This window comes from Anas acuta, chromosome 1 (assembly GCF_963932015.1).
Source record: "Anas acuta chromosome 1, bAnaAcu1.1, whole genome shotgun sequence".
Taxonomy (NCBI): Eukaryota; Metazoa; Chordata; class Aves; order Anseriformes; family Anatidae; genus Anas; species Anas acuta.
The window spans coordinates 14,824,525-14,896,613 of record NC_088979.1 but is presented as its reverse complement, the minus strand read 5'-3'; the positions used below and the strand labels follow the sequence as shown (position 1 = coordinate 14,896,613).

General features: G+C 38.9%; 3 protein-coding genes and 1 pseudogene across 3 annotated transcripts in view; all 4 read left to right on the top strand.

Moving 5' to 3' along the window:
- Positions 1–23,242: 23,242 nt before the first annotated feature.
- Positions 23,243–29,661, top strand: LOC137849909 (stromelysin-1-like). The gene is made up of 10 exons (XM_068670071.1): positions 23,243–23,405; positions 23,543–23,787; positions 24,256–24,404; positions 24,504–24,635; positions 25,288–25,449; positions 25,989–26,199; positions 27,315–27,448; positions 27,998–28,157; positions 29,031–29,134; positions 29,327–29,661. Exons 1-10 carry the CDS (start codon positions 23,301–23,303, stop codon positions 29,434–29,436), a joined length of 1,512 nt encoding a protein of 503 aa, XP_068526172.1. The 5' UTR covers positions 23,243–23,300; the 3' UTR covers positions 29,437–29,661.
- Positions 29,662–36,311: 6,650 nt separating this feature from the next.
- LOC137850068 (stromelysin-1-like) lies at positions 36,312–45,040 on the top strand (annotated as a pseudogene).
- A 9,248-nt stretch (positions 45,041–54,288) lies between these two features.
- LOC137849907 (interstitial collagenase-like) lies at positions 54,289–61,527 on the top strand. Its single transcript, XM_068670058.1, has 10 exons — positions 54,289–54,679; positions 55,710–55,954; positions 56,250–56,398; positions 56,483–56,608; positions 57,137–57,298; positions 57,674–57,791; positions 58,442–58,575; positions 59,877–60,036; positions 60,918–61,018; positions 61,230–61,527. Exons 1-10 carry the CDS (start codon positions 54,575–54,577, stop codon positions 61,328–61,330), a joined length of 1,401 nt encoding a protein of 466 aa, XP_068526159.1. The 5' UTR covers positions 54,289–54,574; the 3' UTR covers positions 61,331–61,527.
- A 5,533-nt stretch (positions 61,528–67,060) lies between these two features.
- The window catches only part of LOC137849957 (matrix metalloproteinase-27-like), a 7,158-nt gene continuing 2,129 nt past the window's right edge, over positions 67,061–72,089 (top strand). Inside the window, exons 1-7 of the mRNA XM_068670157.1 lie at positions 67,061–67,280; positions 67,647–67,885; positions 68,457–68,605; positions 68,704–68,832; positions 70,755–70,916; positions 71,006–71,129; positions 71,872–72,002. Of these exons, the coding sequence (XP_068526258.1) occupies positions 67,155–67,280; positions 67,647–67,885; positions 68,457–68,605; positions 68,704–68,832; positions 70,755–70,916; positions 71,006–71,129; positions 71,872–72,002 (1,060 nt within the window). The 5' untranslated portion in view covers positions 67,061–67,154. The remainder of the gene's footprint in view (positions 67,281–67,646; positions 67,886–68,456; positions 68,606–68,703; positions 68,833–70,754; positions 70,917–71,005; positions 71,130–71,871; positions 72,003–72,089) is intronic.

The window sequence follows — 72,089 nt, the reverse complement described above, 5'->3', positions numbered from 1 at the left end:
CTTGTGTTCCAGGTAGATACAATGGACAGTGGTACAACAGAGGTCATGTGTGAGAAGAATCCTACCCTGCAGGTGCCAGAGCCCTTCCATGGTTTGTTAGTGTTCCCCACGTTTCACGATATTTTGGTGGCTGGAGAAGGAGGTAGGCAGCTTGACAAACAAAGAGAGAAGGACCAACATAAAAGGGGCCTGGAAAGGAGCAAGGAAGGGGAGAAAGTGACAGATGACCAGGGAAGTTGCAAAGTATAGCTGGAATGATTATCACAATCTACTTACTCATGGACTGTGGAGCTGGTCTGTGCTGAATTCAGAGGGGAAACACTGAAGGAGGTCCTTGGCCACCTCGTTTCCTTCTTTAGGAACTGAAGTGGGGGGAGATCGTTTGTGCCTGACCTGATTCCCATAGGGAAATGAAAAGAAGCCAGGGAGCACACTTGGGCCTGTGAGCTGTGAGCTGGGAAGTGCTCTCAGATCCCATTGCCTAGCACTAAGGAAGGTGCTTAAATACCCTGAATTTATTGGAGGTGACATTAAATGGCATGGCTTAACATTGTAGCTTCAAACTTTCATGTTAGCCATGCTTGGTAATGGAGTGATTGTTGTGTTTTTCTTTTTTGTTTTTCTTTTTTTGTTTTTCTTTTTTTTTAGATTTTGGTCTATACTGGGTATTTTTTTTAAGAAAATATCAGGCTTACGCACCATTCCAGACAGACAGAAGACTTCCAAGCCTGCCTGTTTATTTGCTCAAGACTGTTTTCATTTTTTCAGAATCAAGCTGAACTCTTCCTGTTTGAAGATTCAGAGGAAGATGGATGGGTTATTTTTATGTAAACAGTAAATATTTTCCATGAGTTGTTTTACAAAATTCTGCATTCCTGTCTTAATATAAGGAGAAATTTACTGGAACTTAGTGTTTGAAGTGATGTATCTTTTAGCAAGGAATTTTTGTTGCTACTCAGCACAAGTAATGTCGAGGGACCATTCAACAAGATTGATAAAGAAGCAGCTTGAGGTTTTCAAATTGTCTTCTTTCCTTCCCATTACCATAATAAGACAGCAAAGAAAGAATGCACATGTCACTGACGCAGTGATAATGTCACAGATGTGTGGTCACAGGCAGAGTCACTGCAGTTATTCCCACATCTTTTAATGACACGAAAGCTCTGCATGTCTAAAGCATCCGGAACTATGTTTAAGCGCCAGCTAAGTGATTTTAAGTGGTCTAGCTACACATTTAAATGTCAGCTGCATTTGCAAAGCCCCAGCTAACTCTGTAAATCCACAAGGCACCTGATATTTCTGACGCTGAGCACGGCCAGAACTGCATAAGAGGTCAGAAATGCAACCAGCTTACTGCATGTTAGGAAACAGCAGTTGCAATATATCTTCCTCAACCTAATTGTCTCAGTCACCCTATGTGGTAGTTGTGGTCTAAACAAGTACGTCCCCAGAGAAAAATCCTTGAAGGCTGATGAAGAGACAAAAATATTTGTCTTTCCTGATTTATGCTAGATCATTTAAGCAGAATAAAATACATCCATGTTCAAAATCCTTTTTTTTTTTTTTTTTCTAAGAGATCTGAATACCTTCTACCTAATTCCTAGAGCAACCTGTAATCACCAAATTTCTGAATTTATTGATTTATTGTAAATACATTTTCTTGGGACCTTCCACTGAAACTGTTCTCGTATAAATAACTTTATTAGTCCAGCAAGAAGATAATGTTAGTCATAGCCTAGATTTAGGGGAGTCACCTGGCAGCAGGGGAATGTGGGCTCATTCTTAGCTGCACTGAACATATTCAAAATTAACATATTTTTCTGGGGAGGCCTGAGAAAGTGACTTTCCTCAGGTAAGATTTCAATTTTTTTCTGACACCGACAATCATCATAAGCCACTGGCTTTTGTTTTGTTTCATTTTGTTTTGTTTTTATTGGGAATATCCAGTGTTTAATGTGTGGGTGTAGTATTTGTCTAGAATGATCCAGTTGACTAGTCTGCTTCCTCACTTTGAATCATTATATATTTCCATCAAGCAGCTTGCACAGATTTAATTTTACTTTGTCTCTCAGGTCCCTACCTCAGCCCACAACCTCTTCTCATTTGCTGCGTCAGGCATTCAGATGGTGTGGAATAAATAGCTGAGACCTGGAGGGCCTTTCCACTCCCAGCAAAGAACAAACGTGCAGGGCTACAGTGTGTTATGTGACAGGAAACTGTGCTTGCTAGGACTTGCATGAAAATTAATATAGTTTGATTTAGTGTTGAAAGACCAACTCTAATCCGTGGCCCATTAATGTATTTATGTGAGATTTCTGCAGCCATGTGTGGTGGTTTTACTCAGGTGAGCAGCCAAGTTCCACCACAACTGCTCCCTCACTCCCCCTTGTCAATGGGAAAAGGAAGAAAATTCTGTGGAAAGGGCTCAAAGGTTGCGATAAGGACAGGGAGATCTTTCAGTGGTTATTACGACGGGCAAAACAGACTCAGTGTATGGAGATTAGTAAAATTTATTGCCTATTACTAACAAGCTAGAGAAGTGAGAAACAAAGGAAAGAAAAAAGAAAAACCTTCCCCCCATCTGCCCTCTTCCCACAAGCGGTCCAGGGGAACAGGGGAATGGGGGTTGTGGTCAGTCCCTGGCGCTTCGCTTCCGCCGCTCCCTCAGGGTCCCTCTCTGCCCCTGCTCTCCATGGGGTCCCTCCCACGGGATGCCATCCAAACTGAGCCTGCAGGGACTGCCCACAGGCTGCAGCTCTTCAGGAACTGCTCCCACAGGGCTCCGTACCATGGGGTCCATCCGTCAGGAGTAAACTGCTCCAGCACGCATTTAATCATCACGTTTTATTCCTCTCTCCCTTCCTCACAGGTCCAGAGCCTTGAAATCTTTCAAATTCAATTTCAAAGTGTCTAGAATTCAAGTATTACCCAGTGTAAAACACCTTGCAGGCAAGGAGATAAAATACAAGTGTCCTGGGACTTTATAAAACATTTCTTGGATACAGTCTTGGCCCCAAAACACCTGACAGTGAACAGATTATAACATGTGATGGCAGGTGATTGAACAGAAGAGACTCATTTCTTGGAATGAATGATTGCAAAACAGAATTTATTCAATGAAGGAAAACCTTCAAGGCTGTGAAAGCACAGACCCAGAAAACAACATGCACTTACATAAAAATTGCTTCAGTAAATGAGATGAAATGCTTTCATGGTGTTACAGAAAAATAAATCATAGAATCATAGAATCATAGAATATCCTGAGTTGGAAGGGACCCTTAAGGATCATCAAGTCCAACTCTTGACACCGCACAGGTCTACCCAAAAGTTCAGACCATGTGACTAAGTGCACAGTCCAATCTCTTCTTAAATTCAGACAGGCTCGGTGCAGTGACCACTTCCCTGGGGAGCCTGTTCCAGTGTGCAACCACTCTCTCTGTGAAGAACCCCCTCCTGATGTCAAGCCTAAACTTCCCCTGCCTCAGCTTAACCCCGTTCCTGCGGGTCCTGTCACTGGTGTTAATGGAGAAAAGGTCTCCTGCCTCTCAACACCCCCTTACGAGGAAGTTGTAGACTGCGATGAGGTCTCCCCTCAGCCTCCTCTTCTCCAGGCTGAACAGGCCCAGTGCCCTCAGCCGTTCCTCGTACGTCTTCCCCTCCAGGCCTTTCACCATCTTCGTAGCCCTCCTCTGGACACTCTCCAACAGTTTCATGTCCTTTTTATACTGTGGTGCCCAGAACTGCACACAGTACTCGAGGTGAGGCCGCACCAGCGCAGAGTAGAGCGGGACAATCACCTCCCTCGACCTACTAGCGATGCCGTGCTTGATGCACCCCAGGACACGGTTGGCCCTCCTGGCTGCCAGGGCACACTGCTGGCTCATATTCAACTTGCTGTCTACCACGACCCCCAGATCCCTCTCTTCTAGGCTGCTCTCCAGCGTCTCATCGCCCAGTCTGTACGTGCAGCCAGGGTTTCCCCGTCCCAGGTGCAGGACCCGGCACTTGCTCTTATTGAACTTCATGTGGTTGGTGATCACCCAGCTCTCCAGCCTATCCAGATCCCTCTGCAAGGCCTTTCCACCCTCATCCGAGTCCACAACTCCTCCAAGTTTGGTGTCATCAGCAAACTTGCTCAAAATACCTTCTATTCCTACATCCAGATCATTTATAAAAATATTGAAAAGTACCGGCCCTAAAATGGAGCCTTGAGGGACCCCACTAGTGACCGCCTGCCAGCCTGATGCAGCGCCATTCACCATAACCCTTTGGGCCCTGCCCGTTAGCCAATTGCTCACCCATCGTATGATGTTTTTATTTAGCTGTATGGTGGACATTTTGTCCAGTAGGATCCTATGGGAAACCGTGTCAAAAGCCTTGTTGAAGTCCAAAAAAATCACATCAGCTGGTTTCCCTTGGTCCACCATACGGGTGATCTTATCATAAAAGGAAATCAGGTTAGTTAGGCAGGACCTACTCTTCACAAACCCATGCTGGCTGGGACCAATGACTGCTTTGTCCCCCAGGTGCGCCTCAATACGTTCGAGAACCATCTTCTCCATGATTTTACCAGGCACTGACGTGAGACTGACAGGCCTGTAATTGCTAGGGTCTTCTTTCTGACCCTTCTTGAAAATCGGCACAACATTTGCCAGCTTCCAGTCTACCGGGACCTATCCAGACTCCCAGGATCATTGAAAAATAATTGAGAGAGGTTCCGCGATGACGTCCACCAGCTCCTTCAGCACCCGGGATAAAATAAAATAATCTAGGTGTGTAACAGAAGTAACAGACCTGTTTGTGCCACAGAACTACAAGAAAAATAGTAAAACTCTTTTTTACTTAACTGCGAGACAGAAATGGCAGAGGCAGCACTCCAGAGTAATTACTTTTTTACTAACAGTCAATAATTCTTCTGTCCCTGTAATCAGTTCCAAATTAATGCATTTTCTCTTCTATGCATTCATTGAAACAGAGAGTTCACTTAAAGTTAAATAATGGAGACATCATGTATCTTGTTTTAATTTGAGTTTAAGGAAGAGGAGTCGATCAAAGCTACCATTACATCCACATTCAAAATGGATACACAATCATTTTTCTAGTCAATAAGATAGGTCTGATGATAAAGAATCTATGTGGGTACTAGCTGGGTTGTACAGTTGCCAAGAAAATAGGCAGTATCCATGCAACATAAACTCTGCCTATACATTGTTAATCCATGTAAACTTTTGAATTAGTGGGAACTAATGAAGACAGCTCCTATCATTTTATATCATACTGGCCCCATAGCTTGTCTGAATGCAGCCTTTTCCACCTACAGCACAGAAAACAAAAATCATATCACGGCCAAATGCATGAAGAAAGTCAAAATTTTGTTCATTATTAAAGGTGGATAGATGCTCCAAATAAGAATAACAAACTGAGGCACTTAAGTATTATCCAAAATGTAAGACCATTCCATTTCATAAACTAACCGTGACTTACGTTACTTAAGGACCTGTGGTTATTTTTCAGTCCTGGTTTCTTTCTACCTCATACTGGAGTGTCCCTGCAGTTCTACAATCTGTCCAGTCATCTCCACTGATCATCACATTTCTTTATCTAGGCTCATTTTTCCATGTATCCCCTTCTGAGCAGAGTGAGGATCCAGCCATAACAGAGACACAGTGCAGAGGCTATCAGAGGCTATCATGATCTACTGATCTGGGCTTCCCGGTACAAGAAAAGACAGGGATCTCCTGGAAAGAGTCCACTGGAGGGCCACAAAGGTGATACAGTGTCTGGAGCATCTTCCCTATGAGGAAAGGCTGAGAGACCTGGGTCTGTTCAGCCTGGAGAAAAGAAGACTGAGAGGGGATCTTGTTAATGTTTATAAATACCTTAAGCATGGGAGACAAAGGGATATGGACAACATCTTTTCAGTGGTTTGTGAAGACAGGACAAGGGCAATGGCCACAAGATGGATCACAGGAAGTTCTGCACCAGCATGCAAAAGAACTTCTTCACGGTGAGGGAGTTCTGGAATAGGCTGTGCAGGGAGGTCTCCTTCTCTGGAGATATGCAAGGCCTGTCTGGACACCTACCTGGGCAACCTGCTCTAGGGAACCTGCTTTGGCAGGGGGGCTGGACTCGATGATCTCTTGAGGTCCCTTCCAACTATTACACTTCTGTGCTTATGCGATTCTGTGAACACTACAGCACCTTCCTTTGCCACCAAATTCATTGTGTCATTTGTAACCAAAAGAAATTGTGGGATGAAACTGAGTGCAGAGCTGACACAGGACTAAATAATTAGCATAGTGCAAGCAGTGGTGGCTGTGAGCAGCAGTGGCTTGGGAAAACAGTAATGGTGAGCACATTTCATGTGTTTTGTATTAGCAGCAGCGACAGACTGCATTAATAAATGTCCACATTTTGCACTAGTAAATTTTAATCTAGATATAATAACAGGAACTAATGATTTTCATTTTATTGATGCTTATAGAGCCACTTATTGTAATTGTATTTAATCGGAACTTCAGTTCTTGCTCTCTTGTCTGTGTAGAACACCATATAGATGTCTCTTTAAGAGATTTGTCAAGGCTGGTCACTCAGATTCTTTTCAAATGCAGTTTGGGAAAGTTAAAAGAATCATGTTTTTTGCTGCTTATCTTGAAATTTTAAAAGTGATTTCATTGACAGAACTATTAAAGGGAAACACAGGTTAAAGAAATTGGTGTTTGTTTTTCTCTTCCTTAATGAGATCAGCAACTGCAAGCTCCTATTACACCTGCAACAAGGTGACTCCTCACATCTTCATGTTCCTGCCTGTTAAAGGTATTACAGAGACTCTGAATCAGGTTTCAGGCTATAGAATTTCAGCCTATAGGTTTTCCCTGAATAGAATTTCAGCTTAGGGCCCTTCTTGTCAACCCACCCTAGTGTCACCTTCCAGCTCTGTCTCTGCTCTGCACCGTTCTATCTCCCATCCTGCTAGAACTCCCACCTTTCTTCAAGTGCTCTGCTCTCCTCCCTTGTCCTCTGCCTCCTGTTATCTGCTGCAAGTCCTGGGTAAAGCTGTCCTCCCACCAGAATGCCAGAAGACATTTGTATAATTGCAAATTTCTCATAAGAAACTTCCAAAGAGTCACTATGAGTTACAAACTGAGTGTTCTGTGCAGCTGCAAAGCACAGTACAGGCTGACTTAGATCAATTGTCTAGTTCTCTGCATTAGCATCTTCACAAAAACTTGTTAAAGGCAAGTCAGTCTGGCAGTATCAATAGCCAGTTTCCCACATAGCTCTTTCAATATATCTAGGTTGCATATTTGATAACATATGTATGTTAGGCTCTGTTAAGATTTGGCACCCAGGCAGGCACTCCAGACTGCATACAAGTAAATTCACACTTAAAGGCTGATTGTTGCAGCACTGCCAAATATTATTGTGTCACTAACTTTTACAGAGTGACTAATTTAACCTGTGGATGTTGATTGAGTAGGGACTACTAGTTACAATAAAATCTACTCCTGCTTGTTCTCACCAAAAAGCAAATGATAGGTATACCAACGTTTTGAGTGAAAATCAATATTTTAAAGGCATTTTTTTTAAAAGTGACAAAAATATCTAACATTTTATGATAGTCATATCAGACTTTTTGTAACATGCTATAGTTAAAAAATGCACATGGTCGATGCATACAACTATGTTTAAGATATGTCAGAGGACTTTTTAAATTCTGTGCTTCATTTGTGACTTTGATACTACAATTGACTTTTGCATATTTCTGCTTTGTAAAAAGCTGAAATAATGAGGAATAATAAATGAACGGAAAGCAAAATTCAGTTTTTTAGATATTTTTAGATGGATATGCATAAATGAGTGAGAAGCTAGCCTGATCTGGAGAGGAGTAACTGAAGTAAGACCAAAGACTACCATTGGAAATAGCCCCAGAAATAACATACATTTTAGCCAAATGCCTTAGGACCTTTAGGCTGGGACTAATTTGTACCTCATGCATAGCCCTAAGTTTTCTAATCTATACATGATAAAACTTACTGCTCTTTTTTTAACATGCTTTTCTAGAAGATAGAGAATGTTCTAGGAATGAGAGCTACATCACAGACCATACAATATTTTAGCCATCACTTCTAGTATTCACTATCTGACTGGATGCCTGTCAGGATACTGAATTCTCCATTACTCAAAGGAAGATATAATGACCCAAGGATTCAGAAAAGGCTGTAAACAATAGTTTCAAAATATCAGCTAGATAGGAGTGGTATGGCTTACTCCATCGCATTTTTCATAAGTTTGTTAGCTGCAGTCTTTGTTTTTTTCTTATCTTTAACACAAAGAATTCAACTCTCTGGTGTGTTTTCTGGAGTGACTTGTACACAAGCTCTGTTCTCACAAGCACAAAAGACAGACAGACATAATGTACAGGTGTCTTGTGGAAGATTTCTAGAACTCAAAAACGTATTTTGTGTTGTTCTACATCTGTTACACTGGGAAATCTCAATACTGACAGATAATGAAAGTATCTTTCTGTCAAGGTGTTGAAGCAGTATTAGAAGGATTATGACTGAGGAATCATATCAGTATCCTGACGGTCTTTGATTTTGACTTTTGTAGTTTCCCTCTATTTTTTTTACACAAGTTCTCAAAGCTATCCTGAATCACCCTCTTTTCTATTGACCGTGCCCCCCCAACTCAGTGTTAGCTTTTTGTGTCCCATGACCCATCTGGTCCCTGAAGCTCTTCATTTCCTCTCTTAGCATATCCAGTAGCTATCTTCTTTATAGTTAGCTCCTTGTTCTCCACACAGATCTACTTCTAAATATCATGTTCTATGTTTTATTTAATTTTCCTTTGATGTGGCTTCAAATACTTTACAGAAGCCCAAGAAAGTGTGATCTACTACATTTTCATTGCCTACTAAAGCATTTCCTTAGTCAAAGGAAAGTAGTAAGTTCATTTATCATATTATTTTATTCAGCTCCTGCCATAATTATCTCATATTTTGTTAGCTTCCAAAGATAGTTTTCCTTTCCTTCAAATTCATTTCATGTTTTGCATACTACTCTGGTTAGATTAACAGTTTTGTTGTGTTTTTTTTTTTTTTTTTTTTTTTTTTTTTTCTGTCTTGTTCATTGTTCCACCATTTCTAAATATGGGTCTTATATTACTTAATTCTATGTCATTCGGTTTCAAGAAACTACTTACAAATGGCTTTTTCAGAGTCAGCTTACTGACTTCTTCAGATTTTTTCAGTTCATATATCTTTCTCTGAATTATGCTTCAGCTTAAAGGTGTTGTTTTGTACTCCGTCCACATCCTCTTACTCGTCTGGTGTTTGGTCATCTGTTGTGTACCAGTGTTCCTACTGAAAAGTGAGACAATAAATCTTGCTTTTAAGCCATATGTAGAATACCTTAAACCTTTACTCCTTTTTACATATAGTATCTTTGTTTCTTCTTACTCTCTTTTACTTCTTTCGTTCTCTGTGCAAGTGACAGCTGTCTTGCTATTAAATTTTCTCTTCAAGGTTTAATTTGGTTTGACAGCTTTCACTTTATCCCTATATTTCCTAACCTCTAAATTAGAACCTTTTTTTGAATGCCTGCATTCTTCCACTTAGCTTCAGGCCTCTAAATGAAATGCTAAGCCAGATGTACAATTATTCTCTTCTTCCCATATAGTCAGTGGAGATAGACAGACACAGCCAGAAAGTGATTCAATAACAAATATCTCAGCTTTTTTCTAAAGACATCTGTTTCTCTCCATAGACCATAATAAAGAGTCTGGATGACTGTGCTCCTAACCAAGACAAACTAACGAAACATCTAAATTCATGACAGGTTTATCTTAGATTTAACCTGTTTTCTATACCTTACATGTATCACCTCTGCTTTTTTTTTTTTTTTTTTTTTTTTATTAACTCAGTATTCTTATATGATGAAGAGGTTTTCGAGGATTATGTTTTTTGTTTGGAAAAACAGTTTCTTTTCACCTTTGACCCATAGAAAATTCATATTTTCTCTCATTCAAGTACCTGTGCTTGAATGAATTACATTCTCCATATCGATATCCTCTAAAGAGAGACATCCAGCGTTACAGGAAATGGATCTCACTCCTGAAGCTTTGTATAATGATGACTTTCATAGTTTCTATTTCTCTAAAAGCACTCCAAAAAGCTTCTTCCAAATCTACCCAAGGATCTCAAACAGTTATTCAACTGAATATGTTTTTGATTCAGATAAATTGTTTTTCATTTGAAGTGACTTGTTTTTTTTCACTAGGTCACATCGTAATGGTTAAGGCTAATTGGCCTTCTTTTTCTTCCTTCTCCCACCCACAACTCATGTGCTTGTTGCTCTGTCATGTTATTACTAACTGTCCTTGAATTCTTATTCTGAGATACTATCTAATATATTTGGAAACTTTCAGCATTTAAATGCCTCGGGTCTCTGTTTGCATTCAAAAGTTAAAGATGAACTAAGTTACAAGATAAAATTCAGTAAAATTCAGAAGAAAAAAAAATAAAGGTTGGTGAGAAATAATAAAATAAATAAAGTAAAATAACAACAACAATAAAAAAGAAGAAAAACAATATGTTTGCTCGTAAGCAATTGTTTTGAATAAGTGAAGCTCCATTGTATATATGTTTTCAAACTGTTTTTGAGCACATAAAAAACTGATGATGCAGAAAGATTCAGGAAGCCTCTGTGGTCAATAATGCTTGGACAAATACAGTAAAAGTCTGGGAAATGACAGAAAAAAAGACAAATCCTTGCTTGCTGTTGATATCAGGAAAGGGTAGAAGGAAATACACATTTCTGGAGAGGGACTTTTGGATTCCATCTCTGAGATTCCTTCTCAGTTTTCATTTTCTCACATAGCTAATGTTCTTACAAAGCAAGGAAACAACTCAGAGGTATTGCACAAGTACTGAATTCAGATTTACAGATAGGAAAGTGGCAGCTGTTATTTTGTGTTTGTCACATTAGTTGGCCTTAGGATTAGTACTTCTTTTGCAAAAGTATTTGGCAAATAAAAGGGTGCTTAAACCCACCAGTAAAGTATTCTAAGCCAGGAAATGAGATATCAGCAAACTCCATGCTAACTTCTAGGCCTATGTCCTACATTCAGAAAGGGCACGGGGAGAAGAGAGGGATGATGCTGAGTGCTGTGGGACTAGTATGGACAGTCAGTTGCTGGGCAGGTGGGATTTGTTCCTGAGGTAGTTACTGATGTGTATGTCCTCCAGCATGGCACTGGTGGAAGTAGGGAAGGGACCTTCTTCTGACTCACCTGCGTAGAGCACACCTTCATTTAGTTCCTGGCCCTGACCGGGCCCTATCACAGCTAGGGAAAACACTACCTGTCACAGTCAGCAGAGACTACACCCACACCACCAAACTGATAGGGACAGGGCTTCAGCAGCTGTGGATCATTGACTGTGCTGTTCAGTTTTCAACCATGTGCCAGTTAGCACCCTCCAAGTAGTGCCTCTGCATACATCCAGGCACCCCAGTAGACAGCATGAAAAATAAATGCCTGTTTTGAGGAAGGGACAACAACGTATCATGGCTGCAGGAGAGCAGGAGTCACACCATGCTCTCCAGGATCAGTCCTTGAACCTGTTTGTGTACTTGGGTAGGTGTTAGGAAGTTGTCACCACTCTCTCCCTCTGGGTGCATAGGGTTTATCTAAATGACACATGGAGTAGATTTCTGCCAGTAAAGTTCTGTGCTGCCACACCTACAATGGTACTAATTCATTATTTAAACATGAAGATGTGCTTTGGGCTCAAGAGATCTCTCATCTGAATATATTCTTTCAAGGAAGTTCCTTGGAATAACTTGGATTTAGTTAATGCTTGTGAAGGATCAACATCTAGCTCTTCATTAAATACATGGGATTTTCAGAATATTCCACCATCCTCAGTGTTTCCTCATTCTCATAGACCTGCATCTTCTGGATGTTTGCTCAGAGCCCATCAGTATAATTCTGCCAGGTATGGAAGTGGGTACGTGACTGTTGCAGTGAAATGCAAATACTTTCCCGTACTCTTTGTTCAAGAACTGAGCCTCAAGCAGATGCTAATTGAATCACTCTGCTAAATAATGCATAAACACCTGAGTCACGCATCATTTTAGCGCTCTTAAGAAAGAGTTAGCTTCAAGAAATATGATATGGATTACTGAGTCAAACTCATTTTCCTGAAGTACAACTTAGGTTAAATTCTCTTTTCTTGAAATGCCTGGTAGAAGGAATTGTGATATTGGCACATTCTGCTTATTCCCAAACCAGAATTCATTATCCATGCTTGCACTGGAGATTTATTTTTTTTCTAGAAAATTTTCCAAATCAAGTTAACTAAAGGTATTTCTTTTATTGCTATGGGGACCAGATAATATAGGATGATGAAAATCCTATTGCACTTTCTGAAATATTCTTTGTTGAACAGCACACATAATCTTTACCTTTTCTTTTCACTATCAATTTATACCAATAACAAATTATTAGCTTTAATTAACCAGATTGTGTGTCCTCTAAATTGCTTGAGAGCAGAATGTACTCCTGCCCATGTTTGCCATTTTCTGTGCTAATAATTCAGTATATAACATGACTGGCAGCTAGTTTTGGCACTTTTGCTAAAAGGAAAAACTCATAATTATTTATACAGCTGCACCAAAATGTTGACTCTTGTGGAAGATTTTTCTCACTGATATAAAATTCTCTCTATGGTCAATGAAGAAACAGAGGAAACCAAGAGTTAGTTTGCTCCATCCTAAAGGAGTTCTTTCAGACAGTTTGAACAAATTACTTTCCCTAGACGTCTCTTACACAGCCTCAACAGTAATGGGAGCTATTAACAAACCAGATCCCAGAATTTACACAGACAAAAGCTTTTAGGTTAACCCCATCCTTAATATGCTGGGGTTTTAGAAATAATGGAGGGCACAGCTGCAGTGTTTTGTTTTGTTTTGTTTGTTTTTCTAGAGAAAAAAAAAAAAAAAACTTCTAGAAGTTCTTCTATTTTCTAGAGAAAAAAACTTCTTCTGTAAAGAAGTTTGTTTGTGTGCATAAAGATATCCCTATTCGAGACCATCCTTCAGGCTCATGTAGTGCAATGGAGGAATCTCTTCCCTCTGATCGCTTCACCTGCAAATTATCTCCTCTGTGAAACATCATGTAATTCTGTGGAAGCTTCTTAATAGGAAGACAAAAGGTGCCACTGTGAATAAGAGCAAAATCTAGCTTACCTCATGCTTTGTCTCCAGACTGTGCCATGGTAGACTTTGCTGGAGAGCAGTATGAGAAACAGGGTACATGCAGTGAGCTTCTTCTGTGAGGGTGCTCCCCCATCATTTGAAGCTCTGATTAAGAAAAAAAATAATAAAATTGTCCAGTTCAGGAGTTCAGGAGAAAAACTGTTTCCATTGTTTCAATGTTCTTGGCACTCAGCACCTTCTGATTATCAAATAGTTTAAAAATTTGATGCAAATAAATTCTCTTCTCCCCCTTCTCGACTCCCCCTTCCCCCCCCCCCCCCCCCTCCCCCCTTTTTGTTCTTGGTCAACTTTGGGCAGGATTTTTTTTCTAAATACATGAAGTAATAGATAGTGTAGAATATTGGAATGGCTAAAATATAATCTAGGGAAATTTGAGCATACTTGACCAGTATATTTCCTAAAGGAAAGAGAAACTTTGTTGGTGGAGAAAAGAAAAACAGAGTTGCTGGGCACATCATTTTTACAAAGTAATAGAAAACTCTCTATTAACAGTTTAGTAGTCTTGTATGATTACTTTTAACACATTCAGTGACTGATTCATATTACATAAAATTTCTCAAGTAGTTAGCAATTTCTTTTATTGTCTGCCCAACTATGATTTTTATTGAAATTCCATTAAGTGTGTGCTATTATTAGAACAATAAACTTAGGGGATTTCTTCCTCTCTTCCACCTCTGAAACTCTTATTGATGCCAAAAGGAATTCAGACCAGATTCTCACTCACTTTACATCAAATGATTAATCTTTAATTTCAATTAAACTTTTCTTAATTTTTTCCCCACAATCACATGTTAATAATATAACCACAGAATCATTAAGGTTGGAAAAGACTTTTATCCGAAGATCATCTGGCCCAACCATCCCCCTACCACCAACATCACCCACTAAAACCATGTCCCTTAACACCACATCCACAAATAATTGACCTTACTCTATTTTTCTTCCATACAATTAGAAATCAATAATAATAGCTCTCTACATTTTATTGCACTTTTTATTGATTCACAAGTATTATTTCTATTGTCGTGTAAAATTAGAAGTGAATGTATGGCATAGGCATTAGAAGAATTAACCAACAATCAATTTTACACAAAATCCTGACTCTAATGGAAGAAAATTTGAATACAGCAAAAACATAAATTCCCTGAAGTACAGGTGCTTTGAGAATTCCAATGTTTGGAATGTACCAGGTGATACAATATTTTTGTATCACCTGAGATAGTTATAATCTCGTGTTTTGAAGTACAAATCCAAAGATCAATGACTACTTGGAGAAACACAGTGTTAAAAAATATGCAAAGTACATATGTAAAGAAAGATCACAGCCTATTCTCTGTGGACATTTGGTATTTTTAATACTAATTAAACTGAATCTAATTACTATTTTTTTATGTTGCATGTATCCTTCTACTAAATACTACAGATAAAAAAGGTCTATAATTAGATAGATAAACTTTCAGGATTTTCTTTGATTGTGTTAAAGCAGATGGCTTCAGAATCAAGTACAAGATGAGATTGTTTAATCAGAGTTTAATTATGACTGTATCAAGTAATCATCTCTATAGGAAAATAAAGTTGGTACATGTGGAGCTTGTAATCTATTATTAAGAGACAGGTAAAGTTAACCAAAATTTCCCTGGGGAGATAAGTTTTCTCTAGATATATCTAGAGAAAAGAGAGAGAGAAATTTTAAGCTGTGCACAATAGCTAGATTAGTGATTGGGCTCATAATGTACCATAATAGTCTGTGTGTTTATGCTGTGGGTTTTGGTACCCTGTGCAGCCATGTAATTGAGTTTTCAGCTCATCTTTGAAAGACTTAGTTCACCTACATACATACTGAGAGAGTCCATAGTGCATTCTGCGTCTTCCGTTACAAGAAGCAGATGTACAATCTGGAGACTAGAATGGTTTTATTATGAGGTGTTTATAGTAAAGACAGAGGAGATGTATCAACAAGCTTTATGTATTTTGTAAAAGCATGGGCTAGGGAAAAATCAATTATTATGAACTACACGGCTGCCTGTTGCTTCATTCCTCAAACTCAGTGACCCACAGCACTTCCTTCTGTTCATGTTCACCTGAACTACATCTCATAGCTCTGGGATCAATTTATTTGGTCTTTAATATGTGAAGTATTATACCAAAAGATTTTGGAGAGAAAATACTGTGAGAGAAAATACTGTGATCAAATCTTACAAAACTATAGTGAAGCAACATCCTGATGAGCTTGCTTCATACTTTTTTAATTTAGCTGGAGGCTCCTGTACATAAATGAAGCTCTGGATGATCCTTTCCAACCAAGTCACGAGTTCAATTCCTTAAGAACATAGTCAGCATGAAAAAATAATTTAACATCTGAAAACTAATTCATGCCCTTGGCCATAATTGCACATACAAGGTTGGCTCTTGCGCCATCCTCAGTGCCATCTGGAGAAACCACTGCTCACCAGTCCCACTGCTGTACAGCAGAGCTGATTCCTCCCTAGCATACTTCACTCAAATCACTTGAATTTGATTAAGAAATTAAAATTATAAATGCCTAATAATAAACCTTATTTGGAGTGAGAAGATGTGAATTCATCTGAATATCTCAGCTACAGGTTCTGAGGGCTACATGTTCTGAGAGGGTAGAACCCTCTGTGCTGGCAGCTGATGGTGAGATGGAAGAAGCCACTTCTAGAAAACAGTGTGACAAAAGATGCAGAAAGGAGTGGTTGTTGCACATATACCAGTAACTTCCAAGGCCAACTCTCTAAATCATCCAGTGGCTTCCCATTTATGTTTTGTTTTTACAAAAGAAGAGTTAGAGCACTATGCATTCTCTAACAAATACCTTAAAGAAATTATTAATTGTACAAATTGTGATGATCTCCAGCTAAAAATTATAAGAACTTAAGAAAAATATCATGTTTGGTGCCCATGGTCTACTGGCAGCTATTTAATTATACAATCATAGGTGGGGTTGGAAGACACCTTAAAGAACACGAAATTCCAACTCCCTTGCCATAGGCAGGGACACCAACCACTAGACCAAGTTGCTCAAAGCCCCATCCAACCTGACCTGGAACACTTCCAGGGATGGGGCATCTACAGCTTCTCTGGGAGACCTGTTCCAGTGCCTCACAATCCTCATAGAAAATAATTTCTTCTTTATATCTAATGTAAACCTACCCTCTTTTATTTTAAAGCCATTACTCTTTGTCCTATCACTACACTCCCTACAAAGAGTCCCTCCCCAGCTTTTCTGTAGGCCCCCTTTAGTTACTGGAAGGCCCCTATAAGGTCTTCCCTGAGCCTTCTCTTCTCCAGGTTGAACAATCCCAGTTCCTTCAACCTGTGTTCGTAGAAGACGTGCTCCAACCCTCTCATTATTCTTGTGGCCCTTCTTTTGACTTGCTCCAACTGGTCCATGTCCTTCTTGTGCTGGAGGCCCCAGAGCTTAATGCAGGGTTCCAGGTGGGGTCTCACAAGAGCAGAGCAGAGGGGGAGAATCCCCTCCCTCCATCACCTGGCCATGCTTCTTTTGATGCAGTACAGTATATGGTTGGCTTACTGGACTGCAAATACACTTGCCAGCCCATGTTCAGTTTTTCATCCACCAACATATCCATGTCCTCCTCAGGTCTGCTCTCAATCCACTCATTGTCCATCCTGTATTCATGCTTGGCATTGCCCCAACCCAGGTGCAGAACCTTGCATTTGAACTTATTGAACTTCATGGGTCCACTTCTCCAGGCTGTCCAGGTTTTTCTGGATGGCATCCCTTCTCTCCAGTGTGTTGTCTACACCACACAGCTGGGTGTCATACACAAACTTTCTGAGGGTAAACTCAATCCCACTGCCAATGTCATCAACAAAGATGTTAAACAGTCCCAGTGACCATACAGAACACCACTCACCACTGTTTTCTACCTGGACATCAAGCTGTTAACCACAACTCTTTGAGGGCAACCATCCAGTTAATTCCTTATCCACTAAGTGGTCCATCCATCACAACCATGTCTCTCTAATTTAGATATAACAATGCTGTGTTAAATGCTTTGCATCAGCTCAGGTAGCTGACATCAGTTGCTCTTCCCCATCCACTAATGGTTAACCCCATTTTATAAGGCCACCAGATTTGTCAACCACAATCTGCCCTTAGAGATGTTATGTTGGCTGGTGAAGAACCACTGTAGATCACTACACAAACTGGTGATCATATCCATATCAAAAAAGGGGCAGGGAAATATGAAGCAACCAAAGAATTCCAAGTGTATTAAATATCAAATGTTCTGCTCCAAAAAATGGACTCCTAGCACCACAGCCACATATAACTGTGCATTAGTCAGTATTTAAAATGATTTTTCTAGTCTCTACACCTGAATAAATAAATATGTTACACATTTTGCAAGTCATCTGTATCAAGAAGACTTTCTACTTAAGAAGCATAGATTCAGAGACCATGGTTTACACATGAAAGATAGCAGATATTGTATGAGATACCAATAGTCATATATGGAACATGAACTGAAGACCAAGATTGCCAGTAGTTGATTGCTTAAATCATCAAATGATGACCATTACATATAACAGTGGAATGACAAATGGCTTCCTGGAATACATCCCTGCTTTTCCTGCTCATATCCATAAGAATCAGAGAGCAGAGCTAAGGCTTCTAAAGGAGACTTCTTGAGCTTCATATAGGGCTATAGCATCTTGGCTGAATATCTAAGTCAAAGTTTCCATGACAAATTATCAAGACTGTAAGCTTTTTCCAGTCCACACCAGAGGGAGCACCAGAAAAGGTCAGAGATTCTTTAAAAGGTCAAGTTCCCTGTCTCTTCCTAATGCTACATCTATTGTAATTATGTTCATTACAATGGATGAAATAACAGTATAATATTAACTATATGATTTTTGAAACTACCGAACAACATGAGTCAAACGCTTAAACTGTTGTTAAGAGATAGGATGATCAACAGTACATGGGAAAGTATTTTCCATAGACTTGTTTTCTGTCTTACAAAGCCAAGAAGCTGCAGTATATCTTCTTGAGGCTAAATGACCGTCACATAATCTACCAGCCCAAAGAAGTGGATGTTTGTTGATATGTTTTATAACAGAATAAGGATCACACAGGTTTAGGCCCTTGTCCGTGAATGTGGGTGTGTGTGAGAGGAAAGGGGGGGCAACATTCTGAGCCTTCTCCTTTAGCAGGAAAGGTTGGATCATGTCCATTTTCTTTGGTGGCTTGCTTTGTTGTGACAGTGGCATAGTCTGAAGCTAGTAGATGTTTGGATGGTAAAGAGGAAACTGAATTAATTGTGTCTCACAGCTACAGTGCTTCCTGCCTCACCCATTGCTCAAGGCCATGTTTAACTTCAGATTATAGCCCTGAGAAACTGCCAGTTATGAAATAGGAGGTCAGATGTAGGGTGCCAAAGTTTCAAAATTTTGTATTGCTCTTTCATTACTGAAAACCTCAAAATTCTGGGGCATTGTGTTCTGGCCTACTTCTTGGTCAATAAATAATGATATAGCATCAATGAACTGCTATCACTTTGAGAACATCTTCATCAGAAACTATTAAGCCAGATTCTGGTGAGAGGAAATGACATGCAGATTATGAAACTTGTTTATACAAATCAAATAAAGAAAAGTATGTAAGTGATTTCAGCTTTGTTATTGTTGATAACACTCAAAGAGAGTATACAGAATTGGAAAAAAATCTGAATTCCTAGTTAATTAAAATCAGCCATTGAGGCTATCTGTACATGCCATCTCTTAGTTTGCAATGAAACCTGGACAAAATGCCCAGACAAAGTAGAAAAATGCCTAACAGTTATTAGTACTAGCTGTATATTATAAAACTAGGATGAAAAATCCCCACTGATGAATGGAGCTATGTGGATATACAGACAAAATGGTGCAATTCAAATCAGTACTTACTTAAGGCTAAGTCTCAAAATACTATCTTGCAGAGATAGAAAGTGTTTCATTTTCAGTAAATATTCTTTTATTTCTCTCTCTTAATAGAACACCTATTTTTGTTTCCATGTGGCAAAGGTAGAATCACAGAATCACAGAACTGTAGGGGTTGGAAGGGACCTCGAAAGATCATCGGGTCCAACCCCCCTGCCAAAGCAGGTTCCCTAGAGCAGGCTGCCCAGGTAGGCGTCCAGACAGGCCTTGAATATCTCCAGAGAAGGAGACTCCACAACCTCCCTAGGCAGCCTGTTCCAATGCTCCGAGAAACCCCACTCATTCCTAAAACTTATTTCCCTACATTTTTTTTTGAAAAGTAGAAGAACACACATCCAACAAGCTAGAAAAGCCAAAAAGTGCAGCACAATACCCCAGCATTATTCAGAATATATTTAATTTCTGTAAAACCAATTTCATTCATAATTTGGGAATATCCAGATGAACATATAAAGCTCTGCTAAATCTTCTGCTTCTGTACCTCTCCCAACCACTTCTTTTCTGTTATCTAGCTGTTTTCTAGCTAAGACACTGATTCGTCTAATTATGTAAAGTGACATTTCTTGATGTGCAGTCATTGCACCTCAAGCCTTAGAGCAGGCTACTGTGAATTTATCTTGCAGTCCTGTTTAAGTGGAGAAAATCAGCAGCTTTTTTCATGCCTGGGTATGCCCAAGCTCTTCATACTCCTTCCTGCTTCTTTGGCACAGGAAAGTCAGAGCTGGGGAGAGTTTAGAAACAGTATGAGGAAGAGGAGGTGGGAGAATTTATAGTTCCTTCTATGAATTTAGGATGTGAAATCATAGTGTGTATACCTCTATTTTTTTTCAAGCTTCCTTTGACCTAATTTGCAGTTGTTTATGCAGTTAATGATAATTGTTTATGTGACTATGTTAAGTATGCTTCCACTTCTTTCCACAAGTCAAAACTGCCAAACATACTGGCATGACACTTCTAGATGGAATTTCAAGCATATAAAAATAAGAAATGGCAAAATTCCCAGCTAAAATTTTGGAAAATGTTCTGAAAAGCCTGGCACTTGAGCTAGACTTTATAGGATAATGTGAATTATGCTATCAGAGAACAAGCAGTTCTGTGGTGGAGGAGCATTAGCCTGCACACTGGCAGGCTTTCAGCTAAAAGCTCAGTCCACTTCAGGGGTCTTCCTGGGAAAGTACCCATGTTTGTCCCTTAATGTGGTGATTAAGGCACTCACTGGTGATATGGGATGTATGAGTCTGAGTGCAGATGAGATGAGGGAAGAAATGAGCAGTGTTCCTGAATCCATCCTGGCTGCTTTGCTGCTGCGTAAGCTGGCAAGCGTCAGTGCTACAGTCTATGCAGTCTCCAGGGCAGTCAGAAGGCAACAGCGACTTTGGGGCTCATCAAGGGCAACCTCTTGGGGCAGATGACAAGATCAGCTTCTTGTTCGGGTTATCTGTAGGGCTAGAGCATGAAATAGACACCGACCTATTCAGCCTCATCAAAAATAAAGTGCCTTTGAGCACCCCTGAAGCAGAACTCACGAACCAATAGGTCAGGCAAAAGTGCCATGGGAGGTCATTTCTTCACCCCATTTGAAGCACAGATATGTCTTTGCTGACAAATCTCCACTATGGCTACTGACAGTATAATTTTCAAGCACCATAAACCTTACATTAAAGCCACAAAACAGTTCCTGCTTGCATTCTGTGACACCTAAAACCAGGACTGAACTCCCACTAGTTTGAACCCTAAAAGTTGCTAAGGTCTTCAGGGTCATTGCAAGGAGAAAAATCCTCTCTTGGATCTCAAACAAGAAAAAATAAAAGACTTGCTCACGCACCTCAGAGTCATACAGGCTGCCTCACTGTGAATTTTCCCTACTTGTGCTGCCAAATGTACTGACAAGGCAACACCCAGCTATCTCCCTGCACTCACCTGCCACTCTATAAACGTCAGCTTGAGCGTGGAGACAACAGCTACAGAGGATCTGTAACAAATCTATCAGCAGACATAAAAAAAGTCAGTGAGAAGCTGTAGTCTCCTAAACAATAAAAAGGGCTTGCTAAAATGTTTGCCAAGTTGTTTTTCATCTCGTTGCTCTGACTGCTTCATCCCAGATCCCCTGGACACAACAAGCAGGGTGTTGACAAAACATGCAGCTGAAAGCAAAGAGGATAACTTCCATATGCTAACTGCTGCTGCTAGGTGCAAAGAGATGCAAACACAGTATTTAAAATTCAGCTTCACATCTGAATTCTTTCACAGGAATACAGACACTGTATGCTACAAACGTAATTTGGGGTGCAGCCCCATGACTGAGACACCTTTTACCTTTCTGCTGCCAAAAGGAGAGGCCCCAGCATCTTAGCCTCACACCTGGCTGCCTCCCTGCATCCCCATTCCCATGTGCACCATCCCACCCCTCCTCCTTTTTTGAGCTTTTTTGCTCTTTTCATGCCACAGAGAGCCAGTGCAGTTTGCTAACTTCAGAAGAAAACAGCCAGGGATTGTTTTTCTGGGATACTTTTCTGTAAACGCAGCCCTTTGATTCAGTTCCCTGAGGGTGCACTTGATATTGGAGGGCATGGGGAATGAGCAGGAATGCTGGCCACGCTGCAAGGGGCAGGAGCACCCTTTAAGAGCAGTGGTGAGCTATTGGCAGAGCTGTCCACATCCCACTGCAGCCTTAGACACAAACATCGGTGCCACCTGACTCAGCAGTTCAGGGACCTGGGCTGTGACCCAGGTCAGGCATGCAGTGTGACTTTCTCCAGTTGGGCAGTGCAGCTCCAGTTGCCTTTGGAAGGAGGCCATGTCCTTTCCCCAGGCCACCTCGTAGACTGCCTAGCTCAGCTGCTGTGGTGCCAGGGTTGTTTTTTGAAGCTTCCAATAAATATGCTTTCACTGGCAAAATGGTTTCTTTTCCTTCTTTTTCTCATGTTCAAAAACAAGTAGACTATTTTTAGCTTGTATTTTTTTTTCCTTTTATACTCAGATTTTGGACACAAAGTCAACACAGGAGATTTCTGCTTCAAAAAATGGATGTCTCATAAATGACCAGCAAGAAAGATGGAACTGTGTGATGGTTGTTCTGCAGCATCTGCACAAAGTGTAATGCACCACATTCAGAAAAGGATTTGGGAACTAAAAGTAGGACTTCTGGCAAATTTGAGAACTAGGAATCTACAAGCAAAAACCTTATCATCTTCCATCCAATTTTGGGGATGTATTAGAAAGGTTCTCTGAACACCCCCTACCAGGTAGTCTCTAGGGCAATTTCCACCATATCTTTTTTAGCTGTGAAAATGCCCTTGGCTGATGTAGACCATGGTATACAATCTGGGCTTCTCTACTGAAACCCTTGCACTGTGGTGTGTGGGTTGCCTGGGATGAGTGTGGGAGAACAAGGGGACATGGCAACAAGGGGACATGGCCACAAGTCCGTAATTACATGGGCCAGGCAGCAGTATAGCTGTAGCTGTGCTGAGGTGCTAGGGCTGTTCAAGAGGAGAAAAAAATGGATCATTTTTATAATCAGTTATATCACTAATATTTTCAGGAAATATGGGCTAAAGGAAGGGGATCATCCCTGACATACTGAGGTCCTGCACAGGTGTCACACTGAGAAAAGTGAGGCCAATTTCTGGAAGTCTCTGTTCATGTGCTATAATGAATTACAGACTGTTGTCTCTCACAAAGAGCCAGGTCCCCTTAGCACCTCTGAAAAATGAGGTGATTTTTTCTAGGTGACCAATTATAAAGTTAGATACTCACAAGTTTGAAATATTTTTGGGTTTTGGGAGCCAAGGGATAAAAGAATAATGTCCAGCAAAATGATTGCAAAATCAGGGGGTTTCGGGGAAGGTAAACGGTCATGTGTTAGCCTGCTTCTAAAACTAAATCTGTTTTCCGTGTTTCTGTGGGAAATCAGAGGATGTTATTAACTGAGTCATGCAGCTGTTGACTTTAGCAAGCAGGCAATTGATATAAATAGAGAAACACTAGTGAGCCTTGGACAGAAGTGATTGAGAGGTCTTCTGTAAGGGCTCATAGGACACAGAGGCAAAGATGAAAATGAAGATCCTTGCTTTCCTCGGGTTACTGCATATTGCATGTTCTTATGCTTTCCCTGTGGCTCCAGAAAAGGAAAAAGAAGATATGCAATTTGCTCAGGTAAAGACTATAGACAAAATACAGAGAACAATTTATTGAGAAAATTAATATAGTGATGAGGAATATTTTACTAACAATGCTCTTTCATTGAAAAGAAATATTTATGCTCTAAATTGTTGCTTTTCTTTCCCTATCAGAAATATCTGGAAAACTTTTATGATTTTAAAGAAGAGAAACACTCTCTCTTTAAATCAAAGAACCTCGACCACATGGCTGACAAAATCCGAGAAATGCAGTCATTCTTTGGGCTGGAGGTGACTGGGGAGCTGAATCGTAAGACAATGGACATGATGAAGCAGCCCAGATGTGGTATACCAGACGTTCATTCATACAGCACCTTCCCACGGAACCCTAGGTGGAAGAAAGAAGATATAACATATCGGTAACGCATACTAAAGCATGTTTCTCTGTATACCACTGGGAAGCTTTGTGGCTGCCAGGCAGAAGTGATGCCAGCAGGTTCTTTACTATTTTCTCCTGTATTTATCCTCACAAAAGCCCCATTCAGGATGACAGGGCCAAGAATGCGGTAAGCGTTTAGATCTTTTGCTTTAGGTTTCCAAACAGTGATAAAAGAGACCAGAACAGTAATCTACATCAGTTTGTTAAAAGCATATTAAATAGCATAATCAGTGGATAAGAGGGTTACAACTGAGAATATCTATGTTAGGATTTCTGAAAGAGATGATACCTTCAAAAACTTCCTCTATTATGTAAGCAGATAAAGAGAAAATAAACAACCAGACCTATAAATAATAACAACCAGTGATTAAAACATTTGACCTCCATACTATGTGCCCTAGCCACTTGTGATCTGCTTGTTTTTAATTCCTTTTGTCTTGTTTTACAGGATTTTGAACTACACTCCAGACATGCTGCAAGCTGATGTGGACGAAGCAATTGCAAAAGCCTTCGATCTCTGGAGCAGTGTCACCCCTTTGAGATTCACCAGGATCTACAGTGGTGATGCAGACATAATGATCTCCTTTGCTGCTGGATGTAAGGGGACCTCCTGTCCAATAAGTATTTGTTACTTTTTCCTACAGAGCCGATGAAAAGCATCTCTTTTTTTTTTTCTTTATTTTTTTTCCTTTTTAGTTCATGGTGACTTCTATTCCTTTGATGGTCCAGGAGGAACTCTGGCTCATGCCTACCCCCCCAGCAATGGGATAGGAGGAGATGCTCATTTTGACGAAGATGAAAACTGGACCAAATTTACCACCTATAATGGTAAGTAACCTTAAAAATTGTTTTGTCTGTTTTTTATTAGACAGCGTTTGTCTTGAAGACACTGTGAAGTCACAGACACCATGTCAGTAATTCCAGTATTTGCTGAGGTGTAAAGTGTCAGCATAATTTAGTACAATGATTCTGCATATTCTGACCTGCAGAATCACTTTTTTTTAAATAAGATTATTTAAAATGATGGAAATCTTAAAATTCTGCAAATGAAAAGAAAAAAGAAAAACAAAAAGGTCTTTAATTTGTTGATAGTATTGAGGTTTTCTGGTGTCTACATGATACTGGTCTTTCTGAAGTAGTTGTCAGATGTGTTCCATGTCATTTATGATATTTGAAATGTGACCAGATGATTAAAATGTCCTCATCTAATTTTCAGTCTACATTAATATTAAAGAATCTTTGATTCTTTGTTGGCAGTAAAATTTTTGCAGCATGAACAGTGTTCCCAGATTAGTTTCCCTGGAAACTCATTTCTTTTCCAGGGTGCCAGAGAACCTCATACCCCAGACATAGTAAAATTTTGCTGTGTTGTTAACACCATGAATGATATGTCATGAATGAGAAGATGAAAATTTGTATCTCACTGCCATGCAAGAATACTTGTTCAGTGCTTGTTCTCTGTGCTGGAATTTTGTTTTAGGATACAACTTATTTCTTGTTGCTGCTCATGAATTGGGCCACTCACTGGGTCTTGGCCATTCCAATGTCTTTGGTGCCTTGATGTATCCTATATATATGGCCAAGGATACGAGAAACTTCAGGCTTCCTCAGGATGATATTGATGGCATTCAGGCCCTCTATGGTAAGCAAGAAGTATCATTTTTGTTGGACAATAGATAAGCATTTATAAGAAATTTTATTCTGAAAAGTACTGATCTTAGTACTATAGAAAGGATGCTGAGATTTAATTTCCTGATATTATTTTGGGTAAATTGCTCAGTTTCTTTGTGGCTAAAAGTCAACAGCTGAAAAATGGAATCTGTGGGCTGTGTTCATGCCACTAAATCAAAAAGTCCAAGAGCTTTTCTCTAATGCTACTGGAGGAACAGCATATAACTGTAGTTTTAAACTATCTTACCTTCCACAAAAGGGCAAATATGCACAACTGCCATTAGGAAATTTTATTTGCTCTACATTAACTCCAGAGCACATACATTTTGAGAGAGCAACAGCATGTTGAGGCAAAATCATACGAGACTATTTTAACAGGTTAATATGTTTAAGGCTAATATCTTTAACCTTAAAGAACCTATACATTTGGGTCAGTGGTGTATATCCTGAACTTCTGCAACATGAAACCCTAATTCATCTTCCAATTCCACATTTATCTGTTTCCCAAAGGACCCCCAAGGGAGTCTCCTGCACTGCCAACAGAAGTGCTTCCCCCACAAGAACCAACTGAAATGACACCTACAGAAGTACCAACAGAAATGTCACCCCGAGAAGAACCAACAGAAATGACACCCTCAAAAAGACCAGCGGACTGTGACCCTCATTTGGCTTTTGATGCTATCACTACTCTTCGTGGGGAAATATTGTTCTTCAAAGACAGGTGATTTCTTTTCTAACAACACCTTCTTCCGAGACTCACAAAGGCAAAACATAAAGTTCAATTCAAGGAACTTATCTTCCCTTGGTTACAAAGGAAGATACTTATTTCTGAAAGTACTAAGGCAACTTTGCAAATTTGTACTAGCCCAGCAAGAGCTGAGTAAGAAGGTTTATTGACAGGTGAGTAAAATGTTATAAGCCATCATCCATCATCACCCAGGTCTGTTACAATTGCACAAGACTGAATAATCCCAGCATCACTCCTCATATGCAGCCACAGCCTTATCACGCCAACCCACATCTGGGTCATGGAGCTGTGGAAAGCGCTGCTGATGACTTTAGTGGTTTTCTGACCTAGGGGCCCACACTGAGCCAGTGCCTAGTACTGCCTGTAGACAAGCCCTGACATTAGAGGTGTCTTTTTGGGTATGTTCTGACACTGAGTGCTGTAACAAGGTGGTACACTCCCACCTTGGAGAAAGAGGACAACATGTCAGGCCAGCATTTCACGCACTTCTTGGGTGGGCAATTGTGTTCCGATTGAACAAACTTCTTTTGATGAAGTGTGTCTGATTCCTCTCCGAAAGCATGTAATGAAGAATTGTAGCTTAAAAACATTTTAGGAAAGGGGAACAAGGAGCAATTCCTCCTTGTTTTGGGTTTGGACATATTCTTCAAGACTGTCTAGTGAGTATTTGTAAGCAACTTGAAGTTAAGAACAAAGCTGTGCCAGCCCATATGATGAAGACAAAGCTTCAATGGTCAGCACTACCACAGGCATCACACTTTGATGGGCAAGCCATCAAGGTATCAGTGGAGCAGTCCTCAGGTCAAGAGGCTCTAGGTGGTCCTGCTTGCACAAGGGTATTGGACAATGTGACCTCCAGAGGTGTCTTCCAACCTCAACCATTCTGTGACATCAGTGCAAGCAGAAGTAAGGGACAAATGTCTGTGTGAGAGCAGGGCAAAGTATAGCACTGCATCCCAAAATGGGTGATGGCTTTGCCATACAGGACTGTCTTCAGCACCAGACATGGGATTTTAAGTACATTTCTGTGCCACTGATCTCCTAGTGAAATTGGAACAATGAAACATTGTTTTTTTCATTTCTATCAGCTACGTCTGGCGTAAAAGTCCCTACTTCTCAGAGATAGAGCATGACACCATCTCCACATTCTGGCCGTCGCTGGCAGCTGGCTTTGATGCTGCTTATGAGGTTGACAAGAAGGATCGAGTGATTTTTTTTAAAGGTATTTCTCTTATATTTCCATCAGTCCTTTTCATGAATAAGTGAAGTAATGGTAGTTCTGCTAGCTTGTCTATACTTGTGTATGTGATGGAATAATGGGAATAATATAGTAACAACATATATTCTTAATATTTAAACCCATTTTCATTTTCAAAATGCTCTTAATGTCATTAGTTAATGCTGCTTCATGGCAGTCCTGCACAATAAGATGTTACTCTTTTTAGTGATGTTACTCTTTTCAGTGAGAGAGATCAAAGCTGTGATAAAATTCATTGAATGCATTGCTATTCATATACATTTTAAAAGATGACACACACACCTAAAAACATGCTGAGTTTTAGCTATTGTGTTTTGTAATACCATACTGAACATTAAAAATGGAAAATCCGATATCCAGTCTCTGAAATATTCAAAATTATGTGTGTCCTAAAAAGACGTTCTCAGCTGGACTTCTGTGCTACTTGGATGCACAGAAAACTCTGGGACTTTGATAAAAAGGAGTTCAGCTTCTTCGGGAATACTTAGTAATATTTTCTCCTTTTCTCAACAGACAACGAGTACTGGGCTGTCAGTGGCTACAATATAGAGGCAGGATTCCCCAAGCCTATTCAGAACCTAGGTTTTCCCAGAAGCATCAGGAAAATAGATGCAGCTGTTCATGACCAAAATACCAAGAAGACCTATTTCTTTGTAGGCAACAAGTACTGGAGGTAAGGCCAGTTTCTCTCTTGTGTAGGAGAGAATCAAAATAGCTTTTAAAAAGTGAAGTTATATTAGAATTTATACAGTAAATTTGTGGACTCTTGTCAGCCTTCTTAGCCAATATAAATCTGAAACTCAGAGACAATTACTCAACTCTATTGTAGAAAAAAAAAAAAAAAAGTTTGTAAAGAAAAAGATAAAGATATCCATTTGCTATTGCCAGTTTGTGATTAAGAGACACAAGCAAATGAGCTTGTAATTATTGTAAAGCAGTATTACATGAAATTTGTACAAGAAATAGTACAAAAAAAGAGTGAGTAGACTTTGTCATCATGTCATGCACTAAATCTGTAGCTGTTAAGGGTCAGCACTCTGAAAATTTTAAATGAAGAATCTATTAAGAAAGCTATGGAAAGAGATCAAAATATTGATTTCTTAAAGAAACAGTTCTGCTAAACAGTATTATTAACCCTAATAATTGAATTGTAATAATATTATCTTGTAACAGTGTTAATACACCAGAACTTTACATTACACTCATGGAGTCACTTTTTAGGTTGAATACTGTCAAACTGAAATAATCAATTTGAATAACTATTTACTCTATGCTTAAGATTATTACTCAGTAAGAACCCTGTCCAGCCCTATTATCAATCTCAGGGAACGGAGTTGAAATATTTAGCCTAATATTCTGAAAACAGCCTTGCATAGTCCAGTAAAGATGTGAATATTCACACAGGCAAGATTTATAGAGTTCACTGAGTTCAATATACAGCTCATAGTTACTGGGTTTTCAGTAGGCTTAGTTAGTAAAATTTCCACCTGGTTTCAACATTGACATCACATGCTTGTTTCTTGTTTTCATTAATTTCTTTATTCAGTTTTGATGAAAATACTCAGTCAATGGAAAAGGGATATCCAAGAAAAATTGCAGCTGACTTCCAAGGAATTGGCCACACTGTTGATGCTGCCCTTCAGAAAAATGGTAAATACATTTAAATGTAATTAAGAACAAAATAGAAGACCATCAGCTAATACAAACAAAAAGTATATGCTCCAAATATATGTGTTGAAATGATATATTTTTTTTAATTATCAAGGAAAATACCAGGTATAGATCAATATGTATGTTGAACTTAAATATTAATTTGCCATTGTTGTGTCCATCTAATTCTAGGGCATTTCTACTTTTTCCATGGATCAAACCAGTATGAGCTTGATGTCAAGACCAAGAAACTTGTCCGTGTAATGAAGAGCAACAGCTGGTTTGATTGCAAGAAGTATTAAATGATGGTGCAGGACTGCATTTGCCCCAGAAATGTTTTTTCGTGTTCCTATAGACAACATCATTCAGCTGTTACTGTGCATCTGATTCTAAAATGACGGCCTTTGAAAAACCTAATTTAAAATCTTAATAATGTAAAACTTAATGTACAGGTTTAATTTATTTTTTCCAACTATTTATTAATCAAATTGTTTTTGAGTAATAAAAGTATTTTGCTGGAGAATAGCGTCATTTGTGTATTTTGGTTCAATCCTGTGGTGTCAAGGCACAAGGCAGAATTGAATGCAAGCCTCAATAATCCCAGGAACCCTGCAGTGTTTTTAGTAGTGCTGTGCCTGTAGCAGGGAAGTTAAAGAGAATCAGAGGCAGTTGAGCAGTCTAGAGTGGCAATGAAAAAAGACCTGAGAGAGAGAACAGGAAAGAAAGACACTAAGGGAAGTTGTGGGAAAAAAGTAGAAACAGATCCTACAGAAGGAGATCCCATATAGTAGCACTGGGAAGGTTTATGGTAGCTGTGACCTCACCTGCCTTGACCCCATGGCGTTGGGAAAGAGGATGTATACCTGTTGGTGAAAGGAGAACATGGCAATGTCCTGAAGGGACACGTGTTTTGATTCCTCTGTGAGGTGGTTTTGGTGGGCAGAGTTAGGAGGTTGGTATGGCAGGACAAGAGCAACTGGAGAGGAGTCAGCTTGGGGATAGAGACAGCATGCAGGCCAAATGAGATGCAATGGAAGTACAGTCACAGGGTAATCACCAGGGAGTCAGGAGATCACCCACACTGAATTGTGAACACGTCATGGGAATGACATCAGGGCTGACTGTCCAACTTACAATGCTAGACAGGAACCACTGACAAGAACCACTTCCCACAGCAAACAAGTCAAAGTGATAAGAAAAAAACAGGATTTTCATGTAACTACTGGAGATGGCTCCTCTAGAGGAAGAGTGGGAAGACACAAACAAAAGCACACACACTTCCTCTGTCCATCGTGTTTGGGTTGCAGTGTGAACCTCCTCATAGTCTCCCCTGCTACCTGGCCCATCGTGTCATGACATGTGCTCCCTTGGCAAAGCCATGCCACTACCCACATTAACACGTACTGTGATCCCTTTGCAGTGTATGTACATGCAAAGCAGTGAAAAGACAGACTGTGGCTTTACTCACTTCTCCTCAGTCAGCAGAAAGACTCATGACCCTCCCTCCACTAGTCCAAACTAGTGAGGTGTTGGGCTGTTCAATCCACCAGCCAGAAGCCAGCACAGAGCTATGACATTGTCCCTTCTTGTCCCAAGGCTATGTGGAGTAAAAAGCCTTCAGATCAACCTGATTTCTCTGCACCACTAGCTGAGGGTTGTGAAAATCCGGCTTGCTGAGGAAAGACATCAACTATTCAGAGACCAGCTTGGTGAAGCATTGAGCTCTCTCAATTGACTGTTGTTGAGGATCTGAAAACTTGGGGCATAACAATATCACCTGAAATTCAGGGCCAGGTTTCTGAAAATATCTTGAACTGCAGCAAGACGCTCAGCACTGCCTTTGTGTGAGGGATTCCCCTGCTCCTGAGATCACCACACCTAAGGCTCATCCTCACTGTTCGAGGCCTTGCTGGTGCCAAGTGCACAGCCTGATTCACACCTGGCTGGACTTGAGGCTGTGAAGCTGGGGAAATGGCTGCATCCCCACAGCTCCTGGGCTGGGCTGGCACCCCACAAGTCAGCCTGGAGTGTAGGCTGCGGAGACATGACCCAACTGCACTTGCTCTGTAGGCATACACATGGTTGGGCACCAGGCTCACTTGTGGTGCACCAGCCTGGCCAGGAGCTTTGGGAGGATCTAGAGTCTTAAGGACAACACTTAGGGCACCAGCACAGTAGCTGGGGAGCAGCCATGATAGGTGCCTTGGTTAAATATAGCTCTAAGCTCTGCTGTTTCCAAACAGACATGTTGCTGCGGAGAAATATCTCAGTGACTAATATACCCCTTGGGCTGTAAGAAAGCTTGGCTGATGTCCATCTGCTCCTTGAAAGGATTTGATCCCATCTCCTATAACACTGCTCTGGTGATGTGATTTTATGAGGAAGCTGACTCCTCTTAACTGTTCCTCTTTCTCTAGTAGAATCAGAAAAGGCAGTGAGAATGAATGGGAACGACTGAAGTCTTCCAGTTCCCACTGTTCAAAACCTCTTGTTCTGTTGTTCATGTTCTGTTCATTGTGTAAGAATTGTGGGTTACTAGGTGAGCTTTGCTAAAACGGGACCTTGCCCTAAACCAAGGCAGGAGAGAAACTAAGCTGTGAATCTCAGACTGGTTTAGAAGTCCTGTAGGGACTGAGCGGCTCAGCATTACCTCAAAGGCTGTGGTGTACCAGGCTGAAGTCATGGGCTGAGAAGTTGGTGAGCTCACCTGGCAGAAATCCAGGCAGGGAAGATACATGGTAAAGCTAGTGTTGCCTCAACATCTCCCAGTATCTTTCTCAACAGTTTTAGCTGTGTACACAGCCTATACTGAAGAAACTTAGTCCAAGGACAAAAGATGCCTCCAGGGTGAGGCAGGGCACTTGTGAATGCTCCTTATACATTAAGAGTAGAGTTAAATCCCTTTGATTTTAAAAGTGCCTACACGCTTTTATATCCAAACTAGATACCTGCTTCTACGTCAAGGCTACCTGTGGAAATCAGGCCTTTAGGCCCTGTTTGTTTGCTGAGTGGTGGAAGTGTTGCAAGAGGAATCAAAAAGAACATCTCAGCAATGGAGAGGCAGAACATTGATGATGTTAATGATGTTAATAATGACTCACCATTGCCATTATAATAAATATATAATATAATATAATATAATATAATATAATATAATATAATATAAGTTTAAAACTTATTTATTTAACACAAGACTGGTCCTTTTTCTTAGTTATCACCTCAGTAAGACAGCTACCTGAAATTAAAATGCTGTCTCCCACTTCCAGGTGTTAATCAGCTTAAACTGCTAGTATGTGAAAAAAGAATGTTATTTACTTGGCTGTGAAGGGTAATCCAGAAAGTTTCCTGTGTTTTGGTCTGATCTGGACCATAAATGCAAGACAACATGGCATGTTTTTTACCCTGACAGAGGGACTGCTGAGTATTATTAACTGTGGATTTTCCATCTGTATTTCCATTTTGTTAAAGTCTTAAATTTTGGCAAATAAAGAATCTTATTTTGGTCTGGGAAAAGCAAGGAAATTCCTGGCAAATGATATAATAATAAGTAATTCCGATTGTTTTAGAAACAGGAGCTCTGGAGCTGCCTATCCACACTTGGTGAGCATGTGAAAATTTCTTGTTGCTATGATTTCATTATAACTCATAAATGGTTGCTGGAATTAAAGGTCTCCTGGATACCAGTGGGTGAAATTTGCCTATAGACATAGTTTTAAGAACTGATTCCCTAAGAATATGGACTTCCCCTGGAGTCTGAGGCTGGGTCTGCAAAAATAGATATATAAAAACACCACTTCTCAAATTCATCACTGCACATCTGTTCCAGACACACTCTACTCTCTTGCACTTCAAAACACATTCAAAAACTTAATGGCTTAAATGACAGTTTTATAAGGTCTTTACAGAATTTTAGCTGTGTTAACTTGTAACAATGTGTGCTGACACAAAAATATCACAACAGGTGGCAAAAACAATCTAGGGAATGCCTACTCTCCTGGCACTTCAGCTACATGTATATACCAGACACTTGTAAATGCTACAGCAAAGCAGTGGACTCCCGACAAAATGTAAAGCTGTTCATTCACAAGCACTCAGTCTACGGTTGGAAAACTGGTTTAATCACAGTAGGTGTAGCGTCATATGTTGCTTTTGGGGACGGGAAAAAATTGTGTCACACAGAAATCTTTGGAGATGTTATGAGAAGGATCTTCCCATGGCAGAACCGCATTTCCTCTTCCTGGCCAGATTTTCGAGACTGTTGTTTTAGTTGTGGAGGAGATGTCTAATGTATGTCTAAATATATGTCTAATGCTGTTCTATGTGTCTGGGATTTAAGATCTTCCCTGTCAGGTTTTGCATACAAAGCAAGTCTCCACTCACAGAGACAGACAGCACTGCTACCAGTATGGAGAAAATGAAGATGAATTAAGCTGCAAGGAGGCACTGGATACTCAGCACTGGAGAGGCAGTGTAACCTGTGTGCAAGCTGACCAGCACAAGAGGAGCCCTGCTGGTGAATCAGCATTACTGTGATAGAGACAGATGACTGTAATATAAAAAACAAGTTGGTCCCACACTCACTTTATGATATTTTTGGGGCTGCACAGTGTTTGAGGCAAAGCCAGGCAGAAGACACTGAGTTAAGCACTGCTCAGCAGTAGCACTGGCAGAGGCTGGTCAGAACCATCCAAGGCAGAAGACTGACTCTGGAAGAGGGAAAGGTAAGGACAATCTTAAGAGATTATCCAGGCTCTTTTAAGGGTCAAAAGGAAGAGAACATAACAATTTTCACACTCACGTCTTTAAGCCAGAACATGAGATTGTCATTACATCTTGTACTACTTCTTGATGAAGTTTTGTCAAAAGACAGCTTCAGAGGAGATTGCTGAGGAATGTTGTTCATAAAACATATTCTTGGTGGTCACAAGATGTCTGAGGAGGTGGCTGATCTCTTGAGGGCAATAGAGAACAGTGAGAAAAGTGAGCATTTGAGAAAGCTGCTCATGAGAAAACTGTATAAATTCCATCAATACACTGCTTGATTGTTTCTGTCTTCTCTAATGGCCCTTCCATTAGAAAGAAAGATGAGTGAGGAAAATGTACCAAATCCTACAGGTTGGAAAGTTACTTCTTTCTTCTAAACCCATGGAGACACTGTACACACATAGACACATTGAACACTAGATTAAAAATTGCACTTTGTATGGGAAGAGAGAAAAGTTGGAAAGCTACAGTGAAATAGCTAGAAGCTATTTCTACAAGTGATATTGTGGGTGTGTTAACGGCATAGGAGAACACTGCACAGAAGTTACAGATTTATCTCACCCACTCAATGTGAGACACCTAACAGAACTACATAAGCACAGCCATTATTAAAAGCTCCTTGTATGAGCTCCTTAAGTGGTTCTCTTCTCAAAGCAGCTCAGCCATCCCAGTTCCGAGTTGTTGTCTGAGCATGTCCAAGTCTTTCCAGGGCCAGAGAGGGAGACTTTTCCCCTAATATAAATTCCTCAGTTAGATGTCTGCTCACAGGATAGGAGTTTCACCCTCAGTGACCAGGCTTCCCCTGCAGAGCCCTGCCAGATGTCCTCTTCCTTCCACTTTCCTGGGGTCTGGCCCTGCTCCATCTGCTTAGATCTTGCAGTCTGTTCTCCACAATGCCCTCCACAATGCTCTTCAGCAGGCAACAATTTCAGCAAATATGCCAAGCACACTATTTATTTATAACCTCTCTTTCCATAGCTCTATTCTGCTACCTGCTCTGTGGAAGGGGGGCTTATTTCTCTGAACATACAACATCCCACCTGCCCTGCAGTGTGGCAACTGTCACCTAAATCTTGTGTCAGGCCCACACAGAAGCCTCAGACAGAGTAGGCTGCCTCCAGTGATGGTATAGTACTCTTCAACACCCATATGATCTTTACCAACTCACCTCTACTTTGTCCTCATTTGCGGTAGTGCACAGAAAGCGTGATGAGGCATGTAGCTGTTAAAGGGGACCTATGTTGGGATAGACCTGATGTTGAATCTCAGCAGTTCTTACCACCAACAGGAGGCACAGAGAAGAGAGAACCTCCTCCTTTGAAAGACAAAACCGCCTGAGAGTTCAGGTCAGAAAATCTGAGTGCTTTTTTAAACCTTAAAATCAGTATATAAGAAAGAGTCTATGGAATATGAAGTCATCAGGCAATTTTCCAAGAATGCTGGGAATTCCTGTAGAAAAGTGACATACAAATTCCTCAGCCCAACTTTTATTATGAGCGTAACTTGATTATGCTGAGTAAAGTTCTTTCATTTCTTTGTGGGGCTTCCACATTTTCCTGCAGACAAAAGAATGTTTAACACAGATGAGAATTGTATCAAAGAAAAGCTGCACAAAGCACTACTTCAACAAACTATGAGTAACAGCACTGACCAGCTAATTTTGAAGGACTGTGCCAAGGGAAAGATGATGGCACTATTATAATCTCCAAAAGTACAAAAGTACCTGTTCCTGTATGGATAACAACAAATAAATAAATAAATCTATTTGAAGTTTAAAGTTCTGTAACTTTCTATGAATGTTGTAGGGTTTTTTTTTTGTTTGTTTGTTCCATTTCTATTTATTTATTTATTTAACCACTTTAACAAAATTTATTTACTTAATTCAATATTAATTTAATGTTTATTTAATTTATTTAACCGAATTTATTTATTTAACCACTCAGTTGAAATCAAAAGGAACATTGGATGGAAAATGTTATAGAGTTATGCCCTAGGTTTTTACAAAGTAAAACTACATTTTAATACTTAAAAAGTTAATGATCCTATTAAAAAGAAATTTAATCCTATTAAAAAGAAATGTAACGATCCTATTAAAAAGAAATACAGGTCTGTTTTCTCCTCATTAATCATATTTCCATGTTGCAAAACCTCCAGAAGGGTGGAACCGGATGAAAGACAACAATCGATCTTTTTGTGTTAAAACTGTTTGGCATATATTCTGTTGCTAACTAAAAGTTGTGAGAAGTAGTGAGTCAGGACTGGAGAATGTTATAAAGCAAATGAGTACTATATAAAGGTGAAACTATATAAAGGTGAAAAAGTGAAAAAGTGAATGAGTACTATATAAAGGTGAAACAGGTGAGTGTTTCTTCTTCTACAAAGAAGACTTTTCTAAAGGCAAGTGAAAAAGAGAATGGAGAACATTTCATTTCTCCTGCTGTTGTGTGCAGCACTTTCTCATGCTTTTCCTGCATATACAAGGAAGGAGAAACAAGAAGGCATGCAGCTGATTCAGGTAAGGAGGGTAGGCCTCTGGAGCTGAGATCTCTATCAACCATTAAGCATCCATTGTGGTCTCTGGAATAATGCTAGTATGTAATAGCTTGACAGATACTATGTATTCCAGTATGTACTGCAAATTCCATTAGGGTGAGTAACATGATTATTTCTCCAAGTAGGGGGACTTCTACTCTCTACTGTGACGTCAAAGACTTCTTTAACCTTGACTCATTCCTGTATTATTTTTTGTAGAGAACAACTAAAACTGCTGATGCATTCACTGCATCAGTGTTGAGTTGATTAAACAAATAATTAAACATCTGAGTCAGCGTATGTTTGACCTGTAGTCAGGTGGAAATGTGGTTATTTATGTGACTTCTTGTATTATGAGATGTAGTTCTTCATAAGATAAGGATTTTTATTTTTTTATCCAAATTGTTACTCTAAAAAATGTGGGTAAATGGAATACCACTACTGAAATTTTGCATTGAGTCATATATTTCAATGAGTTTTTTCACTGCCTGCTCTAAATGACTCTGGGTAGCCCTGGAGCACAAGGTTAGTGAAGGACACATTACCAGAAAATAATCAGTTTATTAGACAACTGCTAAATCTGAATGTATTCTGAGTAAAACACAAAGCATCTGTAGTGATAATATAATACAAAATAATTGTCATTAAGAGAAAAATATTCATACAGGCTTTAACAAACTCTATTATGCATGTTCCTAAGGAACAAAGAAAAGTAGCGAAGATACGGGTCTGAAGTGGTATTAGCATAATTTTTAAGAGCTTCAAAAGTGAACACATTTGACTGTCCTAAAATGTTTTGTTTTCATTAGAAGTACCTGGAAAATTACTATGGCTTTAAGAAAGATGGGGAATCTTTCATTTGGAAAAGTAATAGTCCAATGACCAAAAAAATAAAAGAAATGCAGGAATTCTTTGGACTGGAAGTGACAGGAAAACCAGATTCTGGCACTTTGGACCTAGTACAGAAACGTCGCTGTGGATTCCCTGATGTAGCTGGGTTCTCCACCTTTGCAGGAAAGCCAAAATGGGCAAAACAAGTTCTGACATACAGGTAATCATAATGCAATCCTTGATGTAAAGACAGTGTGTTATGTAGTTAAGTTGTAAGGACACAATTTTTCTCTATGTTATATTGTAAAGATTACTAAACTCTACACCAGACCTACACCCAGCAGATGTCAATGCAGCAGTCAAGAAAGCATTCAGCGTTTGGAGCAGTGTGACCCCACTAAAATTCATCATGAAGGACAGAGGTGATGCAGACATAATGATCTCCTTTGGAGCCGGAGGTAACGGCCTACATAACCATAATGAGCTATTGCCAAATACTGCCAATATAAAGCCATTGACCTAAAAAGGTCATGATTCATTCTCATGTAGTGCACAGAAAAACACAATTCCTGCTCAAGATGTTAAGAAGATGATCCTTGAAGATGTTTGAGGGAGGATGTAGAGGGAGATGAAGAGAGGGGAGAGAAAATAAATGTAATGAGCTGCCTGTAGATCCCTGAAACCGTACCTAGTGTTAAACATACAATGTGTGCACAAACCACAAGGGGATTGGGGCTTGTGGAATATGCTCAGGTTCAGAGCATAATTGAGTGGGTAGCACTAGTTACACTCCTGGGTTACTCAGATGTTCTATGTGAGCTAAAAAAGTTCTAGACATACTCAAGGTTTGTATTTTTGGCATTGCCCTCAGGGTAGTGTTACCAGCAGCCTTCCCTCTTACATTAACAGTCATTCATGCATGCACTCTCCGAGTCAGCTCCTCTCTTCCCACCCAAATAAACATATCCACTCATTTGGGTTCTGAAGAGTGTGCAAGCACTGCATGTAACCCTTAAACCTATGTTATTAAGTCCTTTTCTGGAGTTTCCATTTAAGGGCTTACCAGTGAAGGGTTCACATTGTCCTCCTCAGGACCTTGCCATCAGCACTGAAGTTAGCCATAAGGTCAGGTTTAAGCAGTAACCTCCTGAGGGCTGCTGGCACAGAGCTTGGAAAAAAAAAAAAAAAAAAAAAAAAAAAAAAAAGTATGATCAAAACAAAGAATAGATTTCAAGCAAATCTGTGTTGCCCTCCTCCTCACCCATGGAAGAAATAGATAAATGTCCACCCACATCTTGAGGAAGCCAAGTTTTCCTTACCAATGCATCTGTTTTCTCTATGAAAAATAGACCTTTTGGCAAATCTGTGTGGAAAGGGACCTTGAAAGTTTACAATCAGCAGAATAGAAAGCTCTGTGCATGACTGAGGTCTGTCACCCACTCCCACTGCTCCCTCCCTGTAGCCTCCAGTCATCTCTTTGTGGGATTTGCTTCTCAGGTCACAATGATTTGCTCCCCTTTGATGGCCCAGGAGGGTCTGTTGCTCATGCCTATGCACCCGGAAAGGACCTTGGTGGAGATGCACACTTCGATGAGGATGAAACCTGGACCAAAAGCACAGAGGGTAGGAAATTCAGTTTTCCAATCCCTACCTGAAGCAGGATATACATGGAATCAAGAATGCAAAGTCTGTCTCCTCTCTCCCTTAATAAGTGCTTTAAAATGGGGCTGATTTGAAGGAGCATTAGGCAGCTCTGGTTTCTGTAGTCATAAAAAGTCCCTGAGCTCTCTGATTTTAAAAGTTATGGCTTCAGCCAAACTTTTGCCCTTTACTGGGTGGAGATTTACTTGGGAGGAATCTAAGGGAATGGGCAACCTCCTTCTCCCCACCACTGCACCCAATTTGTCTCCCCTGTCCCCCTCCTCCCACCCCCACCCCCCCATGGTTACATCACCTGTACTAATCCAGGGTCCTTCTCCTACACTGAAATGTTTAATGATTTCATTATGCTTCTTTCTGACCAGAATTTTGTCTCCAACTGAATTTTCCACAAATAGCTTTACTTTCTCGGGAAAGCAGTTTTGATAACCTATTATGGCCTGCATGTTTTGAGGACAAGTGAAAAGACACAGATCTCCTTTCATGCCTTTTGGTTGTTGTTTTCAGGTACGAACCTGTTTTATGTGGCTGCCCATGAGTTTGGACATTCACTTGGACTTTTCCATTCCAAAGACACCAATGCTCCGATGTACCCAGTTTATAGGAAATTTGACCCTTCGGTATTCCCTCTTCATCAGGATGATATTAAGGGCATTCAGTACCTCTATGGTAATTCCCTGTTATTAATCTTATAATGCTTGTAATTTCAAACATTTTGGAATACCTGTCAATAACTTTGTGTACTGGATATATGTGAATGACTCAGCATTTCAATTTCTTCCATAAACTGCTTCCTTTAGGACTTTCTACCACCTACAATGACCAAAGTGAGTCTGCTGAGATAAAGGACCCTACTGAGTCAAAAGAGCCTGCATTGCCAAACACCTGTAGCCCTGATTTAACTTTTGGTGCTGTCACCACTTTCCGTGGGGAAATAATGTTCTTTAAAGACAGGTAAGTCGGCTTTCTGAAAGTATAATGCCCACATGTCATTTATAAATTATATACTACAGCATAGAAAAATAACTTCATCCAGAATATTGTACAGCTGCTTTTCCTCACTGTGGTCTCAAAGGGGTTCAGATGAGACAGAGATCTACACTCTGAGGTAAATGGCTAATTTGAGAACTGGCTTATGAGCTCCAGCCTGCACAGGTGTTGTTACCTCTCTAGCCATCTGGGTGATACCATCCAACTTCAGTGACTTTCCTTCAGCCCTGTGAATGACCCTCCAGGAGAGGCCAACCTCAGCTGGTCACCGGAGGGGCTGAGCTCAAGCACTGGCTGGTTGAGGTGCCTGTGGTCACATTGTCTCTCACTATGCACAATCAGATGTCTGAAAAGAGGCCCTGGGCTGTACCAAGGTGTTCAAGCTCTCTTCCTTTACTGTTACGTGAAGCAGAGCATGTATGAGTGTGTATGTAAATAATCAGGGCAATCGGGCAGTTCACACCCAAGCACAGGCTCAGCTTTGTGCTGTAGTGATAAGTCATATCTTATATCTCTCCCCAGTACTGGCTGCTGCTCTGCTATATCACTGAAAGCTATTCTCTCTACTTTCAGTGGAACGGAAGTGCCTAAATCTCACAGAGGATATTTATCACTTGAGTATCACTTATTATTTGTAGAAAAATTCACTTGAGTGGTTGCAAGCTTCAAGCTATAGCACAAATAGTGCAAAGCATTATAACAGCAGTCTGGCTGTTAGAGTTGAAACAAGCACCATACTCTGATTTATTAGAGAAAGTTCTGCTAACTGTATGTCTTATTTTATCATCTGTTAATAATTCTGATTCTTTCACTGCAGTAATCTCTAAGAGTGAAATCTATAATGAAGTGCTAAAATCGGTGTTTCTTTTTTGGGTTGTACAATATCTCCAGACACTCAGACACCTAGGAGAATTCAGCATCAGCAAAAGACACCACCAACATTGGGACTCTCAGCACCTTCATTCTGTCCTTGCTTTGAGCTGAGGGTGTAACTGTCCTGAGGCAATACTTGTTTGAAAAGCCCCTGCAGTGGTGATTTAGTACAATAATAAAAAGTAAGGGTAATTGATTCATTGGTAAGCTCAAATAAACTGCCTGTCTCCGAAGGCATGACAGCCCAAAGATTTGGGAGAAGGGTATAAGAACTGCTTCAGACTCTCCCCAAAATCAGCATTAAAGGGAGCTTTAACTTCAGGGAGCTGAGTCCACAAAGCTGGACAGGTGTTATTTTGCAGAAGATACTTATGTACTCCAACTGTTTCTCTAAACTGTTGGAGGTAACACTGGGGTGGGGATTCATTCCCCAAATCAATCCCCAAATCAGTTTCTTGTACAAGAACCAAGTCTCTCTAGCTGGTCTTCTGCATAAAAGGAAAATAATAGCTGGTTAGATATGCAACAGTTCATCTGCCCTATCTTAGATGTCTGCATCAAGAGGAGAGGAATCCTCGCCATGGAAATGACATTCTTTCCATCAATATTACAAGGAGATTAGGGTGACTAACACCGGGTACATGGCTGAGTTTAGTCAGATAAATCCTGTCCCTGTTGCCAAGGCATGGTTTCATGCATTCTTGTGTATAAACGTCTGATTTTATTCAAAGCCTGTACTATGTTTACATCAGGCACTTTTGGCGCAAACATCCTTCAGTAAGAGAAATTGATTTTCATTTAGTAACTTCATTCTGGCCATGGCTGCCCTCTGGTGTTGATGTTGCATATGAAATCCCCGAAAAAGATGAAACACCTTTTTAAAGGTAAGATTTTTTAATATATTTATTTGTTTATATTTTAATGCCAACTTTCCTAGTAGCTTAGAGAATGTGTCTGGCTTGAAAAACACTTTAAGGTCTTTCTGTGGTATTCCATGAACTTTAATTTAGTTCAATAAATTGGGATATTTCAATCACAAACATATTATCCAAGATAAGGTACGTGTCTAATTTTTTAATATCAATAGAGAAAAGTTTTCATGCCAAAGTAAATGTCATTATTTTTGTGTTTTGTTTCATTTTCTGGAGAGTTATTTATTGAATTTGAAAATGATAACGTTTGTTTCTAGTCTGAGGAAAGCTAACATAAGTAGGAGGGAAAAGAGGAGTTTTAGTTTTTGTAAAATGTGGTGCACTCTACTATTCTTGCATGTTTTTGGACTGCAGAAATAGACTGTAGAACGTTATCAAGTAATCAGTAGCTTCTCTCTGTATTTTTTCATTTAAAGATTAGTTTTCACAAAAAAGGACTGCATCATTCCTGGAAGATTTTGATAATGTTTTCAACATTTTTTCTTGATAGGAAATGAACTCTGGGTTGTGAGAGGAGATACCATATTACCTGGATACCCCCAAAAAATGTACATCCTGGGATTTTCAAAGGATGTTGCCAAAATTGATGCTGCTTTTTATGATAGAAATAAGGGGAAAATATATTGCTTCATAGGGGACAGACAGATTTTGGAGGTAAAATTACCTGTGTTACTTTCCTAAAAAGGACCAAGTATTATCAATATCCTGTCATGACTTAAGATGCATGTCACACTGTTTTGGTCATCTCTTTCACTGCCACAACTTTCTATGGAAAAAATATTTGAAAGGGAATTGAAACAATGTTCTTAGATCTCCTTTTAAATGTTTTAGTTATTTAACATTTATTTATTTATTTAAATTTACTTACTTGGGGGGGAAAAAAAAAGTAAAAAGAAAAAAAAAAACAAAGCTATCTTACGGTTCCACAAATCAGCTCATGAAATCAGTCAGAACCATCTTAATATATGATTTTTATCAACATCAGTTCTGTGGGTTGAATATCCCTGTTTTCAGTTACAAACAGGGCATGAAGTTTCACACAAATGTTTAGCACAGCAAAGAACTCTCTGCTGTGCCCGGATATGATTTTCTTTCTTCATTCAGTCTCTGCTGCTCAGGTCTGTGTTGCAGGCCATATATTTCTAACTGAAGGAGGTGCTCCCATAACAGAAGCAGTAGGTAACCAGCTTTTGTAAGTGAATGACACAGCTTCTGTCTTTCATACACATGTATGTCACGCATACAGAGATCATCCTGGAGTAGCTAGTCAGCTACAAACTTACAGTTTGAACAGAAAACTACAATTCTACATTTTCATTCAAAATCTCATAGTCCAGAGGGCTTCATCTGAGTAATTTTTCTGATAATTAAAGCTCTTGCTGAACAAAGCAAAATGCTTTCAGCCTTGTTGTAAGCAAGTATGTTGCAGAATTCCAGTACTGATAAACTGTACTTCACTCAAAATTTCACGGCTTGTTGTAAGTAAACTGAGTAAAATAACTTAATCTATATTATAACTTAAGAAAAAAAAAAAAAAAAAAAAAAAAGAAAAAAAGAAAAAAAAAAGAAAGAAAAGGAGAGAGAGAAAAAGAAAAAAAAATCCTGATAAACACTTCTTGCAAAGAGGGATCAATAAAGCAATTTCTTTATAAACTTACAGATCTAACTTATGCTGGAGGTAAGATTATCTACCTCTTCTTTACGTACAATCTGTTAAAAACAAAACAATAGAAATAGGGCAGATTTGTGATAATGGCTTACATATTAAGTATTCTTAGATGTATCTTAGATGGGGTCATGTAAACGGAAGTAATTCTTCCAATGCAACTCATAGAGTAATAATTGTTTATGAAATCTTGGACCTGTCTTAAGGCTGTCTAAATGCTATTGAAAGTCTTCATTGAACTTGGATCCCTGGGGTGAAGTTCTTGGGGTGGGCTGGATTAGTCATAAGTTTTTTGCACTTTTAATTTGCACCAGGTTTTTTCTTTTTTTTTTTCTCAGTTATAATCAAACAAATGAGTCCATGGACAGGAGGCCCAGACTGATAAAAGATGCATTTCCAGGAATGAATGGGAAAGTCGATGCTGTTTTTCAACACAAAAGTGAGTCATTTTTCTTGAATAAACTTGCACTAAATGACCCAGGGAGTCTCAGGGTCATGGGGCTGAGAGTGGTTAGACAGAAAGAGGCTCTTCTTCAGGCTCCTCATAGCCCTGAGGCTGACCCCTAAGACCCATAAACAATCATGTAAGACAGCTATGCTTTACTATACCTCCTTGAAAAATCATGTTATATGCTTTTGATGACAGAAGAGCACCACTCAAGAACACACTGAGGTCTCAACAATGTAAAGTCTATCTGCTGTGAGCCAGGCTATCACAATTTGATCCTGTGACATAAAATGTCACTGCTTTGAGAATAATAATTGCCACTATCTTCTTCTGCACAACAGAAGATGTTTGCTGGGACAGACTCAAGTGTAAGTCTGCACTGCCAGATGGTACAGCTACCCAGTTCTCTCCTAGCTCTTCATCCACCTACCACCAAAACCCTAAATGTTAATTGGAAGTCTATAGTTTCCTCCAGAACAAATCCTATATGTGAAGGTGGGAACCTGTAACTGCAGTCCTCACTCTTGGAGGCTGTTCTGAGGCTGGGTCTATCCTTATCCCCACATTATTTAGCAGCACCCTTGCAATCTTACTTCCTCTTGCACCCTACCGTGCTCTCTGCCACGACCCAGGCTGTGCAACACCCACTCCCAGATCCACAATAAAAGAAATGCTTCTGGAGGCTTTCAACAAAGCCTTTGCATGATAGTAAACGTTTTAAACTGCAGAATCACACTCAAGATAAATTTGTTGTAGAGTCATCTCATGGGCTTCATTAAGTAGATCATGCAGTGTATGTATGGCTGGTTTGCTGTGGAAGGTGCTAGCCCTGAGCAGGGTGACCCCGTGCCATGCTGCACCCTTTTGCAAAGGTTACGCCTGGGAGCAGATAGTGTTGGCATTGCGTGTGTATACAAAGTTTTTTCAACTCTCTCCAGCTTTTGTTAAAGTAAACTAATCTTTACACCTGCAATATCATAAATTAACCTGGCTTTTTTTTTTTTTTTTTCTCTTTCTATAGACTTCCTTTATTTCTTTCATAGAAGAAAGCAATTTGAGTTTGACTTTGATAAGAAGAGAGTTACATGCCTCCTAAAGACAAACTTCTGGTTTCCATGTTAGGAAAACAGAATCTACAGCAGAGTAGGAGATAATGCAGTCTTATTGCACTAGAAACACTTTTTCTTTTACAATTATACAGAACATATAGGTGCTTCAGAGTCAGTCATCACACCTCAACACCTGCATTTTCCTTGTGTGTTTCTGTAAATAACAAAAGAACTGTATTTATCATACTATGGTGTATATATACCAGAATTGTTTACTTACCAAAGAATAACACAGCTTTTACATTTGATAGAAAACCATGTCAATACACTTTTTTCCATAGTCTTTTCAGTCTTCATGCTGTAAATCACCCTACAAAGAGCCCTAGCATTGCTTTCAACAAGTTTTAGATATAAATTAAGCAATCAGAGCTACCTCTCATAGTTATGGAGAGACAGACAGGAGCTCCAGAAAACAATTCAGAAATCAACCTGAGATGGGCGCATAGGGACAGAAGTGCTTCTTCCTCAGTACTGGCAGCAGCACCATCTTGTTTGAGCAGCTTATGTTAGATGCCTGATGGTAGGTGGCTAAAATGGTGTGATGAATCCTACCCTAAGATATTTATTGATATTTATGTGATTAAAGGTTCATGTCCACTGACACAGGAGATTAGGAGCATCCTGGCCCCTTGGAGAGACCCAGTCACCCCTGACCTGTCCCATGCCCCTCCATTTGGCATAGGGGAACCTCAGACTTTGGGCCAGGGGAATACCTGTCACTATGTGTCAATGACACAGAGCCTCCATCTCTCACAAACTGAGGGGTCACTGCCACTGTTCAGCACTGTTGACAATAATCTCCCAGGCACTGGGGTCAGGCATCACTGGCAACACTCCACAAGTGGGATTAAAAGAGTCATTCAAACCCTTAAGTACGCAGACGGACAGTTAGCAAGATCTAAGGTCTTAGAGAATGTATATTTTATGCATGAAAAAAAAAAAAAAATTACCTGGTGTCCACTGTCTCCCTTGTCAGACAGATTACCTATAAATAAATAAATAAATATATAAATAAAGTAAAACATAAAAATAAAGTTTTTGATTCCTCACAAAATCACAGAAAGGTTTGGATGGGAAGGGATCTCTTGGTCCATCTGGTCCAACCCCTGCTCCAGCAGGGACACCCAGAGCAGGTTGCCCAGGACCACATCCAGGTGGTTTTTGAAGATCTCCAAGGAGGAGACCCCACAGCCTCCCTGGGCAACCTGTGCAAGGGCTCCCTCACCCTAGTGGTCACTGAAATATCTTTGTTTCAGTTTGTTTCAGTACACATTGCCTCTTATTCTGTTGGAACAAAAGTATTATATTTATATATACAATTGTATTGTATGATTGCAATATTTCAACATGCATTATGGGACTTTTTTTTTTTTCCGACATATATTTAGCCCCCCTCCTAGTAGCAGGTCTACCCAAATGGGACACCAATGTGTATTTAGACCATGAGCAAATTTAATCTGAACTTCATTGAGGTCAAAAACATGGTACAGCAAACTCAGTCTTGCAAGACACAGACATTGCCATTTGTTTGTTCCTGCAGCAAACAGTGCAAATACTGCTGCCATACCCTGATGTAGAGCTGACAAATAGGACTTTGCTACGCTGGCAAAACTGGAGACAAAATGATTAGATTGAGCTACACCATGTCCAGAAAAATAAATAAGTAGATCTGATTGTTGTTTCATATTGCCAAGTTCAGGGAAACAGGTTCAAATCTTCTAATTTGAATGTCTGTATTGAATAAAGAAGGAAATATTTCAATTACATTAATTTGTTCCTTATTATTTGCCTCACACTCTTCTTGTTTCATAATTCTGTTATTCCTTCACATTTCTGGCATGGCTTTCTGAGTGGTCTCATAACCACAAGATATTTTAATGTCTTAATCAGTCCTCAGTCTCAGCTACAATAGTAAAAGCCAAAAAAGATGCATGAGTGGTTTGGCTCACACTTTATAGGTTTTATTTCCTCAAGGAATTCTCTAACTGCCTCTCAGCTTGGGTGGTTTTCTTCAGTTCTTCCTACTGCTGATCATCCTCTATAGTATCTTTGCCCTCCACAGCACTGCCATGTTATCCGACTGCATTAGAGCATGTTTCATTTAAACATAATATAATAATCTCTTCTGTCTCTAATCTTCAGACATTTTCTGAAATACTCTCTTTCAGATGGGATTCTAGCTCTCAGAGCAATGCATACTTGTCCTAGATCTTTTATGATTGTTATGGCTCTCAAATACTTCTCTATTTCTTCATTTTTTATTATTTCTGGCGAGTTGGGACTCTACTTCCTTATTTCACTAATTACATGCCCAGATGATCATGCTAACTGTTGAATATGAAGTCATAGATATGTATCAGAAGTAGAGCTTAATCCTCTGTAGTAAAATGTGTTCTAAAATAATTTAGGTTTCCTGTTGTATGTCGGTGTCTTATTTTTCTTCCCAATTCTTATTTTGAAAATATCTGGTACCGCTGACAAGTCAACCTCATTGTTTGTGTGAAAATAGGCTTTTTAACTGTAGGCTATTGACCTACATTTAAGATCCTGCGTTCTTCTGAGATAAACTTTGAAACCAGGAATCTTAGCTGATATTATCTGTGATGCACTCAGTCCAAGTGTTTCAGTTACAGTTTCTCAGCCTTCTAAATGTAGCAGATTTTCTGTTATAGCAAATTTCTAGCCTGTTTGCCTCAAAATTGAGTGAAGATAAAAGTCTCTTCACGAGAAACATTTTCATGTGATTCTTTTTCCTAGAGAATTCAGAGCACAAAAATGACTGTTTTCTTTAATAGTGCATATATAATGGTCTAATTTGCTCTGGTTTTCACCTCTTGTTTTGGAGGGTGTTTGGTCTACATTTGAATGTATCTATCTGTTTTCTGTTCACCAAGGACTCCACAGTGTGTCAATAAGACACAAGCCAGGATGTCCAACCTGGAAGGTCCAACAATATCTACCCTAGAAAAGCAGTATGGCTTGGATGCTGTTTTTCTTATCTCTTATTGGTTTTCTTGGTTTCACACAGTCACCCTCACTGGTAGGGAAAAACCTCCTTTGGCATTGTTCTTGGTATGATTATATATGCATCATCACTATAACTAGGGCTGTGGTAATGAACTGAAAAAACACTGTGTAATGATTTGGACACCCAGAACTAAAATACCACAGAGTATTACCTAAATAAAACAGACAAAGATAAGAGAAAATGTGCTGGCCAAAAAGAACAAAAATAAAATGATTACATTTAACAGGGATTTAGGAAATGGTTCCTAGTGAAAACTTGGCTCTGGACTCCAACCAGCCCATCTGTGTTTGCTCCCTGACAGCTAGACTTTGCATGTTCACAATCAGTAGCTCCCAATGGGATGTTTCAGCATTAGTGCCATGCATCAAGCCTATAGCAATTCCTGTACATCCCAAATGGGCCAGAGTCCCTGGGCATATGCAGATATATTTTGTAGATTAGTGCAGGGACATTTATCTCTTCATGGTGCCTCTTTCAGGCCAAGTTTTACAACTGCACACCTTCTGTGACAATTGCCAGATTTAAAGGTGAAGGACTTCACACATGTGAGATCAGCTCTACAGAGTGTCCTATGGCTTGCCTGCCATCAGGGAAATGCTGCCTGGGACACAACAGAGCAGTTTCCAAGGCCAGGCAGCAACTCCTGTGGGGATAAAGTATCTGATTTGATTTTCCTGTGTGTTCAGGAAACAGATAGGTACTTGGCACAGAAAGCGGCACTCCTTCCCTTCTTGAAGCTACTGATTTCAGTGATGATACCATGTCTGAGACTTGTGCAAGTCACTGAGGTGTAACTCAGGCACTACCCCAGTCTGTGACCTGTCACATTGCATTGCTCCTCTACAATAGAATAATTAGGGCTGATTCAGCACCGAACGTCCTCAGCCCTATCGCAGTGGCCTTTGGACTTGTGTGTGGTTTGAGCTATGCCATTACGCTCCTATCACTGCCCAGCACAGCATCCTGGTTCATAAACGGCATGACTGATCACACTCTTGAAGTGGAGTCAACAGCATTTTTTTAAAGGAAATGTATAATATTGGCTGATAGGAAGCCACAAGCTTGTGCAAACTTTAAAACATCTGACTCGGACGATTGCATTCAGCTTTTTTATCTCACTATTAAAATGTACCTTTCTCATTAAGAGAAAACTCTTATGAGAAAACTCTTAATGAATCTTCTAACTTTACTAGGATATCTGGCAACCAGCTGTGTACTATTACACAGTGACGTGACATATCTCTGACACTTCGGTCTTCTCAGGAAAAAAGATTGCTTCAGGATAACATTCTGGTTTTGTGGAAAGATTTTGATTTTGCTGCTTCAAAATGTATCGGAAACATGTGGAGAGATTAGGATATGCGTAGCAGCACAGAACGGACAAAAAAGTACTTCCTTGAAGAATGACGACTGTATTTTCAAGTGCTGCCTGAGAATGAGAGAAATTGCAAACATCAATGTGACAAATTATAAGTTAACAAGCAATTCTTAGAACAATGAATTAGCAATTTTCATTTTTGTAATATTAAAAATATGGAACTACCAGTCATAGTTCCCCTTTCAGCAGTAGTTCTGTAGCGACAGACTGGTTTAGGGAAAACCCACACATGATTCACATTGTGCATTTATTATTTCATTATTTAGTCAGGGATGTAGGTGGATGTTTCTCCTTAGAAAGAGAAGAATGAAAGGCATTAAAAGATTTAAAAAATTGATCAGATATAACTGTAGCAAAAGAGAACTAGCCTGAAGGGTCACATACAAATCCTCTATAAGTGATGTATAAAGTAAATGGAAATCACCGAGACAGAAAATTGTTGGAGGCTGGAAAACTCTTCTGCGGAATTACTTCTCTTCTAAGACATCTGCTTAAAGGTTTTCTTCAGTCTGTGCTGAAAAGAGGATAGATGTAGAAGATAGATGTTCTGGATAAACCTCTGCAATGCTTGCACTCCTATGCAGATTTGAATAAGGAATGATGAGTTGAGTATCTAGAAAAGGGATTCTTGGGAGGTCTCTTGCCTCAACATGAGCAAGAAAGGCACAGTTTTTCTGAGGAAGAAATGTGCAAATAAAGTAAGGTTGTTGCTAATGCAGGGAGTCGTAAGCCTGTACTGTGTGTGGAAAGAATGGAAACACCTCTGAAAAAAAAAAAAAAAAAATCCTTTACTCACAAAGGCATTAACCCCTTCTTCCTTAGGCACCCAGTTTGGCAATGCTGAGCAGATGGGTCCTGGACCTGGCAGAGTGATTTAAGGCAACCTGGGTGATGTATGGATGATCACTCTCCAGGCAAGAGCTGTCTCTGAACAACAGTTGGGGGTAGGTAAAGCTTACCTTTCTCCAAAGGTTATATAGAGATGTTAGGCACACTTCAGGCAGAGTCAGTGTGTTAGGAGACGCCACATCCAGTACCCTGACAGCAGTGAGGCTGGTGCAGTGCCATGGGTCCAGGTAGTAGAGATGCTGAACATGTGTTCTCAGTAGCTCCATCCACACCGTGGATGTCCCAGCAGCTGGGCTTAGACTCCTCAGCCATCCTGCAGCTGCCCTGGGATGCCCTATTGTCCCCCATTGTCTCATGCACACTCACACAAGCAGGTCGTTCTGCTGACTCCACATCCCACAGTCTCCCTCCTAGTCACTGGCTTGGCCTCCCAGACTCTCCAGTAGCCAACCCACAAACATCCATATCTCTCCAGTATCCAGCCAAGGCTTATGTCCACTTTGAAAGTCAGCTCCCAGCCTCTTATCCTACTCACTGACTCATCAGCTGTGTCTTCACCAGTGCTCGTACACAGATGTAGTAGGTACTCATGTGACACATATCCCAGTCTTTCCAGTTGCTGGCATCACAGACACATGGGTCTGCAGCCCCTGGTCCCATCACAGGAGCTATCACTAAGACCCCACATACCTGTGCACAAGGGAAAGAGCCCCTTAACCAGGAAAATTGCTAAAAGTGGTGTTTAGTGAGAAGCCAGGACTGTGCTGGTCACATGGGGGGCGGGGGCATGATCAGGCAATCAGAAACCTGCTTGCACACAACCAGCCCTTTATTCCCTTATCCTGCTGTTTTCCCACTTGTTCCTCTCCAAATCACCGTTAATCCTCCTGCATTAAATATCCTATAATAAGTCTTGTGCAATCTCAAAAATGCTCTTCCCCTGCACCCCATCATGAGTCCCATGCCCTTTAGGAAGCAACCTACCACCATGTGATGAGGATGCACCAGCCCATATATTGAAACTCCCCCAGAACAACCTAGGGGCTTGTGGGGTGAGCTGTGGGCTCTGGTGGCCCAAAGAGGTGGCCGGGGCTTCCCAGCTGGCCAGGGTACTCCTCTGCTCCTTTGTGTGTGAAGGTGAACCTCTAGTCACTCAATCTAACACAAAGGTCTCACAAGCAAAGCGAGGGACTGTGTAGGCACAGGTCAGCACTCAGTAAATTCAATTTGGCACATTCGAGCTTTTTTCTGCTGGCTTTTGAGGTGTTTTTTTTTTTTTTCTGCAGACTTGGAAAGAAGAGGGTGACAATGAGAGAACGGCTGTGTGATGAGAACAGCAGATGACTGAAACCTCTCTTTCCATCATTCAAGGGAGATGTGCTGAAGGACACGCAGTGGGAAGCCAATGCAGATGGTGAAATGGGACATGACTTTGTAGCCCAACATGATGGAAATTCCCAAGGCAGAGTGAAGCCACTGCTTCTGCTTTCTCTTCCTGATGCTGTTTAAGATTTTCATTCGATGACTGTAAGCATATAAGCAGCTCCCACAGCTAATGCTGGAATCCAGGACTCCCTAATTCTGCCATTGGCTATCCTAAAAATTAATTTATTTGAAGTTTCCAGGAAAACAAACAGATGTCCCCTCCTGCCCTCTGCCTGACTCAGTATCCTCCTTGTCCCATTACTATTTGGCAAAAGACCCTTTCCAGAAGTGTGCATAGCAGCAGAAACTTCCTGTACAATCTGCAGCTTATGATTTCCTAATGTTCCCATCTCAGACCCTTCTGATTAACCTGCATCTCTTTGCTTGTATGTGTTTAAACATCTTATGTCTTAAATAAAAATAATAATAAAAAAAAAAATTAAAATTAAAAAAGGAAAAAAAAATGATAGATAAATATCTAAGGAGTTCTTAGGGAAGACTTAAAAAAAAAAAAAAAGATGAAAAAAAAAAGAAAAAAAATGAGGCACTGAATCAGGACCTATACAAGCAAGCCTACAGAAACATATGAGGAAGAAATATTTACAGGGAGGAAAAAAAAATCTAGTTTAGAAACTGAATTAGAGAAGTTAAGCAGTATTTCACTAATCCCAGTATCATGTGAGCTGTTGCAGACTTTGGAGATGTATCCAACACGACACTTTTTGTTCATGTCTGAAAATCATGATGAATTAAGAATAATCAACAGCAAAGTTTCCTTGGACAGTGAGCCATGAAGCTGAATCTATTTACTGGTGTAAAAGCTGTACCCACTGATCATCTTCCTAGCAATTTCAAAGACAAGCACAGGATTATTGCTTTGAAATGTCCTGTATTGTCTTTATTCAATCACTACAAATAAGTAATATGACTCACCCTGGAAGATATAAGGAAATCTGCTTTTCCCAGAAATAGCATCTCCTCCGTTAAATCTCAGCATGACTGAGGGGTGGCAGATGCTGCACTACAGTGAGGTGGAAATATATAGTAAGTACATTATATTTTCCTGGTGTTTGGGAACTGATTTAAATAATTTCCAGAAGGATATTTCCAACTCCTTAGAAGCTGGACTAGATAGTCCTTGTGGTTCCCTTCCACCTCAGGATATTATATGATTCTAGAACAATTAAGTTTTCACCCTGTATTGACCTTCTTCAGAGCAAAATCTGATCAGATATCAGAGACAAAAGAAAATGGTACATATTTGCCTTTTACCATCTCACACTAGCCTTTGTTTTCCCTGTCAAGACATTGAATCATAAAAAAATGGGTTTCAAAAGACCCCTATAGGTTTCCACAGAGTGCATTTATCTCTGGCAAGGACAGCAATACCAAAAACATCACAAAAGATGTGCAGTCTGTACTTGACAACTCCCAGAGTCAGCAAGACCATCTACTCTGGTGCTTAGCTCTCCTTGCAGTTAGAAACGTTTTCTGGAATTTAGGGATCTATATTACAGGTGCCCATATGTCCAAGGTATTTAAAATCCTCTTATATTCAACAGACACCTAGTCAATACAGTCAATAAAGTATAAAGAGCACTTCAGTTGATCTTAAACTCCATATCATATGGTCAGTAGTGTCACTCTCTAGAATCCATTGCCCCATGGGAGCAATATCCATGGGAACTTAGACACCTACATCACATGCAGATATCTATGCATCAAAACATTTAAAGCTGATTCTACATCAGAGCATCATTAATTTGTCCATAACTGAAACACCTACTTGGGACTAATTGACATGACACAGGAGGTATGGAGACCTACATCATTGTAGGAGGGAAGAATGGAGACATACATCTGTGTAGGGTAGCTGGAAGTCAGGTTGGATTCCCTAGAATATCTCAAATTGTACAGATGCTCACAACAAACCTCATATCTACATTTAATCACTCTTGATTAAGACTATGGTAGAGTTATGGAGAACATTCACAGATAGTCATTTGGGAACAACTCTTCATATATTTAACAATATTTATCATACATATCTCGTCTTGATGAGACAGGGAACGCAAAGTCACAAAATAGTTTTCAGTCTTTATTTTTCACACGTATGTTTATGTCGGGTTTCACAGAGTTTTTCTGATCAGAGCACATTACTGTGCTTGGATCCAAACACCCTATTGCATGTCCGCTGGCAAGAGTATAAGCAGTATTTTATTAATCATACATATACAATTTCAGCTTATATGTTCCAGGAATCTGACTGATTTTTTAAATATCAGTTGAAAATTGTTGAAACATTTTAGTTCTTATATTTGCTAACAGCACGAGATTGTTTTAGACAGAACTGCTAATTAGCTGATGGCAGCCCTCATGGATTTATTGCACTAATTACTCCTAATTAAGATCAGTTCCTTGCACTTTTATATGTTATTTCTACATATTTTGACAATGTTTTATTATTTATTATAAAAGAACATGTGTGTTGTTATTGATTATAATGCAATATATTATGTTACTGTTATATCTTATTCTGATTTTTATTCCAGTTTGTCAAGACCTTGTGCCATAGATAGTTTAAAGGTATGATTAAAAAAAAAAAAAAGAAAAAAAAAAAAGAAAAGAAAAAAGTTTATGAAATGTAATGTAATTTGGAAATGAAATGTAATTTTCACCTTTTATCTGAAGAGTACTTCCTTATTTACTAAATAGACTATGAAATTGGCCAAAACAGAAGGCTAAGGCAAAATAAAGACAGTAACATTAGTTAAACACATTTCATCACTCCCTGATGATGAAATGGTTATGCATCATTTTTACTAATCAGAGGATATTATGCAGCATGAGTCAGACTGTCACTGATTTACAATTTAGCTATATAAACAGAGCTGAGAAGCATGCTCAATAGCTCAAGACTTCAGCGAGTAGCTGAGCCAGAGAGCATTTGACAAGAATGAAGGTCTTTTTGCTTCTGCTGTTGGTGTCTGCGGCTGTCTCCTCTGCCTTCCCTTTGGGTCCAGAAGAAAAAGATGAAGGACAAACCATAAATCTCGTGGAGGTAAATATTGTCTGGTGCATTTCTAAATACAAAATAGTCTGAGAGATAACTATAACTGTAATTCTTCATAGAATATGATTTGAAATTAAAGATGTATCATTTTTCAGGGGTTTCAAGAGAAAGCTTTTCCTACTAATCTGGAAAATCTGTGAAAATTTTGTGGAAATTATTTACATAAAATTCATCTGAAAATTGCATAGCTTCTCTTTTGATAATGCTAGTAAGGTAATAGCAACAATAGAGAAGCATGAGTTCCAGCCACAAGGCTCTAAGGTTGTGCAGAAGTAGTCAAAATCGGCAACAGTTTGCATTTCATTGTGCTTTGAAACTTGTGACATGACTGGTCTTGGTAATACAAGGGAGGGAAACTCACTTGAATCAGAGTTTGATTTCAGTATTTTGTTGAATGGATTTTTTAGAATATTTTTAAAGAAATAAATCTATGAGAAATTAAACATTTATATGGACATAAAATGTATACACTATATGTCTCTACGTAATATATGTCTCTATTTATTGGAGACAACAATATTAAAATTTAGTATGAATATCTGGTTTTCTAAAATCTCTAAAATCATATTACACTGCTTAAAATAAATGGTATGACTTTCCAGCTGTATTCACCAGCTTTTTCAGGAGTCCAAGCTGTCTGGGGTTTCATTGCCAATCTCTATTTCCTTGAATGGGAGAAATGAAGTTATAAATTTCCTCATAAGTTTTGCTACTAAAGTAATGGGTTACAATAAATAAATGTGGAATTAATTATTATTAATAGCAAATATTAGATTTTAAAGACATTTTCTCCATATATTCCATCAGTGAAACAAGACATTTAGATAAGTATGAAAAGTGTAAATTATATCTACCTTTTCACACCAATTTCTGAAGAAAATTATCTGTCCTAGATTTTGGTAAATACAAACCTTGTTGATAAAATAATTTAAGAAGAGTTGGAAAATTTAAGTGTGACTCAACAGAATATTGATATGCCACAATATAATGCCACTTCTTTTTTTGTATTCTGGTTCAGACGTATCTACAGAATTTCTACAATCTTCAAGTAGATCACCAGCCCCGTGTAAGACACGGGGGTAAAAATCACCTTGTTGAAAAGCTCAAGGAAATGCAAGAATTCTTTGGACTAGAAGTGACTGGAAAACCTGATCTTGAAACTTTAGAGATTATGAATAAACCCAGATGCGGTGTTCCTGATGTTCAGCAATATGTATTCACACCAGGGAATCCAAAATGGAAGAGAAATAATCTGACATACAGGTAACTTCCTAATCTGGTTCAAAAAATAAATAAATAAAATAAATAAAAATCTTGCATCTCAACTTTGGAAGCCTGAAGTAAAATACATTATGCCATAAATATATCTTCAGTGATTAACTGACTTCTTGAAAGAAACAGGCACTCTATTCTAAAAGGCAGTATCTAAACTGAAGACATTATTGATTTTTATTACTGAAAGAAATACCTAAGATTTCTTACTTTTGTATTAATTATTATTTTTCAACTAAAACTCCATATTCTTAACATTATATAATGTGTTGGGTTTGCTTTGAAGGATTGTGAATTACACCAGAAAGATGAGACAAACTGATGTAGATGAAGCAATCCAAAAAGCTCTGAATGTCTGGAGCAGTGTGACACCATTGACATTCCAAAAGACTGAGGACAAAGATGCAGATATAGTGATCTCTTTCGCTTATAGAGGTAAAACTGATACCTTTACATAGTAAATAGCCACCTGAAGTTATAGAAATAACTTTATTCTAAATTATTTTTTCTTCATTTTAGATCACCAGGACAACTCTCCTTTTGATGGCCCCAATGGGCAGCTGGCTCATGCTTTTCAACCAGGTGAAGGTATTGGTGGAGATGTGCATCTTGATGAGGAGGAAGCCTGGTCAAAAGATGGAAGAGGTAAGGACTCTTTAGGTAACTGGATCCATTTATCTAGTTTTACCTTGTGCAATATTTGCATGATACTTAGCTCCTAAGCCTGATTGCAGATAAAATGTGAGTAGGAGGGTCAGAACTTGTCCTTTTAAATCACTTTCCTCCACATTTCATAGTTTCATACTATCTAGAGTATCCAAACATCTTCAAAATTTTCATCCCTGTGTCTGTTATGAAGGATTGTTCTGTTGGATCACGGAACATCCAACATCATTGGAATTATCCTTGATCCTGAGCATTTTATGCAATAATAGGAGAAACAGGATTTTTGTTTAAAACAAGGAGACCATAATCAATGTCCAACATTCTTCAAGTACTCATTTAGATCTTCTGTTACAAAATTTATGAGTTGTAATGTTGGTAGTATTACTTACAGCCTGTTTTGTACCTGTAGCATATTTTGGGAAGACACATAAAACTTTTTCCCATTTAGTCAACTGTGGTGAATACTGAAACAGATGTTACATTTTTCATATGATTCTTATCCCACAGGATACAACTTGTTCATTGTTCTTGCCCATGAGCTTGGTCATTCACTGGGTCTGTCCCATTCAGATGATCCTGGAGCACTGATGTATCCAACTTATGCCTACACGGACCCCAATGAATTCATTCTTCCTCAGGATGACATTGATGGCATCCAAGCTATATATGGTAAGAAAAACTATTTTTCTAGTATTTCTACTTGGAGGCTGATTAATAGTGATAAGAATATATTTAAAATATGCTTATTCCACTAAAATGAGAAATCTAACTGTTTTAAACAATGGATAACAAAAGAAGGAAAATTTCTGGAGGCTGTCTTCATCTGAAGTCCTGTTCTGCAACACAAACATTTTGGAAAAGATGAACACAACTGTTTTTAGCAATGTCAAAATTCTGCTTTTAGTGATAGACATTTAGTTTATAGCCATATGCCCTCTCATTCTCTTTAAATAATGTTCTTGATATCCTTGGACAACTTCTGAACACTGTCTTTACATCTTTCCACATTAAAAGACAAAATTTTCTTCATTTATCTTCCTATAGGACAGATTAATGCTGCTGTGCAGCCTACAGGGCCCAAAACTCCACAAGCCTGTGACCCCAATTTGACATTTGATGCTATTACTACCTTGCGTGGAGAATTAATATTCTTCAAGGGCAGGTAATACCAATAAGCATGTGTGTTATCTCATATATATTCAATAGTTAACAAGAAAAAGAAATGTAATCCATGAGGGAAAACTATCATTTTGAAATGTAGTACAAAGAGAAACACTAGAAAACCACCATGGTACCCCAGAAAGAGTTCTCAATTCATTAATCTCAAAAGCCTTAATTGACAAGAGCAGTTAAGGAGGTGAGGACTTACAGGTTATTTCCCAACTGTTTTGCTGTTATGGCCATTGCTGTGACAGACTTGTCTCTGGAGTAGATACGGCAATGTATTCATATGTCCCACACTACAATATTTTCACTACAAAAGCAGGGACAGGACTGAAAGTACCAGTATTTAGGAAGACATATAAGGTAGTTACTGAAGCCAACTCTCAACCTTCCTATCCTACAGAGAAATAGAACTTATATTTATCTTGCCTGATTTTTGGTACTAAACAAGGTGCTAAACTTAAGAGTGCAGTCATGCTATACATTCAGTGGAGAGGGATACTCATGCCCTAATGAGTAACTCATACATTAGACAGACTAAATCACTAAGCGGACGTACTCATCTCCCTCCTGTCCGGGAGTTACAATCGTTGTTTTGCATTTATGATGACTGGAACTGTTCTAATATGTAAATTTTCTTTTAACCAGATACATGCTGCGCAAACATCCTGAGAGGGCAGAGACAGAGCTCAATTTTATCTCACTGTTCTGGCCAAAATTGCCGTCAGGAATTCAAGCTGCCTATGAGAACATTGAAAAGGATGAGGTTTTACTTTTTAAAGGTAATGGAATCTGAACTTCTTTTTCTGATGATATCCTCCCTTGACCTTTACAGACTATGCAATTACAAAAGTCATAGTGATTCTTTAAGGAAGGTCAGTGAAATAGTCTCTTATATATCTGAAAATAATTAAACCAGAGCATGATAGAGCTATAATGTTAGAAGAGCTCTCCAGAAGTCATAGTCCTAAAAAAATCTTCCTGCTGTGTTTTAGCTAAAGTGCTGAAAAACAAGACATAATTATTTCCCTGCTTCAAATCTAGTTTTCTTCAGATAACAGCATTTGATTTATGCATAAGGATTTTTGCTCTTAACACATCATTCAATTGGCAAATACAGGAGTTTGTACATTACTGTTACTGTTCTCACTATTAGCATGGAGTATACTATACTTTTACAAGATTGTTTAGTATGATTTTCACCAAAAATATTTGAAGTCTTATGTGAAGTCTTGTTTAAAAAGGGAGTAAGAGAATTAGTTACTAGACTAGTCTTGTTTGTTTGTTTGTTTGTTTTCCTGGAAAGATATTTCAAAAAATATCTTTTTTGAACTGTATTTTGAAAGCCAAAGAGGAAAAAAAAAAAAAAAAAAGGACTTTGGGCAGTACTTTGGGCAGTGTTTGGAAAACTGAAATGCTTATTAATATTTTGTCATATTTTACAAAAAAAAAAACAAGTGTTGGTGAAAAATTACACTGTGGGAGGAAAAATGTGTGTTCACTGGGGAAAAAAAAATCTTTTTCTTTAAAGTTATCAAATACATTTTAAATATCTAAAATAGCTTCATTATTATTAACTTCATAATGTATCCAATTAAAGTATATATATATATGCTTTGTACACATATATATATACTTTAATATGTGTATATTATATGTGAAGATGTAGTATATATGAAGATGTTCATTGCACCTAAAATTACCAAAGCATTTTGATTAGACATGCATTTCTTAATAGTTTAATGCACATGATTTAGCATTAAAATATTATGTGGATCTATATTCAAATCATATGTTACAGAAATGTAATGAACTCCCGGCATCCTACTCTATGTCAGTGGATTAAGTCATCAACCTCCAGCCCAGCACAGGTTGTTAACTAGACAAATATATTATGTTCATTTGACATAAATCTGGTGAAAGTACTATCCATACACCTTGTCATTCTAGTGGTTTTTACCCATAAAAACAATGGACATTTCCACTCTCTTTATGACATAGTTCCAATGTATGTATTAAAACCATTTTCTAAAACAATAAACTGAAATGGAAAAACCAAATGAAATGTATTTATATTTTTCAGAGGACAAATATTGGGTTATCAGAGGATATGACATTCCACATGGTTATCCTAAACCAATCCATCGCTTGGGGTTCCCGAAGACTGTTAAAAGAGTTAATGCAGCTTACAGTGATGAGACCACAGGAAAAACATATTTCTTTGTAGCTGACAGATACTGGAGGTAAGGTGTAATATTCATCTACCAGAAAGTGGTTTTTCATTTGTCCCTGAGGATGGATATATTACTATAAAATTAAAATGTAATGATGCTTAAATCAGATATGCTTCAGAAATTTAAACGGGTTTCTCTGGAAGTTTAAGCATTTATAGAAGTTACTATGAAATGCCAAGATTTCTATTGGACTTTTTGCCATTCATTAAATTGCTATAGTGGCAATGTATTTACTTGCTACTGGATGAAACATCTGTTTAGTAAAACAGCTATTTTCTAGTAAATTATTTACTTTTTCTCCACAACACTGATGCCTTTCTGTGTAATGTTATGATACAGTACACCTATCACTCACATTTCAAATGAAATGAACTACTAATAAAAAGTACTGTAATTGTATTTCCCTTTGAACAATCAAACTGTACATAACCTCCTATTGTACAGTTGGTATTATTTGTAATTTAAATGTAGCTCATGATAAATTTCAGAGAGTACCTGGCTGACAGTAATATAAGTATGCTTCAGGACTGTGCTACAAGTTTTTCTATTCCCACACTTTTTGCTATGCTTTTAGAATGAACTGGATATCCAGTAGCTAGAAATAGAAATATATTTTAGATGCAGGTGATGGCCAAGGCTCTAGATTGTCCAGAAATTCATTAATATATCCCTGGGCTTCATTCCCAGGATCCATGAAAGATCCATGAGATTTTTAAACTTCAAGACATTCATCAGAACTTTAATATATAATTAGAATTAAAAATCTACTTTAGCTTATCCTTATAAGACTTAATACTAAGAGTAGAGTTGCATAGGTGTATGAATTTGCTTTGAACTTTCAAAATATTATCTGCTTCACTACAAATTGTAATGATGTTTCTTGTTTTAAGATATGATGAAAACAAAAAATCCATGGATCAAGGTTATCCCAGGAAAATAGTCCATGACTTTGGAAAAATAGGCAGAGTAGATGCTGCTTTCCAGACTGATGGTAAGTAAAACATATGTTTAAACTGGGTTTATTTGAATATTTGACCTTCTTTAGATAGAAGCATTTATTTTCAAAAACGTGTTATTAGCCCTGAAGCAAAGCAATAGAGATGGAAATGAAAAATAGAAAGTATATATAAATGTTTTTGTTTGTTTGTTTTTCTGCCAAAAAGACACCTATTAAATATAACTGGATTTAATTTTACTTTTAGGCTATGTCTACTTCTTCCATGGAACAACTCAGTTCCAGTTTGATCCTCGGTCCAAAAGGATTGTCAGTCAAAGGAAGAGCATCAGCTGGTTTAATTGCTAATTGCAATGTTTTTCTATATGCACACTGTATATTTTTATGTGCTGATTTTTTCAGCATTTTATGGCTATCAGGTCAGAATGATTTTCTGCCCAGATTTTGTAAGAGTACAGTTTTAATAATTATTAATTGTAATACAAATGCATTTATATAACTTATTGCACTTTCACCCACCATATTAATATTCCTAATAAATTATATTTGTCATATCATTTTGTCCTTGCTTTTTTATTTGTGTTAATACTCAAGAGTGAAGTCTAGCTTCAAAATACTAAAAAAATTGTTTTGGCATGAAATATTGCATCTTTATCCCTAGCTAAAGAAAGGATCAGTCAGCTGGCTCTGAGACTTACAACCCCACACAAGTTCTGGTAAAAAATCTGTGGGTAATTAAGACAGTTGGTCTAGTGTAAATCCATAAAATTATCAGTCACTATCTAGTGTCAGTCTACAAAATCATTAGTGCCAGTCAACAAATCCCACTTCCATATTTGTATTTAAGAACTGAATTTAAGACTGGAAAAATGTAAGATTATAAAGAAGGTTGCTGAAACCTTTGCCCTGCTATCACAGGTAGCCACATTATGTAATATATGAGGTGGATAAACCTCCTCATTCAGGGAGGCTCTTTTAAGTACTTAATACTCCAGTAGTTAGTCAATCCCTTCTGGTTTCAGTGGAATAAAGGATAAAGAAGATTGCATTAAAAATGAGAATTCTTAGCCAAAAATATTTCTGATACAAGAATTTCATGAAAAAGATGGCTTTACATCCACAGTTTTTATTTTCAAATGTCTTCAATTAGAATGGTTTCTGAAGGGTTATCCACTTTCTTTTTTTTCTTTCTTTATATATATATATATGTATATATATATATGGCTCAGCTGATACCATTAGAAGCCATATGTCCCATAACAAGATGTATCGTCTCATTCTTCATCTGCATTATGCAACACACATACTTCAGGGGAAGGTTTCAGGTTAATGTAATAAAATTCACAGGATTTTGAGAAAAGAACATATAACCATACAACTTTTTTTCATTACTTGGCTGTCTGTATTGGAAGCCTATTAAATTGCATCTTTTGTAAATAAATAACAGACAATAATTTTTACCTTCATCAAATTCAAGAGTAAAAATTGATCTAAATTCAAAGATAAGAAACAATAATTGGAAATGGAGGTGAATATATATTATATTACTTATAAAACCTAATAAATAAATAAAGAAATGTATATCAGTAAATTGAAGACTTAAATAAATAATTTATGTGGACCTTGTTCTCACAAAATTCTTAAATTTGAAGCTTCAGTAACAATGCTATTTTATATTTGTCTTGTGCAAACCAATGCCACTGAACAATCAATCTAAAAGCTGTTTTAAACGGATATGTCTAAATTGATTATGTTTTTGGGGGGGTTGTTTTGTTTTGTTTTAATAGAGATCACCTACAGTCCTAGCAACAGAAGATTTAGAGGGAAATATAATACTTCTTTCTAGACAAGGTCTAAATTAAAAAATAAAAATTTGGGGCATATATTTCCTTCAAATGGGAAGGTTGTGAGGTAATTCCAGAATAGCTCCTCAGAGCTAGAGCAGGACCACCAATTCCTCTCTAGAACTAAAAATTAGGGGTACTCATTGGAGCAGAGAAAATGTTAAATGGGGTAAGGAGGTGGTTATTTTTTAAAGGAAAGAAAGAAAGATGAAGAAAGGGTAATTCACAGCCCATAAAGATGAAGAGTTTAAAGAGAGGAGAAAGTTATAACAACATATTTTTAGTCCACGCCTTTTGGCATGCTGTAAAGTTCTGATTTTCTGTTCCCGGGCACAATTTCAGGAACTTGTTTTGTAAACCTTCTTTGAGCAGGAAGACCAAGAGCTCAAAATGAAGTGATTTTTTTGAGAGAAAATTTCCCCCAAGCTTGAATGAGTGTATTTTTTCTTTTCTTGAATGATTGTAGCAATTGCTCCATTTCAGCCAGATAGAAGGACAGATGGTACAAGCTCCTGGCACAAGCACCAGTTCCAGTAAGTCTGACTCTGGTTGTCATTACCTGGTATATCCATGCAATTACCTGCTCTTTTGATAAGTTCATGGTCCTATTTGCTAATTACTTTAGCAAGGTAGAGTACTGTACCTCTCCCTAGTGTTTGTTATGTTTTTTGTTTTTTTTTTGTGTGTAGACCCCATTGCTATTAACTGAGACAGATTCACCCAGGGAGGTATTAAATTGTCTAAATATGTGTTTAGTGCATTGGTATCCAAGATGACCATGCAGGTATGAAACAGAACTTCTGGCAGATAGCACTCCCTAAAGCTCCACATAGCCTATGCTGTCTCTTGGCACCAATGTTTGGATGGATGAATCCTGACCTCACAGAGTGCAGTCTTTGCCAAGGGTTTGTTACGGATCTAATACATTATTTAAGACATTTGACATTGTCCTATGATTTTCACTCAAGCTGAGTAGTCACCTTTGTTGAATCCACGGTCAGATTGATAGGACAAGGGGTAATGACTTTAAACTAAAAGAGGGTATGTTAATATAAGGAAGAAATTCTTCACAATGGGTGTGGTGAGACACTGGAATGAGTTGCCCAGAGAAGTTGTGGATACCCCACTCCCAGAAGTGTTCAAGGCCAGGTTGGAAGGAGCTTCGGTCAATCTGGTATACTGGGTGATATCTCTGCCCATAGCAGGGGGGTCAGAATTATATGATCACTATGGTCCCTTCCAACCCAAACCATTCTATGCTTCTACTATTGAGCCTGAAAAGTAGTGGCTCATATAAGCTACTTGAACACGTATCTAGTACCATTAAGTTGCCTGAATTTTTCCACATGGCCTCCCAATGCCAGACTAGGAGCCATGTGTCCCCTCTAGGTCCTGGGTCACAGCCACCTGTGTCTATGTCTCAGGTTCACTAGACTCTCAAGAGAACACACCATTGTTTAGGCAACTAAATTGAAGCCTAAGAGTTTTCATATGATCTCAGGTTTAGGCTCCCATGATGGTCAATGGTGTTGGTCAAGACATTTGGTGAGCTCCTGAGAGCTGTATAGATCATCCTCTGTTTACATCTTACATGTGGTCAGAAGAAATGCTCTGTAGATGTCATCTGACCATATTTATTAGATTTCTGTTGATATCATGCAAGCCTAGACAGTTAACTCACATAGAGACACCCACAGTGTGAACTCTTAGGAGATCTAAATCCCTGATTGTATCATATTAAGATGACCATGATGCAGTGGTATTGAGGATTGCTATAGCTCTCTGTGTAGTGTCACTTGGTACTAGTGATGTGGCAAGGACAGCCACTGACCTTTCTAAGTTAAAACTTGGGTCACATAGCCTCAGTCTGGATGAAACCTATTCTAGGAAAACAAAGGAGGTCACTAGGCATAACATCCTCTAATTCTAACCAAACCTAAAGATAAGAAGAAGGAAACTACAACCAACAGCTGTTTCACAGCTACTTCTTCTCTCAGACCTCAAGGCATGCTATAGACAAATTTGTGTAATATCTTTCATGAGAAACTGCATTTAGACTTCTCTCCCATGAGTAGTGGGAACTGGCTGCTGTGTTATGCAGGTGGTCAAGAAGCAAAAACCTTACACAGGCTTTGAGTAATGTAGGACTCCATCACCTGGCACACAGGTCTCTTCTGAGCAAATACTAATGTAGCTTGAACTATTAGCTGAAGCTAGAGGCATAGTCTAAATTAGTTGTTAAGCTGTTCTACATTCAGTAAAGACAGCAAAAGAATACCTGAAAAGCGCAGTTCATCCCATCCTAAGACAGCTGGCTCAGTCACTCTCTAGAGAGACATATTTCTCCATTATCTATGGACAAATACTTAACTAATAAATGTGTAAAACTAGGTGCAACAAATCTTATCCTAGCTGTTTTCGCTGTCTCTGTCCTTCCACTGCTGTACAGCAGATAGCTGTGGGAACTGATAGCCAACCACAGCAGGAAAAAAGATAATAAATTTTCCCGGTTCATATCAAGTCTCAAAATACTGCCTTGATTTTTTGCAAAATTAAATTGACAACAGCCAAAACACCTTTTCCAAAAGGATACTCTAATGCCATTGGTAATTACACTTTGTGCAAAAACAACTGTTTTTGTTTTTGTTTGTTTATTTGTTTGTTTTGAGACCTTTGACATGTATACAGTCAGATGGTAATGTCTTCTAGCTTTAAAACCATTGAGGCTACCAAATATTTCAGTTTTAAAATGGAAAGAAGAGCTCAAAAAAAAAAAAGCATTCTGTATTTCTGGACAAATGCACATGGAATTTCTAGTTTCAGTTCTGTGATATTCCCTATTTCAGAAAATTTGTTGTCACAGTTTGTACCTCAGTAACAGAACTAAAAGGGATCCATGGGTCTTGGGTCTCTTACCTTATCACAATAAAATGATAATAATGACAAATTAAGGGAGGTAGGTGTTTTTATTATTATTATAGCTGAGAAATACTGTTAACAAGAAAGTTTAACAAACAAGGGTAGATTGTGAAATTTGGGCTAGAAAATTCGTCATTAATGTCTCCAGCCGGAGAAAAGTTGGCTGCAAGTGACAGCAAAAAGCCAGAAATACGGAAACAAGGATTTTCCCGAAATAAAAAAAAAAAGCCGCAGTCCAACACAAGGATATTTCTTATAAGTCTTTCGTAAATGTTGAGCACGCACTGTCAGATCTCCTTGGAGGTCCCAAACACCTTCAGCTCCCATTGCTACCAGTGAAAGAGGAAGGTGCTTGGCTGGCACAGGATGAAACCCTAAAATTTGTCACAGTTTGTATGACTTTAAATTTCCTTTATTCTGAATTACTTAAGACAGGAAATAATCATTTCCCCTGTGGTTATTGTGGTTAAACTGAAGAAGCCTTTCATGATGAAAAGGCAGATAGATAGATAGATTAGATAGATAATTGATAGAAAGATAGATAGCAACATAATAGATAATTGATGAAAGAAATATAAGGATAGAAAATATAAAGAATAATAAAAGGAAATATAAGGAATAATAAAAGGAAATAAAAGGAAAGAAAGAAAGAAAGAAAGAAAGAAAGAAAGAAAGAAAGAAAGAAAGAAAGAAAGAAAGAAAGAAAGAAAGAAAGAAAGAAAGAAAGAAAGAAGTGTAAGATTATTCACATCCTTAAGGCTTTTTTATAGTGCAAAGTCTTTTTTGTTTATGGATATCTTGAATTTTACCACTATAATTTAAAGAAAACACACAGCCTTTCCAAAGAGTTTCAGGCAAGAGAAGGTGAGTGAGACTTTGTTCTATTTTCTAAAACAAACATTTTCATTTACTGGATAAATTTAATGAAAAAAAAAAATCCTAGAAATGGCAGTAATTTGTCCCAAAGTTTTAATTTCTTGGATGGGGTGCCCATCTGGTGCATGACTCCCATTCTCAGACCAAGAGTGGATAACACTCCCTCTACATTTGGAGGTCCCATTTCACACAGGTGGACTGGGACAACCACTGTGCTCCATTGCATCTGACATGAAATTGCTCAGATTCTCTAAAATTCTGTCTAACACATCTAAAATTGAGTGCCAGGTTTGAAATGGTGGCCAAGCAGCTCAGGAGTATTCAAGTACTAACTGATTTCAGATGGCTGTGAAATCGGATGGGTTTAATTAAGCTATTGTGTCAGCCAGCACAGTGTTATAGGATGTCTGGAGGTAATCAGAGCACGGTAGACTCTGAGTCAGTCTCCAGCTGACTCTACAAAGCATTCTATAACCATACTAACTGGAATGTGAGGGACGATTCACACAGAGCAGAAAGCAGACTGCTCTCGTATGAGGATGGAAAGGAATTTAAGAATGAAGAAAATTTTGCTTTTTCTTTTACTGTGTGCTGCTGTTTCTAATGCTCTTCCCGTCCACCCAGAGAAAGACAACAAAGAAGATGCAAAGCTTGTAGAGGTAACTCTGTTGTCCATATCTGAGATCTACAGCCCTTTCCTTTTAGATGTAATCTGCATGTTCTAGCTTTGCAGCAGTTTGCTGTCTTTCTGAGGCAATGCTATTACACAGAATTCTGTTGCCCAAACTTTATTAAAGTAGGATAATCGGTAGAAACTGGAAATGTCAAGTGAATAAGAATCAGAGAAAATTTTGCCTGTTTCTGTTTAACTGTGCTCCTCAGGAAAACAACTCTTGTGCTCTGAAATCATAGGCAGATGATTCTACTAGCACAATACACAAACAATATCAGTCCTAAAGTATGTATTTAAGAAACAGACCAAAATGTGAAATGTGTTTGCTTTTTTTTTTTTTTTTTTTCATTAGGACTATTTAAATAAGTTCTATACTGTTGAACCAGATCCAAATCAGCTTGGATGGAAAACAAATGCTGAATCAACAGCTGAAAAACTCCAGAAAATGCAACAATTTTTTGGTTTGAAAGTGACTGGAAAACCAGACACTGAGACATTAGAAATGATGAAAAAACCCAGGTGTGGAGTTCCCGATGTGGGTCTTTATGGTGTCACTCTGCCTGGGTGGAAAAAAAACAAGCTGACTTACAGGTAGTATTTCCATAATTGTGTTTCTGTGCTTATATTGTGGTTTTGTGGGTATCCATATTTGTTATATTTAAATATAACTTCTATAGCAACTGTTTCCATCTGGGAACACAAAAATGTTTTTGTTTCTCCAGCTGTTAGCTAAGTATATTCCTGAGAAGAATCTCTGAGATTCAAGCTGGGTATTTTACATTTTATGAGTCAACTATAGTATTTTGCCTGTCTTGTATCACTCCTAACTAATATTCTGCGAGCCAAACAGAAATATCAGTTGCACCCTGTGCAAACCCTCACATCTTCAAAATTTGCTAACACCAACAGCTTAGTCACACGATCACAAGGAGACAATTTCCTCATGCTCAAGAGACCACCCCCTGGATAAAGGCCATTTGGAGAAAAACTGATACTGTGTAAACAATTATTTTTATGCAAAAGACATGTTGGGCGGTTATTATGTTAAACTTACTCAGTCCAAGATCAGTTTGGGGAGCTATTGGATTACAGGGTAAATTGCTTCTTATACATCTCTGTTCATCATCTTAACAATATTAGATAATTTTTTTTGTAACTGTAGAATCGTGAACTATACACCAGATATGAGCAAAGACGATGTGGATAAAGCAATCCAGAAGGCATTTAAAGTATGGAGCACTGTCACCCCACTGATTTTCACTCGCATTCATGAGGGAATAGCAGATATAATGATTGCTTTTGGGACCAAAGGTAATGCACTAACTGCAAACCAGTGGTAAGACTAATTTAAAGATTTTTCCAGCTGTCATGACATAAACTCAATGTTATTTCAACATCATATTATTTAGCTCATGGGCATTGCCCTCGTTATTTTGATGGCCCCCTTGGTGTCCTCGCTCATGCCTTTCCACCTGGCGATGGTTTTGGTGGTGATGCACACTTCGATGAGGATGAAGATTGGACCACAGGCTCAGATGGTATGTAACAAAAGGTATCTAAAGTGTTATGACAGTGGTAAACCCCTTTATGACTTTATTTAGGTGAAGGATACACTGAGACAAAGCACAGCACTATCAGTTCAAGGATATTGCAGACCATCCTCAAACAGGAATACTTAAAATGTCACGTGAAAAACAACCTGATCTACTCTAGACCATATTTGCCACCAACAAAGGTACCAACAGGACAACCCTTTTCAGATATCAGTGCTACAGACTTGTGCTGCTCTTACCTGGGGGTCAGTGGGGCCCATCCCCACCAAAGCTCTACAACCCGTGGTAAAAGCTGGCTCTTTTTCCCCTCCTGGTGCACATGCTGGTACCAAGCCTGCACCAGCACACCCTGCAGAGGCAGCACATCGTGCCTTGCAGCAGCCCTTGCAGGAGGTTCCCTCCATCTGAAACTCATCTGAGCCACCAGTGATAACAAAGTCCTCACCAATAATATACCAGATAGGTCCCACTATATTTCTACTTTTACAGCCAGCAGCTGGGAGTCTGAACATGTCATTTTGGCTGCCCACAGGCTGAGATGCAGGGTGGAGAGTTGACTACAAATGTGTGCCACTAGCCCCATAAACAGAGGGACATCAGGTGTTCAACCATCCACCTGGAACCCTCCTGCTCCCCCCAAGTCCCTGGCTGGCCATACAGCATGTACTGCCTCTGACAGATCTGTCACTGCAGGGGCATGTTACCCTGTTGTATTTTAAACCCTTTACTCATCCACTTTTTGTGATGGAAAACAGCAGAGGGAAACTGCACTGCAGGAAAAACAAGGAGCTAACAAACAGGACGGTGTTGCAAGAGTACTGCACGAGGAGGAGAGATGTGGGCTTATTGTGGCAGGAAAAAAAAAAAAAAAAAAGCAAGGGTTGATGGCTGGACTTCCATGTAGACAGAATGTAATGTTTCCCCCCACACTGGGAATGAATGGGTCAACCCCAGCTTTGCTATTGTTCCTCAACAGCGTGACTCCAGCAGTGATGTATTGCAGAACTTGTTGGAGAGCTTAGGAGGCTCGTGAGAAGGGAGCACAGGAAACGTGTGTGGAAACTTGAGGCTTTGTTTGTTTTTTTGAGAAATGGAAATGTTGTATTCAGCCAGCCTGTGTTGGGCAATTGATGACATGTTCTCTGTGCTGCCACAGGCTTGTGATCTTCACTGTTGATATTGCTGGCTCTTGGACAGCTGGGCAGATGATTGTTCTTTCCTAATTCAGAAAGGCATTTTACTTGGAGGGATGCACATAATTAAATGCAATTTGAAGGAAATCTGTTAACTATGTTAATATTTCACTGGCAATAAGCATGCATAAGCATAATATTTTTTAAAGATTTTTTATTTGACAAGGCTAAAGAGAAGCCATTAGCTTAAAAATCCTATGATGTAGAGGTAAACCATCCAGGTAAAATTATACTTTTCTTTACCTATTCATAACCTCACCTTTCTTACCCAGGTTTGTGGCAGGTGTGGGGAGCTGACAAACAATGACAACTTGGTACCTCAACTGTGCACAGAGTGCACCTTCTTCTCCTTTCCCTGGAGAGCTGTTAGTTTTACATGACTCACTATCTAATCGGCTCTAGCTCAGCTGGGAAACCATGCCAGGACATTCCTCAGGGCTGCGCCCACACTCACCCCCAGACAGCTATTCATGCCACACATGTGTTTTCAGTAGGTAATAGAAAGAACAGGAGGAAAGAGGGCTGAGAGTCACTTCCTTCTAATGTTGGAAGAGCACAACCTGCCTATATAAAATGTATGTACATGTGTATGCATACCCTAGTGAATTACAGTATATTGTATGGAAACCATCACAGCAATAGCCCTGGTTTGCTCAGAATGTATTAGCCATTCGCAGACCAAAAGTAGGCTAATCTCTATATCCATTTCTTAAGGATTCAACTTGTTCCTTGTTGCTGCTCATGAGTTTGGCCACGCACTGGGTCTCTCCCATTCTAATGACCAGAGAGCCTTGATGTTCCCCAATTACGCCTACGTCAGCCCCAGCGAATTTCCTCTTTCTCCAGATGACATAAGTGGTATTCAGTCCATTTATGGTGAGTAAAATCCACTGCTTAAAAAATAATAAAAATATTCATACATGAAAAACTTCATGTTTCTACAAATGTGGTGGATTCTCCCTTAGGTTCTCCAACAAAAATCCCAGATAAAAGCCCACCCAATCCTACAAGACCTAAAACCTGTGGCTCCCAGATATCTTTTGATGCTGTAACTACACTCCGACGAGAAATCATGTTTCTAAAGGGCAGGTAAATATTGATATGATGATTGACTCTGTGAAGTTTGTGTTTTAGTCCGAATATTCTGGTGGTTAGCATGACCATGATTATGGGATTTACAATGAGACAGATGGATAGATTTCAGAATCAATTGTTCACAGAAAAAAAAAAAAAAAAAAAAAAACTGTCAGCATGTCAGCAGATAGGAGTTATATTCATATTTTTACAGGATCCCCTGACAAAATAGGCTGCTTATTTTCAGAAAACCACTTGGTCCCAGTAAATTTTTATTCCCAAAAGTATAGATGGTTACAACAAGCAGTGAAATGAATAATTGCTGCAACCAATTCCAAATAAATTAGTATGCTCTACGATACAGTTGGACCATTATCTCTTCCAGTTACCTATTCAAGCCCTAAGTCTTGTATCTGGGTATACAGAGAATAGCCAGTCAGGCTCCCCTGGGACCCTATACCTCTCATATCACACAGTACAGCAGCAATCTGAATTTACTACTTGCTTATAGCTGATATTATTAATCAATCAATACCAATGGGAATTACCATTGAGGGTAATTCCACAAAGAAGTCAGAACAACAAAAAAAGCACCTTGTTTCCCACAGAGGGGAGTTTTCCTTTCTGACACATCAACCCAGGTAATTCCACTGACAAGAAAGAACTTGTAAGTCACAATGTTGTCACATTCTTGTGCATATATAGAAAAGTCTGTGGTTTGTTATTTACTATAAAAATTGTTTCATATTTTAATCAGACATTTGTGGCGAGTCTATCCTGATAACTCAGAGGTTGAACTTGAATTAATTTCTGCCTTCTGGCCAACTCTGCCATCTGGTATTCAAGCAGCATATGAGAACATGAAAGATCAGATCCTATTTTTCAAAGGTGAAGTATGAGATTTTATTTATTTTTTTCTTACTTTTAATTTTGAAGGAAAATATGAGGGAAGAAGGGCAGCTATACGTGAATAAA

Bases quoted from the DNA above. Each gene is read 5' to 3' on its own strand.
- LOC137849909 (XM_068670071.1), top strand. From the start codon at position 23,301: ATGAAAATGAAGATCCTTGCTTTCCTCGGGTTACTGCATATTGCATGT. The intron at 26,200-27,314 runs GTGATTTCTTTT...CATTTCTATCAG, and splicing joins ATATTGTTCTTCAAAGACAG to CTACGTCTGGCGTAAAAGTC. The intron at 28,158-29,030 runs GTAAGGCCAGTT...TTCTTTATTCAG, and splicing joins GTAGGCAACAAGTACTGGAG to TTTTGATGAAAATACTCAGT.
- LOC137849907 (XM_068670058.1), top strand. From the start codon at position 54,575: ATGAAGGTCTTTTTGCTTCTGCTGTTGGTGTCTGCGGCTGTCTCCTCT. The intron at 57,299-57,673 runs GTAAGAAAAACT...ATCTTCCTATAG, and splicing joins TGGCATCCAAGCTATATATG to GACAGATTAATGCTGCTGTG. The intron at 58,576-59,876 runs GTAATGGAATCT...TATATTTTTCAG, and splicing joins TGAGGTTTTACTTTTTAAAG to AGGACAAATATTGGGTTATC.